This window comes from Pristiophorus japonicus, chromosome 19 (assembly GCF_044704955.1).
Source record: "Pristiophorus japonicus isolate sPriJap1 chromosome 19, sPriJap1.hap1, whole genome shotgun sequence".
NCBI classification, from domain to species: Eukaryota; Metazoa; Chordata; class Chondrichthyes; family Pristiophoridae; genus Pristiophorus; species Pristiophorus japonicus.
This window is the reverse complement of record NC_091995.1, coordinates 35,398,450-35,465,319: the sequence shown is the minus strand read 5'-3', so window position 1 is coordinate 35,465,319 and position 66,870 is coordinate 35,398,450. Positions and strand designations below refer to the sequence as shown.

The following is a 66,870-nucleotide window of genomic DNA, read 5'->3' as shown; positions in this document are numbered from 1 at the left end:
CTGAAGTTGCATGTTCAGCCATGAACTCATTGAATGGCGGTGCAGGCTAGAAGTGCTGAATGGCCTACTCCTGCACCTATTTTCTATGTTTCTATGTTTCTAATAGCCCACCCCATTGGGCAATGCTGAGATGAACGATTAGTTGCATGTCGTGAAAGCAGACTCCAGGGTGAAAGAGATTAATAAACTGAAAAGAAAAAGATAGCTGCAGTTTGTCTTTCTTTATCCCTACTAGCCCTTGAGAAGGTGGTGGTGAGCCGCCGCCTTGAACCGCTGCAGTCTGTGTGGTGAAGGTGCTTCCACAGTGCTGTTAGGGAGGGAGTTCCAGGATTTTGACCCAGCGACGATGAAGGAACGACCGATATATTTCCAAATCAGGATAGAGTGTGACTCGGAGGGTAACTTGGAGGTGCCGGTGTTCCCATGCGCCTGCTGCCCTGGTCCTTCTAGGTGGTAGAGGTCGTGGGTTTGGGAGATGCTGCCGAAGAAGCCTTGGCGAGTTGCTGCATTTGATTTTTGTCCAGATCTGATAGTCTCCATGGTCTTTGATGTCTGCAACTGCCTTTACACTTTGCCTTGTGGATACACTTATCATAATAAGCAGATCTTACCTCGCTCCACATCTCGCTTCACTGTGCGTTTCCCAAAGTAGTAGTAGAATAACCATCTTTCTCTTCTCCATCGAATGCCTTTCTGAACTGGCCCTAGGAGGTGCTGAGAGAGCAACGCCTTGCTCTGGGGCAAGTGGATAACCTCATATTACCATCTTCAGATGGTTGTGGGTTGATATATTCTCACTACATCACTAACAAACACACTGCACACAAGGTAGCTCTTACACAGAAATCTCTCATCATGTGACCTTGCCACATGATCCTTTATTATTGACATCAGTAGACATCAGACATCGCTAGACCACGGGAGTGTGGGGTGGGGGGCGGGAGAGAGTCTCTATTACAGCAGGTTCAAGTCCCGCTCCAGGGACTTGAGCACATAAATCTAGGCTGACCCTCCAGTGCAGTGCTGAGGGACTGCTGCACTTTCGGAGGTGCCATCTTTCAGATGAGACGTTAAACCCAGGCCTCATCTGCTCTTTCAGGTGGATGTAAAAGATCCCATGGCACTATTTCGAAGAAGAGCAGGAGAGTTATTCACCGTGTCCTGGGGCCAATATTTACCCCTCAAAAATCATCACTAAAACAGATTATCTGGGTCATGATCACATTGCTGTTTGTGGGAGCTTGCTGTACTTCGATTGGCTGCTCCATTTCCCACATTACAGCAGTGACTACACTCCAAAAAAGTACATCATTGGCTGTAAAGTGCTTTTGTCATGTATCTTACATTATTATATATAACTGTATCCTAACATGCTATACATGACTGTAATAAGATATGACCTGTAACTACCAGCATACCTTACCACCAGGGGTGCACTGGCAAGAGACAGGTATATAAGGACAGATCTCAGGCAAGTGCGACATTCCAGAGCTGTGAAATAAAGGTGCAGGTCCAGAGTGACCTTGACTTCACGACATGCCTCGTGTGAATCTGTACTGAGGGGACAGGACTTTACAGTGGCGACGGCTTACGGGATTACAGAATCCACAGAATGGCGAACAATGGATCAGATGAAAAGTACAATGCGGGAGACAATTGGGAGGACTTTATAGAAAGGCTCCAGCAAAGCTTTGTAACCAAAGACTGGTTAGGCGACGATAAGGCAGACAAGAGAAGAGCCCATCTCTTGACCAGCTGTGGCTCGAAAACATACGCTTTAATGAAGGATCTGTTGGCACCCGAGAAACCAGCAAGCAAGTCGTTTGAAGAATTGAGCACACTGGTAAGAGACCACCTGAAGCCAGCGAGCAGCCTACACATGGCCAGACACAGGTTCTACAACTACAGACGCTGCGTGGGCCAGAGCATACCCGACTTCGTGACGGAACTTCGGAGATTGGCTAGTTTATGTGAGTTCTCCGATGAACTGAGGAGAGAAATGCTGAGAGACTTTTTCATTGAAGGAATAGGCCATGCAGGCATATTCCGAAAGCTCATAGAGACCAAGAACCTGACCTTAGAGGCAGCAGCACTGGTTGCACAGACATTCTTGGTAGCGGAAGAAGAAACAAGGTTGATTTACAATGCAGGTATGACAACTAACGAAATATCGGAACAAGAAGTTCACAGCATTAAACAAGCTGCTACCCCCACACACAGACAAAACCAGGAGAACAGGCTCTCGACAGCAGGCAGAAGCCATCAAGGGCCACAGGAACGGCCATTCACACCTCATCAACCCACAATGCGAGCAATCAACTACAAACTGAGAGAAGCTCAAGAGAGATCAGCCAGACGCAGCTCATTCTTTGGGAACACTTTGAACAATGGAACAGGTCTGTGCTGGAGGTGTGGGGGTGGGCACTCATCAAGGGGATGTCGATTTCAGCAGGCTGTTTGCAGAAATTGTGAATATACAGGGCATTTGGCACGCATGTGCAAAAAAACGGCAGCTCGGCTGGTATACGAATCGGATGGGTCGGAAAGCGGACCAGAAGATGGTGGGGACAGTACCCGGGACACCGATGTACAGCGGGTCAACATGATCAATGGCCACTGCTCCTACAACAGGCCGCCTCCTATAATGGTGAGGGTCCTACTCAACGGGATATCTGTCAACATAGAGCTGGATACGGGAGCGAGTCAATCTCTCATGGGCGCTCAACAATTTGAACAACTGTGGCCGCATAAAAGAGACAGACCAAAACTCACAAGGGTCGACACCAAACTAAGGACCTATACCAAAGAAATCGTACCAGTCCTCGGCAGCGCCATGCTCTCTGTCACACACAAAGGGACAGTGAACCGACTTCCCCTGTGGATTGTCCCCGGAGACCCCCCAGCACTGCTGGGGAGAAGCTGGCTGGCAAAACTAAACTGGAAATGGGATGATGTCCATGCCATGTCATTAGAGGAACGGACCTCCTGCTCAACAGTTATAAAGCGATCTCTTTCAGCCAGGTGTGGGCACTTTCAAAGGGGCCAAAGTCAAAATCTACATCACACTGGTCCATCACAAGGCCAGAGCTGTACCCTATACGATGAGGGAAAAGATTGAACACGAACTAGACAGGCTTCTGCGGGAAGGCATTATATCACCTGTGGAATTTAGCGACTGGGCAAGTCCCATCGTCCCAGTCATGAAGCCTGATGGATCCGTACGAATCTGTGGGGACTACAAATCTACCATAAACAGAGTCTCCCTACAGGACCAGTACTCGCTGCCCAGAGCGGAGGACTTATTTGCCACATTGGCTGGAGGTAAACTTTTCTCAAAATTAGACCTCACATCTGCGTATATGACGCAAGAATTGACCGAGGAATCCAAGCTACTCACCACCATCAACACACATCGAGGCCTTTTCATGTACAATCGATGCCCTTTCGGCATCAGGTCGGCAGCTGCCATATTCTAGCGCAACATGGAGAGTCTGCTCAAGTCCATCCCGGGGACGGTTGTATTTCAAGACGACATACTTATCACAGGCAGGGACACCAACTCCCATCTCCGTAATTTGGAGGAAGTACTAAAGCGGTTGGATCGGATAGGCCTACGAGTCAAGAAATCCAAGTGCCTGTTTCTCACACCTGAGGTTGAATTTTTGGGCAGAAGGATTGCCGCTGATGGAATCGGCCCAACAGAGTCCAAAACAGAAGCAATTCGCCTGGCACCCAGGCCCCGGAATGTTTCAGAACTGCGCGCCTTTCTCGGGCTACTCAATTACTTTGGGAACTTTATGCAGAACTTAAGCACGTTGCTGGAGCCTCTCCACATGCTACTCAGGAAGGGGTGCGATTGGTTTTGGGGGGACGCCTAGGAACGCGCCTTCAATAAGGCACGCAACCTTCTGTGTTCCAACAGTGTTTTGACCCAGGTAAAAAGCTAGTTCTCACATGCGATGCATCAGTGTATGGGGTCGGGTGCGTTTTGCAACATGTCAAAAGTGCGGGCAAATTACAACCCATAGCTTATGCCTCCAGGTCACTTTCGCGGGCGGAGCGCGGGTACGGAATGGTAGAGAAGGAGGCGCTCACGTGCGTGTACAGTGTCAAAAAGATGCACCAATACCTTTTCGGGGCCAAGTTCGCGTTAGAAACCGACCACAAGCCCCTCACGTCCCTCCTATCCGAGAGCAAGGCAATAAATGTCAACGCCTCGGCACGAATTCAACGGTGGGCACTCATGCTGGCATCCTACGACTATACCATAAGGCACAGACCAGGCACAGACAACTGTGCCGACGCGTTCAGCAGGCTACCCCTGGCGACCACGGAAGGGTCTGACGATCAGGACTATGAGATAGTCACGGCAATCAATGCCTTTGAGTCCACAGGTTCGCCCATGACGGCTCGCCAAATCAGAGCCTGGACGACCAGCGACCCCACGTTATCCTTAGTAAAAAGATGTGTCCTAACCAGTGACTGGGCAGAGGCTCGCGATGCCTGCCCCGAGGAATTAAAACCCATTCACAGGCGCATGCATGAGCTATCACTACAAGCAGACTGCCTGATGTGGGGCAGCCGAGTAGTCATGCCTCTGCGAGGCAGAGAGGCACTTGTCCGGGAGCTCCACCGCGAGCACCCAGGGATCGTTCTCATGAAGGCCATAGCCAGATTCCACGTCTGGTGGCCTGGTATTGACGCGGACTTGGAGCTCTGCATCCAAAGGTGCACCATTTGTGCCCAACTCAGCAATGTCCCCAGGGAGGCTCCACTGAGCCCCTGGCCCTGGCCTACCAAACCGTGGTCGCGGGTGCACGTAGACTATGTGGGTCCATTCATAGGCAAAATGTTCCTCGTAGTTGTAGATGCATTTTCAAAGTAGATCGAATGCACCATTTTAAACTCGAGCACAACCTCCACCACTGTGGAGAGCCTCGCAACCATGTTTGCAACGCACGGAATCCCTGATATATTGTTCAGTGACAATGGTCCGTGCTTCACCAGCGCAGAATTCCAAGACTTTATAATTGACCACGGCATAAATCACGTCAAGACGGCACCGTTCAAGCCGGCCTCCAACGGCCAGGCAGAGTGAGCAGTGCAAATCATTAAACAAGGCATGCTTAAAATCCAAGGTCCCACACTGCAGGGTCGCCTGTCGCGACTGCTGCTGGCATACAGATCTCGTCCGCACTGACTGACTGGGATCCCCCCCCCCCCCCCCCGCGTAACTGTTGATGAAAAGGACTTTAAAAACAAGGCTCTCATTAATCCTCCCAGACATGCACTAAATCGTTGAGGCAAAGCACCGTAAGCTGACTGAGTACCATGACAGAAATTCGAGGGGGAGATGGAATGAGATAGGGGACAAAGTGTTTGTACTAAACTATGGCAGAGGTCCCAAATGGCTTGCAGGGACAGTAATGGGCAAGGAAGGAAACAGGCTACTGGTAGTACAAATGGACAATGGCAAAACCTGCCGAAGGCATGTAGACCAAGTCAAAAGCAGATTTACCAACAACACTGCGGAACCAGAGGCAGACTACAATGTGGAACTCGCACCACACCTGGTGGACAGACAGAGGGAACAACCTGAGGAAAGGGCAATCCCAACAGACAGCCCAGGCGAGTCAACAACAATCACACCAATCGAAACAGACAGCCCAGGCGAGATACCAGCAACCACACCCAAAGAAAAACAGACACCAGGCAAACAACTGAACCACAACTCAGACGCTCCACGCGAGAGCATAGACCACCTGAGAGACTGAACCTATAAAGACAATAAGACCTTGGGGGAGGGTGATGTCATGTATCTTACATTATTATATATAACTGTATGCTAACATGCTATAAATGACTGTAATAAGATATGACCTGTAACCACCAGCATACTTTACCACCGGGGGTGCACTTGCAAGAGACAGGTATATAAGGACAGGTCTCAGGCAAGTGCAGCATTCCAGAGCTGTGAAATAAAGGTGCAGGGCCAGAGTGACCTTGACTTCACTACATGCCTCGTGTGAATCTGTACTGAGGGGGCAGGACTTTACAGCTTTGGGATGTCTGTTGATCATGAAAGGTGCTATATAAATGCAAGTATTTATTGGCTGCAGGTTGCTAAGCGACCCAGGGGTTAGACGTCAGCGGTCTCACTGATGGTACCCATTGGCTGCAGGTTGCTAATGGACCCAGGGGTTAGAGGTCAGCCGTTTCACTGATGGCACCCATTGGCTGGAGGTCGCCAGGGGAGGTGAGGCGGTTCAGTTAGCCGCTGCCGCCTTGGTTATTTAATCCACGCCAGCTCCCAACAATATTTTTGCGTTTCCAACAGAAAGAATAAGCTCACAATTGTAAATAAAATGGACGCTTTATTGAAAACCGGCCCACGGAAATTCTCCCTGGAACTCTTCAAAGCAAACGCTCGGAAGCATGTTGGCACTGGCCGCAGATCCTGGTTTGTCCACAAATAATTTTAAGAATGCTGACCTTAAAATATTTTAAATAAAGGCCCTTACAACAGCAGCTGCTGTCTGGTTGTCAATCTGCGCACGTGCACTTGGGTTGAAAGCCTAAGGCAACGCCTCTACCTACGCAGCACACAGAGAGGGTAGTAGGTACGGAGGGTAGCAGAGAGTAACAGGGCAGAGGGGGGTAATAGGGAGCGCTGCAATGGATATAGAGAGATAGAGGCACAGCACACAGAGAGGGTGATAGGTACGGAGCGTAGCAGAGAGTAAGAGGGTAGGTGGCACAGTGGGTAATAGGGAGAGCATGTCATGGATACAGTGGGAGAGGTGCACAGCACACAGAGGGGGTAATAGGTATCATCGAATGGTTACAGCACGGAAGGCGGCCATTCGGCCCGTCGAGCCCATGACGACTCTCAGCTAGTCCCACTCACCCGTCCTTCCCCCGTAGCTCTGCAAATTTTTTTCCTTCAGATATTAGCCAACTCCCTTTTGAAAGATAAGACTGAGTCTGCTTCCACCACCCTTTCAGGCTGTGCATTCTAGATTGTCGTCACTCACTACGTAAAAAACAGTTTTTTTAAATTTCGCCTTTGGTTCTTTTGCCAATCACCTTAAAATGTACGGAGGTTGACAGAGAGTAACAGGGAAGGGGACACAGTGGGTAACAGGGAGCGCGTGTAATGGATATAGAATGATAGAGGCACGGCGAGAAAGTAACAGGTTGAATGAGTAACAAGGAGAGAATGTAATGGGAAATTAGACAAGTTGGTCAATTTTCACAAATATTTTTTTATTCACTCACGGAATGTGGGCATCGCTGGCAAGGCCGGCATTTATTGCCCATCCTTAATTGCCCCTCGAGAAGGTGATGGTGGGCTACCTACTTGAATACAACTGAGTGGCTTGCTAGGCTATTTCAGAGGGAAGTAAAGAGCCAAACACATTGTTGTGGGTCAGGAGTCACATATAGGCCAGACCGAGTAAGGACGGCAGATTACACAAATTAGGGCTGGATTTCCTAGAATTTAGAAGGTTAAGGGCTGATCTGATCGATGTTTTCAAGATATTGATAGGGTAGTTAGAGAGAAACTAATTTCGCTGGTTGGGGATTCTAGGACGAGGGGGCATAGTCTAAGAATTAGAGCCAGATCTTTCAGGAGTGAAATTAGGAAACACTTCTACACACAAAGGGTGGTAGGAGTTTGAAACTCTCTTCCGCTAACAGCAATTGATACTAGGCCATTTGTTAATTTTAATTCGGAAATTGATTTGTGAGCGATAAGAGAGTAAAGGGTTATGGGGAGCGGGCAGGGAAGTGGAGCTGAGTCCATGATCAGATCAGACATGATCTTATTGAATGGCGGAGCAGGCTCGAGGGGCCAAATGGCCTACTCCTGCTCCTATTTCTTATGTTCTTATATTAATAGCTTTCTGTTAACCAAGGTATTAAGCGATATGGGGCAAAGGCGGGTGGATGGAGTTAGATTACAGATCAGCTATGATTTCATTGAATGGTGGAGAGGCTCAAGGGGCCTCCTGTTCCTGTGTTCCTAATGAGACCCTGTACATGTGAGAGTTAGCTTTCAGCGCCAGAGAGATTGTCCAGCAGTAATTATCATTTATCACGTCGTTAAAAGGGTATTTAGACTGGAATGGGCAAGAATTAACTTTCTGTGCTGAGTTTAGTTCAAACCTAATGTGCAAATACAACAACTTCAGACCATTCAATGCATTTCGTGGTGAGGCAGACAGGGAGATGCCGTTATCGTGAAGCTAATGGTGGATCGGTGCAACTCGGACAGCAACCTTTAGATATTTGCATTTAACCACACGCCTGCCTCTCGCCTGAAGTTGCTGCACCATTTGCACGTAAATATCAGCGAGCGTCTTTAGACTCAGTGTCATTTTGGGAGGAAAATCTGGAGCAATAACAGTCATTTTTCTGTCAATTAAGATATTCGCTTCCTATTGGAGGGACGGGGACACCTGAGACCATTTGCTTTGTCTTTAACCTTGAGTACCCGCTTGCGACCGGTATTGTCCAGACTGCCTCTGGAGTACTGAGCCCAATTTTGGTCCCCCCCACATGTGGGTGATATAGTGACCTTGGTCAAGATTCAGAGGAGAGCTACAAGAATTATTCCTGGCTTGAAGAATCTCACCTACTCAGATTTGATTTTTTCGTTCCTGGGATGTGGGCGTCGCCAGTAAGGCCGGCATTTATGGCCCATCCCTATTTGCCCTTGAGAAGGTGGAGGTGAGCCGCCTTCTTGAACCACTGCAGTCCGTGTGGTGAAGGTGCTCACACAGTGCTGTTAGGGAGGGAATTCCAGGATTTTGACCCAGCAACAATGAAGGAACGGCCGATATATTTCCAAATCGGGATGGTGTGTAACTTGGAGGGGAACTTACAGGCAGTGGTGTTCCCATGCGCCTGCTGCCCTTGTCCATCTCGGTGGTAGAGGTTGCGGGTTTGGGAGGTACTGCCGAAGAAGCCTTGGCGAGTTGCTGCAGTGCATCTTGTAGATGGTACACACTGTAGCCACGGTGCGCCGGTGGTGGAGGGAGTGAATGTTGAAGGTGGTGGATGGGGTGACAATCAAGCGGGCTGCTTTGTCCTGGATGGTGTCGAGCTTCTTGAGTGTTGTTGGAGCTGCACTCATCCAGGCAAGTGGGGAGTATTCCATCACACTCCTGACTTGTGCCTTGGAGATGGTGGACCGGCTTTGGGGAGTCAGGAGGTGAGACACTCGCTGGAGACTACACAGCCTCTGACCTGTTGTTGTTGCCACAGTATTTATGTGGCTGGTCCAGTTAAGTTTCTGGTCAACGGTGACCCCCAGGATGTGGATAGTGGGGGATTCGGCGATGGTAATGCCGTTGAATGTCAAGTGGCGGTGGTTAGACTCTCGCTTGTTGGAGATAGTCATTGCCTGGCACTTGTGTGGCACGAATGTTACTTGCTATTTATCAGCATAAGCCTGAATGTCGTCCAGGTCTTGCTGCACGCGGGCACGGACTGCTCCATTATCCGAGGAGTGGTGAATGGCATTAAACACTGTGCAAATATCAGCGAACATCACCACTTCTGACCTTATGATGGAGGGAAGGTCATTGATGAAGCAGTTGAAGATGGTTGGGCCGAGGACACTGACCTGAGGAACTCCTGCAGCAATGTCCTGGGGCTGAGATGATTGATAGGCTGAAGGACCTTGGACTAGTTACTTTAAGAGCATCGCAGACCTAGAGATGACCTGATAGAGGTCTGTAAAATAATTCAAGAGCTGGAGAGCGTCCCTGCTGATAGATTATTCCAGTTTAACAGATGGAGGAGGACCTGGCACCACGAGTTTAAACTATGTAAGAAGAGGAATAGACTGGATGTTGGGAGGACTGGCCCTTGTCCAGGGAGAAGTGAGCCTCTGGAATGTGTTGCCGGCTGGGGCAATGGGTGCAGACTCTTTGCTTGGCTTCCAGAGGGAGCTGGCATATTTCTGACTGAGGCAGAGAATGCATTTTTATAATGGGAAAGTCTCTCCATAGACAACTCTTGGTCCACGGGAACTCCCGCACTGCGTTTAATCGCCTGAGGGGGACGTTGGAGAGGAAATTTTCCAGAGTAATTTTTTTCCCCGTATTGACCCTGGATTTTCTCTGTCTCTTCCATGAGCTTGCACGGTTGTGGGATTGGGGCAGTGGGGCAGGGGGGAAGTGGGGACATTGTGCAGGAGAGGTCAGGGGTGGGAGGAAGCGTTTGGCCAGTCAGCATGGTGGGGGGGGGCAGACGCGATTGACAAGCTGGTATAGAATCTTAGAGTCATAGAAGTTTACAGCACGGAAGGAGGCCATTTCTGCCCATCGTGTCCACGCCGGCCGACAAAGAGCTATCCAGCCTAATCCCACTTTCCAGCTCTTGGTCCGTAGCCTTGTAGGTTATGGCACTTCAAGTGCACATCCAAGTACTTTTTAAATGTGGTGAGGGTTTCTGCCTCTACCACCCTTTCAGGTAGTGAGTTCCAGATCCCATCACCCCCGGGTGACGAAATTCCCCCTCAAATCTCCTCTAAACCTCCCCCCAATTACTTTAAGTCTAGATTTAATTTAAATTAAATTTAATTAAATCTAGGCCCTCTGGTTGTTGACCCCTGTGCTAAAGGAAATAGGTTTGTCTTATCCACTCTATCTAGGCCCCTCATCATTTGGTACACCTAAATAATGTCTCCCTCCAGCCTCCTCTCTTCCAAAGAAAACAAATCCAGCCTATCCAATCTTTACCCATAGTTAAGATTCTCCCGTCCAGGCAACATCCTCGTAAACCTCCTCTGCACCCTCTCGAGTGCAATGACGTCCCTCCTGTAATGCGGTGACCAGAACTGCACGCAGTACTCCAGCTGTGGCCTAACCGGTGTTCAAACAGCATTATACAGTTCAAACATAACCTCTCTGCTCCGCTATTCTATGCCTCGGCTATATTCCTGCCCGTCAATTTTGGATGAGGCCTGTTACCATAACAACGATTGCGAATCATTTCGCCCCCCCGACCCCCCCACCCCCTTTTAAATCAGCTGGTGGCAGAGTCTGAGCGGCTTGGCGTTGGAGTCCGCGCTGGGGTAGAAGAAGGGGAAGAGCTCCTCGGTGAAGGTGTCAGCGAAGGTATGGAGGTGGGTCATGTCATCGGCCCTGTAGAAGGACACCTGCCCTGCTTCGTGGTCCAGGTAGACCCCAACCTTGGAGTGCTCCACGTGGCCGAAGGTCCAGAAGCCGTTCTCCGGGGTGAGAATGACCCAGCCCTCCCGGTCGATGGAGGCTGCCGCCACGCCCACGTCCCAGTCCGGCTGGCTTCCCGGCTCCACCTCCCAGTAGTGCCGCCCCGACGCGAAGCCCGCCGAGCCCAGCACGCAGGCGCAGAAGTCGAAGCGCTCCAGGTTCTCGGGGAGCTGCTGCGAGGTGTAGGAGTACTTCACGGCAGTCAGGTCCTCAGAAAGGACCAGGTAAGGGTTGGCGGAACTGGGGTCGAGGGTCAGCGGAGCTGGGACTGTAAGAGGAGAAGGATGGAAGAAAAACACGTCGGTTACTGGTTGAGTCGGGATGGATCCTCTCCAAGTTATCGCCTTCCACCTTGTGATATAAACCGATCGGAGGGTGAAGTGGGGCTTTCAAGCTCTGCGATAATTAAAGGGTTCAGAAAGGGTCTCGGGACTAAAAAGAACCAATAGACTTTTGTAGTGGTCAGCTCTCTAAGTTGCTTAACGGGCAGAAGAGATAACGCTAAGAATAACATGTGGGAATGATTAACTGTTGCAAGTTGTGTAACCTGAGGACAATTACAAATAGCCAAACTGTTGAACCACAGGAGGCCCAGAGAGGCAGTTAAACAGGGCAAGGGGTCAAAAGTGACATGTTGGAGAAACTCCATCTGGTAGGAGACATAGTCCAATGATTGTGTGATGTGAAAGGGAATTAGCCAATCAGCAATTGTACGTGCGGGCTTTCGGCATGTGGCCTGTCCCCACCGCACAGCACTGCCCCCCAGTCATCAAGATCCACGTCGCGGCCTTGGACAACGTGGACAACTTCCCATACCTCGGGAGCCTCTTATCAACAAGAGCAGACATTGACGACAAGGTTCAACACTGCCTCCAGTGCGCCAGTGCAGCCTTCGGCCGCCTGAGGAAAAGAGTGTTTGAAGACCAGGCCCTCAAATCTGTCACCAAGCTCATGGTCTACAGGGCTGTGTCTAAAGTTTAATTTGTTCAATTTGCCAGTTTTAGTGACCCCCCCCCAGCCCCCCTTTTAGCCGGGGGGCACTTGTATAATTTGTGTTTCAGTGCCCTCAAAAAAAAAATGGTCACTTGAAAGGTTTTTGGAGTGTTCCCCCCTCCACCCCCCCTCCTTTTAATAAGGGGGCACTTGATTATTGATTGCAACTAAAATAGTTGTAGTAATACCCGCCCTCCTGTATGGCTCAGAGGCATGGACCATGTACAATAGACACCTCAAGTCGCTGGATAAAATACCACCAACGATCTCTCCGCAAGATCCTACAAATCCCCCGGGAGGACAAACGCACCCACGTTAGCGTCCTCGACCAGGCCAACATCCCCAGCATTGAAGCAGTGACCACACTCGATCAGCTCCACTGGGTGGGCCACACCGTTCGCATGCCTGACACGAGACTCCTCAAGCAAGCGCTCTACTCGGAACTCCTTCTCGGCAAACGAGTCCCAGGTGTGTGGAAATGTATTTTTATCTAAGCTGATACCATACGGTATTTGTGTGCCTTTTGATTAAAATGGAGTCCTGGCCCTTCCAGAACTTTCTGCATTTTAGCAGCCAGCTTATTATGAACAGCTAAACCTGCTGTTAGATGGCTGATGGTTATCAGACAGCTAGGAGACAAGTCATGCTGAGACAAGTAACCCCCCATGGTGCTCTCCTATTGTCTACACTACAGGAGTTCCATGTCACCCCACCCTTATCTTCTAGCCATTATCTCTTTCCTTTTTCTCATCCATTTGAAGCAAACAGGTAAACTGACCAGGAAATTGGATAATCCTGATACAATACAAGACAGGTGATAGCCCATTACCTATGACTCATGGAGTAATGGCCGTTTGGCTTTCTGATAACCCTGACAAAAGGGAATATCTTGACACCATTTCAGTACCAGGATATAGTAATTAACTCTTTATCTGTATTCACTGACTGTGAGACAGAGCAATACACAGGGAGAGGCCAGAACTTGGGTTTTACTGTATAAATATCTTGTGAAGCTGTACCATTGCGGAGGTTTCATTTGGCCCTTGACTGAGTGAAACCTACCCCTTGCGAGCAAGTAAATTAAAAGGGAAACTTCCATCGGAGCTGTAAGTGTCGGAGTCATTCTTTTCTGAGGTCGAGATTTCGACAGGTGGGCAGAGGAAACGTTACAAGGACACCCTCAGAGCCTCCCTGATAAAGTGCAACATCCCCACCGACACCTGGGACTCCCTGGCCAAAGACCATCCTAAGTGGAGGAAGTGCATCCGGGAGGGCGCTGAGCACCTCGAGTCTCGTCACCGAGAGCATGCAGAAATCAAGCGCAGACAGCGGAAGGAGCGTGCGGCAAACCAGACTCCCCACCCACCCTTTCCTTCAACCACTGCCTGTCCCACCTGTGACAGAGACTGTCATTCCCGTATTGGACTGTTCAGTCACCTGAGAACTCACTTTTAGAGTGGAAGCAAGTCTTCCTCGATTCCGAGGGACTGCCTATGATGATGGCGTGGGCTTTGGGCCAATTAACCGGCCTGGGGCTGGGGGGGGGCGGGGGGGCGTGCATGAGGCTGACGTGCATCATTAAGTGCATAAAAGATTGCTTGGAATGTTGTATCATCGGAGAAGCCTAGCTACAGACAGAGAGCAGGCGGTTTCCCCACCGGTGCAAATAAAGACTACTTGAATCTTCGAACCCAGACCTGGCGTTGAGTGTTCATTTTAACTACTTCAATACAGAAGGTATTTGCCCAGGTGGTTCAATTATTAACGTAAGACATTTTAGGTACAGGGGAAGCTCATTCATTCTCGTCAAGATTATGGAAGGAATGTTGAAGATTACTTGCTATTTGGCCATGCCGGTGTTTATACTCCACACGAGCCTCCTCCCACCCGTCTTCATCGCACCCTATCAACGTACCCTTCTCTGTCTTATGACAATTATATAGCGCCCAGGTGAGACCACACCTGGAGTATTGTGTACAGTTTTGGTCTCCTTACCCAAGGAAGGATATACTTGCCATAGAGGGAGTGCAACAAAGGTTCTGGGATGGGGGGATTGTCCTATGAGCAGAGATTGAGCAGACTAGGCTTATATTCTCCAGAGTTTAGAAGAATGAGAGGTGATCTCATTGAAACATACAAAATTCTTACAGGGCTTGACAGGGTAGATGCAGGGAGGATGTTACCCCTACCTGGGGACTCTAGAACCAGGGGTCACAGTCTCAGAATAAGGGGTCGGCCATTTAGGACTGAGATGAGGAGGAATTTCTTCACTCAGAGGGTGGTGAACCTTTGGAATTCTCTACCCCAGAGAGCGGTGAATGCTCAGTCATTGAGTATATTCAAGACAGAGATTGATAGCTATTTGAATATTAAGGGATCAAGGGATATGGGGATACTACAGGAAAGTGGAGTTGAGGTAGAAGATCAGCTATGATCTTATTGCATGGCGGAGCAGGCTCGAGGGGCCGAATGGCCTACTCCTGCTCCTATTTCTTATCTTCTATTCTTTACTCCCTCGTGCCTTAAATGCATCTATACTGGTCACCCTCAATCACTCCTTGCACTCGCAGGTTCCACATTCTAACCACTGGCCAATATTTATCCCTCCACCAACATCACAAAAAAACATTTATCTGGTCATTATCACATTGCTGTTTGGGCCCTAAGCTCTGGAACTCCCTCCCTAAACCTGACCGCCTCTCCAGCTCTCTTGTCTCCTTCAAGACCCTCCTTAAAACCTACCTCTTTGACCAAGCTTTTGGTCATCTGCAGTAATTTGTTCTTATATGGCTCGGTCTCAAATTAATTTTGTTTATTTTTTTCTCTAATAACACTCCTGTGAAGCGCCTTGGGACATTTTACTACGTTAAAAGTGCTATGTAATTCAAGTTGGTGCTGTTGTGGGAGCTTGCTGTGCGCAAATTGGCTGCTGCGTTTCCTACATTACAACAGTGGCTACACTTCAATACTTCATTGGCTGTAAAGCGCTTTGGACCACCCTGAGCTTGTGAAAGGTGCTATAGAAATGCAAGTCTTTCGTCTTTTATAAACGTACACGTATGGAAACATTTACATGCAACTGCACATATCTGGACCAGTGCACACACTGACTGGAAAAATGGAGTGCAACAGTGAGCAATTACCTGCCTCACCTTCCCTCCGATGTGCTATAATTGATACACATTTGAATTGTGTTGCGTGGCCCAGAACGGAAAGGCTTAATGATCTAACCCAGGCTCGCCTGTTTGCTCAGAAGCTAACCGCAAACACATTTACAGTTGCTTAGGGCCACCGAGGTGAAGCTCGCACTCGCATCCACTGCTTCAGAAGCATCTCTGCGCTACTTACTGTACAGTGACCGAGCCTGTGAGCCGGAGGCGGAGGAGAGAGTGAATCAGGTCTGGGCAGAGCAAGCACGGAAAGTGAGGTTAGCCACAGACTGTAACGGTAAACTCTACGGCATTTCCTCCCTCCCCTTCCCCCACCCCGCCCCCCACCATTCCACATTCAGCTCCTGAAGAGAAAAGTGGTGCCTGACACAGGCTTGACACCTTGCAAAGGATACATTCGCATAGAAACATAGAAACATAGAAAATAGGCGCAGGAGCAGGCCATTCGGCCCTTCGAGCCTGCACCACCATTCAATAAGATCATGGCTGATCATTCACCTCAGTACCCCTTTCCTGCTTTCTCTCCCTACCCCTTGATCTCTTTTGCCATAGGGGCCACATCTAACTCCCTTTTGAATATATCTAACGAACTGGCCTCAACAACTTTCTGTGGTAGTGAATTCCACAGGCTAGCAACTCTCTGAGTGAAGAAGTTTCTCCTCATCTCGGACCTAAATGGCTTACCCCTTATCCTTAGACTGTGACCCTTAGTTCTGGACTTCCCCAACATCGGGAACATTCTTTCTGCATCTAACCTGTCCAATCCCTTCAGAATTTTTTATGTTCCGATGAGATCCCCTCTCATCCTTCTAAACTCCAGTGTATATAAGCCTCGTCAATCAAGCCTTTCTTCATATGTTAGTCCCACCATCCCGGGAATCAGTCTGGTGAACCTTCGCTGCACTCCCTCAATAGCAAGAATGTCCTTCCTCAGATTAAGAGACCAAAACTGTACACACTATTCAAGGTGTGGCCTCACCAAGGCCCTGTACAACTGAAGTAAGACATCCTTGCTCCTATATTCAAATCCTCTTGCTATGAAGGCCAACATACCATTTGCCTTCTTCACCGCCTGCTGTACCTGCATGCCAACTTTCAATGCCACCCAGGTCTCGTTGCACCTCCCCTTTTCCTAATCTGCCACCATTCAGATAATATTCTGCCTTTGTGTTTTTGCCACCAAAGTGGATAACCTCACATTTATCCACATTATACTGCATCTGCCATGCATTTGCCCACTCACCTAACCTGTCCAAGTCACCCTGCAGCCTCTTAGCATCCTCCTCACAGCTCACACTGCCATCCAGCTTAGTGCCATCTGAAAACTTGGAGATATTGCATTCAATTCCTTCGTCTAAATCATTAATGTATATTGTAAATAGCTGGGGTCCCAGCACTGAACCTTGCTGTACCCTTCTAGTCACTGATAGGCAGAGCTGTTGGGAAAGAGGTGAGTGTGACTAATTGGATAGCTCTACCAAGTGGCTTCCTTCTGTGCTGTGTGTTCCTGTGAAAGGCCTCACCAAGAACGTTCATAGAATCATAAGGCCATTCGGCCCATTGAGCCTGTGCCGGCTCTTTGAACAAATGACGTACATTTATATAGCGCTTTTCACAACCAGCAGACGTCTCAAAGCGCTTCACAACCAATTAAGTACTTTATAGATTGTAGTCACTGTTGGGCCTATACACATTGGAGTTCAGAAGAATGAGAGGTGATCTTATTGAAACATATAAGATAATGCGGGGGCTTGACAAGGTGGATGCAGAGAGGATATTTCCACTCATAGGGGAAACTAAAACTAGGGAGCATAGTCTCAGAATAAGGAACCGCCCATTTAAAACTGAGATGAGGAAGAATTTCTTCTCTCAGAGGGTTGTAAATCTGTGAAATTGTCTGCCCCAGAGAGCTGTGGAGGCTGGGTCATTGAATATATTTAAGGCCGAGATAGACATGTTTTTGAGCGATACGGAGTAAAGGGTTATGGGGAGTGGGCAGGGAAGTGGAGCTGAATCCATGATCAGATCAGCCATGATCTTATTGAATGGCGGAGCACGCTCGAGGGGCCAAATGGTCTACTCCTGCTCCTATTTCTTATGTTCTTATGTAATGAGGAAATGTGGCAGCGAATTAACGCATGGCTTGGTCTGCATTCCTCACCAGAGGAAATAGTTTCTCTGCATCAACAGTGTTGAACTCCTTCATTATTTTTAACACCTCGATTCGATCACACTTCGACCTTTTCCCGAGGGAAAATGATCAATTTATGTCACCTGTCCTCATAATTAAACCTTCCAAGCCCCATTATCATTCAGCTCAATCCCCTCCAAGGCTGAAATAGCCGCCTTTCGGATGAGACATTAAACCGAGTCCCCACCTGCCCTTTCAGTTGGACGTAGCAGATCCCATGGCACTATTTCAAAGAGGAGCAGGGGAGTTATCCCCGGTGTCCTGGGGCCAATATTTATCCCTCAATCAACATAACAAAAAAACCCAGACTGTCTGGTCGTTATCACATTGCTGTCTGTGGGAGCTTGCTGTGCGCAAGTTGGCTGCTGCGTTTCCCACATTACAACAGTGACTGCACTCCAAAAGTACTTCATTGGCTGTAAAGCGCTTTGGGACATCTGGTGGTCCTGAAAGGTGCTATATAAATGCAAGTATTCTTTTATTTTTATATATCCTTCCTGCGGTGCCCAGAGCAGAATACGGTACTCCAGATATAGCCTGACTACGGGTCTGTATCAGTGAACCATCATTTCCTCCCCTTTGTATTACAACCCTCTCAAAATAAAGGCTGACATTCAATGAGCACCTTTGATTATTTTTTTACACCTGTGCACTAGTTTTAAGTGATTTCCTCCTCCACAACCACTACACTCCCAACAGATGTCAGCTGCTGCTCAGTGGGTGACCTTTGACTCCGGAGGTCGTGGGTTCAAGTCCAATCCATACTGACACTCCCAGTGCAGTGCTGAGGGAGCGCGGCACTGTCGGAGCTGCAGCCGTTTGGCGGTAGACTTTAAAAAAGTCATCATCATAGGCAGGCCCTCGAAATCGAGGAAGACTTGCTTCCACTCTAAAAGTGAGTTCTCGGGTGGCTCTCCAGTCCAATACAGGAATTACAGTCTCTGTCACAGGTGGGACAGACAGTGGTTGGAGGAAAGGGTGGGGTGGGGAGTCTGGTTTGCCGCACGCTCCTTCCACTGCCTGCGCTTGTTTTCTGCATGTTCTCGGCGACGAGACTCGAGGTCTCAGCGCCCTCCCGGATCCTCTTCCTCCACTTAGGGCGGTCTTTGGCCAGGGACTCCCAGGTGTCGGTGAGGATGTTGCACTTGATCAGGGAGGTTTTGAGGGTGTCCTTGAAACATTTCCTCTGCCCACCTGGAGCTCGCCTGCCATGTACAAGTTCCGAGTAGAGCGCTTGCTTTGGGAGTCTCGTGTCGGGCATGCGAACAATATGGCCCGCCCAACGGACCTGGTTGAGTGTGGTCAGTGCTTCGATGCTAGGGATGTTGGCCTGATTGAGAATACTGCCACTATTCAAAGACTATTGTCCAGGCCAATATTTATCCTTCAACCAAAATCACTAAAAACAGATTATCTGGTTATTATCACTGTTTGTGTCAGGAATTCTAGAGCTTGGGGCCCAGGCAACAGAAGGCATGGCCACCGATGGTTGAGCGATTATAATCAGGGAGGCTCAAGATGGCAGAATTAGAGGAGCGCAGATATCTCGGGGGGATTGTGAGGCTGGAGGAGATTACAGAGATAGGGAGGGGCGAGGCCATGGAGAGATTTGACAATAAGAATGAGAATTTTGAAATCGAGGCGTTGCTTAACTGGGAGCCAATGTAGATCAGCGAGCTCAGGGGTGATGGGTGAGCTGCACTTGGTGCGTGTTAGTACAAGAGCAGAATAGTTTTGCTGTTTGTGGGAGCTTGCTGTGCGCAAATTGGCTGCCGCATTTCCTACATTACAACAGTGACAACACTTCAAAAATTACTTCATTACCTGTGAAGCGCTTTGGGAAGTGAAAGGCATTGTATAAATGCCAGTCTTTCTCTCTATTAAGAAAAACTTTCTGATTTAGTCTTGCTCAGATCCATAGTGGACACCATAGTGGTTATTTACATGATAAACTGCGTAATTTAAAAAATGTAGACTCCATCCCTCTCCCCAACTCCTGTCTGAGGCTGAGCTACACAGTTTGCAACCTCGATGTCATATTTGACCCTGAAATGAACTTTCCACCACATATCTGCAGCATAACTAAGACCGCCTATTTCCACCTCTGTAACATCACCCATCTCTGCCCTTACCTCAGCTCATCCGCTGCTGAAACCCTCATCTATGCCTCTGTTACCTCCAGACTTGACCTATTCCAACGCACTCCTGGCTGGCTTCCCACATTCTACCCTACGTAAACTGCAGGTGATCCAAAACTCGTCTGCCCGTGTCCTAACTTGCACCAAGTCCCGTTCACCCATCACCCCCTGTGCTCGCTGACCTACATTGGCTCCCGGTTAAAGCAACGCCTCGATTTCGAAATTCTCATCCTTGTTTTCAAATCCCTCCATGGCCCTCGCCTCTCCCTATCTCTGTAATCTCATCCAGCCCCACAATCCCCCCCGAGATGTCTGCGCTCCTCTAATTCTGCCCTCTTGAGCCTCCCTGATTATAATCGCTCAACCATCGGTGACCGTGCCTTCTGTTGCCTGGGCCCCAAGCTCTGGAACTCCCTCCCTAAACCTATCTACCTCTCTTTCCTCCTTCAAGACACTCCTTAAAACCTACCCCTTTGAGCAAGATTTTAGTCACCTGCGCTAATTTCCACTTGTGCGGCTTGTCAAATTTGTTACCTCATAACACTCCTGTGAAGAGCCTTGGGATGTTTCACTACGTTAAAGGCGCTATATAAATGCAGGTTGTTGTTGTTGGGCGCCTGGCTGAGGAAAAGCAGCGTCAGGCGAGAAGACGTGCATTGTCAGACTCGCACGGGCCGGTGCTCTGTGACAAGCTTATCTCTCGCCATCAGCTGTGTCTGTAGCCTGACTGTGAGGCGCTGGAGGACACTGCTATCAATCCACGGGTCGCCACACTGCCTGCGGTAACGCAGCAGCTCGACAGAAGTGGGCGGATGGCCCGGGGTGGGTGTGGGCGGTGCAGTCATTCCGAGACTCACCGCGTGCGCCTGGTTTTCGAGCGTGCACCCGCTCGCCGGTTTCGCAGCGCTGGCTTGTAAATAAACACACACACCTGTGTGTGTGTGCGTGTCAGTGGAAATGTGGCAGACAAACAGCAAACAAAGACTGAAGGGTCAAAGGTTGAGGTAGTGACACCCAGGCTGAAACATCGAAACATCGAGAATAGGAGCAGGAGTAGGCCATTCGGCCCTTCGAGTCTGCACCGCCATTCAACATGATCATGGCTGATCCTCTATCTCAACACCAGATTCCCGCTTTTTCCCCATACCCCTTGATGCCTTTTGTTTCCAGAAATCTAACTATCTCCCGCTTTCTGTGGTAGAGAATTCCACAGGTTCACCACCCTCTGAGTGAAAACATTTCTCCTCATCTCGGTCCTAAATTTCCTACCCCGCATCCTGAGACTGTGATCCCTTGTTCTAGACTTCCCAGCCAGGGGAAACATCCTCCCCGCATCCAGTCAATCCAAACCCAGTCAGAATGTTATACGTTTCAATGAGATCCCCTCTCATTCTTCTAAACTCCAGTGAATACAGGCCTAGTCGACACAATCTCTCCTCATACGACAGTCCTGCCACCCCAGGAATCAGTCTGGTGAACCTTCGCTGCACTCCCTCTATGGCAAGTATATCCTTTCTTAGGTAAGGAGACCAACACTGCACACAATACTCCAGGTGGGCTCTCACCAAAGCCCTGACACTAGCGGCAGGCGTTAGGTGCAGGCCCCGACTGCCAAATTCACTTTCGCCGGCCAAAGGTGAGCGCGCAGCGCTCCAAGTGGCATTGCACACTCATCCTCGGGCACCAACCCCAAGCGGCATCTTAGGAGGACTCCCGAAATTCCCCACGGTCGGCTGCCGGACTGCCAGAGGGAAAAAAAAATGACCCCAAAAAAAAAAGTTTCCGACAATTTCGCTCGCCCACACCCACAATTCCCCACCGGTCCCATTAATACCTAAAAGCTAAAAAAAATATATAACCGTATACCTTAATCCCTGGACACCCCCCCCCCCTGCCCCAGGATCCCCCGACGTCCCGCCATCTTTCCCAGGCTGCACGGATCCCTGCCGGTAAGGCCACCGTGCTCACCGAATATCGCAGTGGCAGCGGCAAGGGGGCGTTGCACGCTCGATGACGTCACCACGTGGGTGGTGCCCATGCACGCAGTGGTACATCCTGGCACCGCCCCCACCGCCCAATTAAATTTATAGTCGCCGCTGGCGGTAAGTACTTAGCCACCCATTAGCTGCCCCTCTCCGCCGATAATGGGTGGTGTTGCCAACCGAATTTCGACCCCTGACGGTCAAGGAAGGGCTCTCGGGCAGGAGAAGGTGGAGGTGCTATGGCCCCTCGGCTCGGTCCTGGTCCCACTTTCTGCATCACAGTACATCTAGATGATTTGGACTTGGGTGCACAAGTCCAAAAACAGCTATGACACCAAAGCAGAAGGTTTAAGACGGCAAAAGTAAAACATGACCCGTGCGATTGTATAGCACCCTTCACGACCACCGGACATCTCAAAGCGCTTTCCAGCCAATGAAGTACTTCTGGAGTGTAGTCACTGTTGTAATGTGGGAAACGCGGCAACCAACTATGCACAGCAAGCTCCCACAAACAGAAATGTGATGATGGCCCAGATTATCTGTTTTTTTAATGTTGTTGAGGGATAAATATTGGCCCCAGGACATCGGGGAGAACTCCCCCGCTCTTTTTCAAAATAGTGCCATGGGATCTTTTACGTCCACCCCGAGAGAGCAGACGGGGCCTCGGTTTAACGTCTCATCCGAAAGACGACACCTCCGACAGTGCAGTGCTCCTTCGGTACAGCGCTAGAGAGTCAGCCTGGAATATTTTTGCACGAAGAAGGTCCCAATCCAGAGAACTGAGCACATAAATCCAGGCTGACACCCCAGTGTAGTACCGAGGGAGCGCCGCACTGTCGGAGGTGCCGTCTTTCGGATGAGACATTAAACCGAGGCCCAGTCTGCCCTCTCAGGTGAATGTAAAAGATTCCATGGCATTATTCGAAGAAGAGCAGGGAGAGTTCACCCTGGTGTGCTGGGGCCAATATTTATCCCTTAACCAACGTCACTAAAATACAGATTATCTGGTCGTTAATCCCATTGCTGCTTGTGGGATCTTGCTGTGCTCAAATTGACTGCTGTGTTTCCGACATTAAAAATAGTGGCCACCCTTGAATAAAGGAGCTTAATTGGTTGTAAAGCACTTTGGGACATCCTGAGATCGTGATGGGCGCTATATAAATGCAAGTTCTTTTCTTATTTATTAACCTGTGCGTTGGAGGAGAGCTGTGGAGCAAGTTGTTTATAACTACAACAAAACTTGTATTTATATAGCGCCTTTAACGTAGTGAAATGTCCCAAGGCGCTTCACAGGAGTATTAAGAGATTTTTAAAAATGGACACCGAGCAGCATAAATAGAAATTAGCGCAGGCGACCAAAAGCTTGGTCAAAGAGGTAGGTTTTAAGGAGCGTCTTGAAGGAGGAGAGAGAGGTGGAGAGATGGAAAGATTTAGGGAGGGAGTTCCAGAGCTTGGGGCCCAGGCAGCAGACGGCATGGCCACCGATGGTTGAGTGATTATAATCAGGGATGCTCAAGAGGGCAGAATTAGAGGAGCGCAGACATCTCGGGGGGGTTGTGGGACTGGAGGAGATTACAGAGATAGGGAGCGGCGAGGCCATGGAGGGATGTGAAAACAAGGATGAGAATTTTGAAATTGAGGCGTTGCTGAACCGGGAGCCAAAGTAGGTCAGCGAGCACGGTGGGTGATGGGTGAGCGGGACTTGGTGCGAGTTAGGACACGGGTCAGCGAGCACACTACAAATGCATGGTATCTCACCTGGGCTGATTATGTTTCTCATCTTTTTCCACGCCGCGTACTGCAGGGGTCCTTGAAAGGAACCGACATTCAACCCGCTTGCCGGCACGACGCCACAGTTCGCAATCCCTCGCTTCAACCTTGTGGTGCAAGATAGATAACAGGCAGTTATTTCCATCGTGTTTGCGGGCACAGCCCCTCCCCCGCATCATTCCGTTCCTCATAGACTTTGCCGGGACGATCACGGCTCAACCGTCACTGGCCCCCACGATTCGTGTGGCTGGAGAAGGCCGAAGCCTGACTCCCAACCTGGAAGGGGGGCGGAAAGAGAGAGGGAACCCAGAACATCCCGGTTCTGGCGGGACCCCACCCAGTTTAGAATGACCTTTAAATCCCAGTCAATGGAAGGGTTTGCGGGTGGATTTTCCATCTCCTCGCATTCGGGGAGCGCGTCAGGGGGGAGATCTCCTGGCAATTCTGCCCTCCGTGGCCTTGCAAGATATCAGCCTTGTCATGTATGTAACCACAATGTAACACCACTGTATTACTGTATCCACTCAACCTAGATGCACACCTTGACCACAAGGGGTGAACTTGTGGGAGACACTCCTTACCTGATCACACAGGCATAAAAAGGGAGGTGCCACGCAGGGTCATCGTCTTTGGAGTCCTGTGAATAAAGAGTTAAGGTCACAGAGTGACCTTGTCCCCAGAATGTGCCTCGTGTGGTTTCATACTGTAGAGTAAGGACTTTACAAGGCCTAACTCCGGCCAGTTGAGTGTTGCCATTGACTCCCATTGAAGCCTCCCGAAGGCCCGGAACCATCACTAGGACAAGGCAGGTGGCCCCGGAGGGGGCATCGATGATCTTGTCTCGGGGCACAATGGCTCCACTGGTGGTCAAAGACTCCACAAAAAAAAACACTGTCCTGTGGCTCAGTTGGGCCTTGTGGGGCCCTCGGGCAGGCTGGTAAGGTGCTGCCGTGCCTTACACACGGGCTTGGGCTGGGGCGGGAGAATCGCAGGCCTCTCCCGACTATGTAACCGACCACATTCCCCAGGCTTCCTGATGGGGCCCAGTGCAAGGGCCAGGGTTTAACTGCACCGCCCTCGCACTAGGCCAGCGGGCCCCCAGGCATATCGGGGCCTCTATCCCTGAGCAACAAAAGTCAGGCACGTCTCTCGTCTCTGCTGTGGGGGCTGATCGTGACCCAACCACAATCTACGGTGCAGCAAAACTCGGTGCCGTGCCCTGGTTTAAAGAAGAGAACAGGTTCCCATTCCTAATTGCAATCCAGCATTCCCTGCTGGCTGTGTGTGAGTGTATTTGTGTGCGTGCATGTGCGTGTGTGTGCGTGTGTTCCAATGGGTGTATATATGTGTGTACACCTGTATGTGTGCACATGTGGTTATTTGTGTGTGCATGTATATGTGTATGCAGCGTGTGTGTGTGTGTGCCCGTGAATGTGTGTGTTTGTGTGTGTCTGCATGTCTGTGTGTGTTTGTGTGTGTGCATCCATGTGTGTGTATGTGTGTGTGTGTATGTGTGTCTGTGCCTGTATGTGTGTGGATATGTCTATGCGCGTGTGTGTCTGTGCGCGTGTGTCTGTGCGCGTGTGTATGTGCGTGTCGTTTTTGTGTGCATGCGTGTGTGGGAGTGTCTGTGTCTGTCTGTGAGTGTGTGTGAGTGTACTTGTTTTTCGAGTCGAGTGAATGCAGAAATCAAGCGCAGGCAGCGGAAAGAGCGTACAGCAAACCAGTCCCACCCACTCCTTCCCTCAACGACTATCTGTCCCACCTGTGACAGGGTCTGTGGCTCTCGTATTGGACTGTTCAGCCACCAACGAATTCACTTCATGAGTGGAAGCAAGTCTCCCTCGATTCCGAGGGACAGCCTCTGATGATGATGATGGTGTATTTGTGTGTGTGTGTGTGTGTGTGTGTGTGTGTGTCTGTCTGTTTGTGACTGTGTGCATGTGTGCATTTGTGCACACATGTGTGTGTCTGTGCCCCTGTGTGTGCATGTGTGTGTGTGTATAGACATTGGAAAATAATTTAGAGAGCGTGATGGTTTTGACCTTACCTTTCTGTCATGTCTTTGACATCCTGTAAAATAGGAGTAATAGAAATATAACAATCATTTTTGGAATAAATCATACTAACAGCTTAAACCGTCTCAAAGCACTTCATTCAACATTGTAATGTATGCTCACAGGCTTGTTGAGCTGTTGAGTTGGGAGTGGCTTAGTCAGTCACATGATATTGACATGACTCAATAAAACCCCAGCCTGTTGGATTCGGGGGATCCACGATGGGGCAGGTGGTGTGATTGTTAAACCTTTGTTCATAAACCAACTAGTTCTTAATAGCAATGTGTTGCTATGAATTCTTAAGCAAAGAACCCGCGAAGCAAATACATTACAAACGTATTATTGTTTGAGCTGTAGCGGCTGTCGTTATGTAGGCAGACGCAGCAGCCGTTTTGCTGCAGCAATGAGCGACAGCGGACACTGAGCGGGGAGGGGAGAATACGTTCGACTGGGAGAAGAATTCCACGATGAACCAGGCATGGAGAATAGCGCCAGTGTGAACTGGGAATGGGGAGCCGTGCCAGGCTGAAATGAGAGAGGAGAGAGAGAAGGTTTCTCGTGTGAGGTGGAGGACAGTGAACGCTGGAGTGAGCTGGGAACAGCGGGTGACGGGTGCCAGCGTACATTGGATGGGGAAGGGCAGGGGTGGGGCGAGAGAGTGCTTCTGCATCGTAGAGAGGGCACAGGGAGATTTACGAGGATGTTGCCTGGACTTTAGCTATGAGGACAGATTGGATAGGCTGGGGTTGTTTTCTTTGGAACAAAGGAGGCTGAGGGGAGACCTGATTGAAGTGTATAAAAATATGAAGGAGCCTGGATAGAGTGGATAGGATGGGCCTATTTCCCTTAGCACAGAGGCCAATAACCAGGGGGCATAGATTTAAAGAGATTGGTAGAAGGTTTAGAGAGGAGTTGAGGAGAAACTTACACATTGGAGTTTAGAAGAATGAGAGGTGATCTTATTGAAACATATAAGATATTGAGGGGGTTCGACAAGATGGGTACAGAGAGGATATTGCCACTCATAGGGGAAACTAAAATTAGGGGACATATCTCAGAATAAGGGACCGCCCATTTAAAACAGAGATGAGGAGGAATTTCTTCTCTCAGAGGGTTGTAAATCTGTGGAATTCCCTGCCCCAGAGAGCTGTGGAGGTTTGGTCATTGAATATATTTAAGGCGGAGATAGACAGATTTTTGAGCGCTAAGGGAATAAAGGGTTAGGGGAGTGGGCAGGGAAGTGGAGCTGAGTCCATGATCAGATCAGCCATGATCTTATTGAATGGCGGAGCAGGCTTGAGGGGCCAAATGGCCTACTCCTGTTATTTCTTATGTTCTTATGTTCTTAAACGTTTTCACCCAGAGGGTGGTGGGGGTCTGGAACTCACTGCCTGAAAGGGTGGTAGAGGCAGAAACCCTCACCACATTTAAAAAGTACTTGGATGTGCATCTGAAGTGCCGTAACCTGCAGGGTTTACAACAGAATGGCAACACATAGCTCTAACACCTGCTTACAACACATATCGACAGCACATCTCGACAACACATCTCTACAACAGCCCTCAGTTTCTCTGCAAGAAATGTGGGAAAAGCCTCACAATTTGTGCTAGAACCTTCCCCTGTACAAATGATAGAATGTTAATTCACATCAACACTGTGGCTACAAGAGTGGGTCAGAAGCTGGGTATTCTGCGGTGAGTGTCTCACCTCCTCACTCCCCAAAGCCTTTCCACCATCTACAAGGCACAAGTCAGGAATGTGATGGAATACTCTCCAATTGCCTGGATGAGTGCAGCTCCAACAACACTCAAGAAGCTCGACACCATCCAGGACAAAGCAGCCCGCTTGATCGACACCCCATCCACCACCTTCAACACTCACTCCCTCCACCACCGGCGCACCGTGGCTGCAGTGTGTACCATCTACAAGATGCACCGCAGCAACTCACCAAGGCTTCTTTGGCAGCACCTCTCAAACCCGTGACCTCTACCCCCTAGAAGGACAAGGGCAGCAGGAGCATGGGAACACCATCACCTCCATGTTCCCCTCCAAGTCACACACCATCCTGACTTGGAAATATATCGGCCGTTCCTTCATCGTCGCTGGGTCACAATCCTGGAGTTCCCTCCCTAACAGCACTGTGGGAGCACCTTCACCACACGGACTGCAGCGGTTCAAGAAGGCGACTCACCACCACCTTCTCAAGGGACAATTAGGGATGAGCAATAAATGTCGGCCTTGTCAGCGACACCCACATCCCAAGAACGAATAAAAAGAAAAGTTGGGTACACCTGCCACTTAATGGTATAACAACCAGTGCAATTAAATGCCATAGAAACCATCGCTGATCTCCCCCCCTCCTCAGAGTCACATTGAGAAACATTTCTTAAAAATACTTTGATCCTGATATTCCGCAGGGGCTTCTCCGGTCTCCTGCTCTAACTTGAGTGGGAGATTGGATCAACACCCGGAGTACAACCTAAAAGGAGGATGTGGCATTTCAGGGCCTTTATTTTCCTCCGACCCCACAGCCCTCCGATGTCTCTGTGCTCCTCCAACTCTGACCTCTTGACGTCCCCGATTTCCTTCGCCCCACCACTGGTGGCCGTGCCTTCAGCTGCCTGGGCCCTAAGCTCTGGACTAAGAAAAGGATGGTTGTGGCAGAAACCCTCACCACATTTAAAAGTGCTAGGATGTGAACATGAAGTGCTGTAACCTGCAGGGCGACAGACCAAGAGCTGGAAAGTGGGGTTAGGCTGGGTAGCTCTTTGTCGACCGGCACGGACATGACGGGTTGAAATGGCCTCCTTCCGTGCCGTAAATTTCTATGATTTTTATGAACATAAGAATTAGGAGCAGGAGTAGGCTATTCGGCCCCTCGAGCCTGCTCCGCCATTCAATGAGATCATGGCTGATCATCTACCTCATCTCCACTTTCCTGCACTGTCCCCATATCCCTTGATTACCTTAATATCCAATTCCCTCCCTAAACCTCTCCGCCTCTCCGCTTCTCTCCATCTCTCTCCTTTGAAGTCACTCCTTAAACCCCAGCTCTTTGACCACGCTTTCGGTCACCTGTCCTGATAGCTCCTTATGTGACTTGGCGTCAAATCTGGTTTGCTTCTGTGAAGCGCCGCGGAACGGTTTTATGACATTGCGTGCGAGTTGTTGCTGTACATGCGACCTTGACCCTAAGCTGAAGGGGAGGCTCGTCTCCTGTCAGATCCCCACTGTGATATATTCTTACTACATCACTAACAAACACACTCTACAAGTTGGCTCTTACACAGAAAACTGCCGTCACGTGACCCTTTATTATTTACACCAGTAGTTGCATTACCACAGTAGTCCACTAGGTGGAGCAGTCATCCAGTAGATGGAGCTCTTTTACACTTCTCCTTCCTTAATGAAGAAGTAATTATAACAAAATAATCATTATACATAACTTGCATGGATATACACAACAAAATATATGAACTTATTTTTCCCTATTTACGAGGGGATTAAATGTAGTATCTCCAAATTTGCGGATGACACTAAGTTGGGTGGCAGTGTGAGCTGTGAGGAGGATGCTATGAGGCTGCAGAGCGACTTGGATAGGTTAGGTGAGTGGGCAAATGCATGGCAGATGAAGTATAATGTGGATAAATGTGAGGTTATCCACTTTGGTGGTAAAAACAGAGAGACAGACTATTATCTGAATGGTGACAGATTAGGAAAAGGAGAGGTGCAACGAGACCTGGGTGTCATGGTACATCAGTCATTGAAGGTTGGCATGCAGGTACAGCAGGCGGTTAAGAAAGCAAATGGCATGTTGGCCTTCATAGCGAGGGGATTTGAGTACAAGGGCAGGGAGGTGTTGCTACAATTGTACAGGGCCTTGGTGAGGCCACACCTGGAGTATTGTGTACAGTTTTGGTCTCCTAACCTGAGGAAGGACATTCTTGCTATTGAGGGAGTGCAGCGAAGGTTCACCAGACTGATTCCCGGGATGGCGGGACTGACCTATCAAGAAAGACTGGATCAACTGGGCTTGTATTCACTGGAGTTCAGAAGAATGAGAGGGGACCTCATAGAAACGTTTAAAATTCTGACGGGGTTAGACAGGTTAGATGCAGGAAGAATGTTCCCAATGTTGGGGAAGTCCAGAACCAGGGGACACAGTCTAAGGATAAGGGGGAAGCCATTTAGGACTGAGATGAGGAGGAATTTCTTCACCCAGAGAGTGGTGAACCTGTGGAATTCTCTACCACAGAAAGTTGTTGAGGCCAATTCACTAAATATATTCAAAAAGGAGTTAGATGAAGTCCTTACTACTAGGGGAATCAAGGGGTATGGTGAGAAAGCAGGAATGGGGTACTGAAGTTGCATGTTCAGCCATGAACTCATTGAATGGCGGTGCAGGCTAAAAGGGCCGAATGGCCTACTCCTGCACCTATTTTCTATGTTTCTATGTCTATGTTTCTAAATCAAACTTAACCACTGGTCTTCTGTTTTGAAGAGAATACCTTCGCTCTCAAACAGAACTTTCCAAACTTGGTGTCGAACTTAGACTCCTTTTAGGCTCAGCCTGAGGAGAGATTTGATGGCTCTTAACAGAAAATTGTCATCATTTGACTTTGCCACATGACCCTTTTGTTATTTGCACCAGTAGTTGCATTACCACAGCAGTCCACTAAGGGGAGCTCTATTACACCCACCTTCCATCCTTCCCCGCAGTGCACAGGAGCGCAGGTGCTCCCGTCAATCTCACCTGGAGTAAGCACACGGGGTCCTCCTCACTCAATCTCATTTGAATGCTGCTGATCACAGTTTCCAAGGCGAATTTTTCCTCGTGTAGTTTCTTGCGATTCTCTTCCATCTCTCGCAGGGTCCTGTGCTCCTCCTCTCTAAGTCGTCCCAGCACTGCTCCCTGCTCCTCTTGGAGAAACGTGTGGAGCTCGTCGAACTCCGAGACGATGCGTTCCTTTATGGTGACTATCCTGTCCTGTTTAATCATAGAATCATAGAAGTTTACAGCACGGAAGGAGGCCATTTCGGCCCATCGCGTCCGTGCCGGCCGACAAAGAGCTACCCAGCCTAATCCCACTTTCCAGCTCTCGGTCCGTAGCCCTGCAGGTCACGGCACTTCAGGTGCACATCTAAGTACTTTTTAAATGTGGTGAGGGTTTCTGCCTCTACCACCCTTTCAGGCCGTGAGTTCCAGATCCCCACCACCCTCTGGGTGAAGAAATGTCTCCTCAAATCCCCTCTAAACCTTCTACCAATTACTTTAAATCTATGCCCCTGGTTGTTGACTCCTCTGCCAAGGAAAACAGGTCCTTCCTACCCACTCTAACTACGTCCCTCATAATTTTATACACCTCAATAAAAATTTACCCTGAGGCTGCAGGTTGGGCCTAACACCAGAAAAACAACAAAAACAATTTTTCAAAACTCATCAACTAAAAAAATCAAAAAAACATTCCCAGGACACTTCACAACTAAATCACTACAACACATTTTTAAAATAATGAGTAAAAAAACAATTACTAACCTTTTCCTTGAAGGGCTACTCACCTACCGCCCAGCTCCGCTGATCCTCATGGGCGTTTTTTAAAAACTTACCTACGGGTCAGCGCTCAGCCAAATATCGTGCCAGGGCGATCTCAGGACGCTGCCCGCCGGCAGTCCGCTCCCCAGCGGTACCTCAAAATCACCAGCGTAACTCAGGTAAGGAGATTTTCGCTCACCTGATTACTGCCCACAATGGCCAATATTGCTCAGAAACTGGTCAGTGAGCCATAGGAAATGCTAGCCCCTAGATTGAATCTCACCATAACCTTCTCTTCTCTTTTTAGTAGCGGTCACTGATTAGCAAGCAGGAACCAAAACTTTTGCTGATTTTCTCTTTCCTTTGCCCAGGAGCTAGAGGTAAATTGCAGAACCCCAACAGCATAGCCTGGGGCCCAATGGAGATCGGCTCATTGAACACTGGATAGGAATCAAACCTGGGCCTTCTGGTTCAGTGTTCATAGTATCATAGAATCATAGGAATTTACAGCACGGAAGGAGGCCATTCGGCCCATCGTGTCTGCACTGGATGACCAAGAACTATCTAGCCTAATCCCACTTTCTAGCTCTAGGTCCGTAGCCCTGTAGGTACCTTTTAAATATGGTGAGGGTTTCTGCCTCTACCACCCTTTCTGGTAGTGAGTTCCAGACCCCCACCACCCTCTGGGTGAAGCAATGCCCCCTCATCTCTCCTCTATACCTTCTACCAACTGCTTTAACTTTATGCCCCCTGGTTATTGACCTGCTAAGGGAAATAGGTCCTTCCTCTCCACTCTATCTAGGCCCTTCATAATTTTATACACTTGAATTAAATCTCCCCTCAGCCTCCTCTGTTCCAAGGAAAACAACCCCAGCCTATCCAATCTTTCCTCATAGCTAATAAAGGAAAGCATTCCGTATGCCTTCTTAATTAAATGCCTTAAGTGTTGCACTGGCCGATATATTTACTGGGCCATCTGAGAGCGAGAGCTAAATGTGGCTTCCTACTGCACTATGTTAGGCCAGTGATGTCCCTTGAGACTCGCTCAAGTCTCAGATCCCCTTTCCTACCTCCATCCGTGGACGGGGCCGCGGTTTAACATCTCATCTAAAAGACGGCACCTCCAACAGTGCAGCTCTCCCTCAGCACTGCACTGGGAGTGCCAGCCTAGATTTATGTGCTCAAGTTCCTGGAGTGGTACTTTGAACCCATAGCCTTCTGGACTCAGAGACAAGCGTGCTGTCCACTGAGCCACAGCTGACACTATGCAACAGTGTTTAGTAGTGAGAGGATTCACAGGCTGATTAACAGTCTGATGTGAATGCCCCGTCCATGGCTGGAACCATCTTCACACCAGCCGGCGGGAGTGTTTACGGGTTCCCACCAGCATGCAGCGAAGGGCATCACCCACACACATTGGACGTGAGTATCCCGGTGAATGGCAATCCAGATTTCAGAGCTGGAGCCCTGGGGTGTCCACCCGCCGGGACTGTCTGGAGTGGAGGGGGGGGGGGGGGGTGGGGAAAGCGATCGCTCTACCTTCAGACTCAGAGGCAGGGATGCTACCACCGCACCAAAGGCAAACAATTGTCCGGCTCATTCAGACTTGGCTGGTTAGCGAATCGGAAAAGGTCACACACCACGGTGCAGCGGGGGGGGGGGGGGGGGAGACACCCGACTGAGAGCCAGGCTGAGGCACATTGTTGCAGCAGATTGGAGGGAATTTTGCTCTGCATCTTAGTCATGTTGCCACTGGACCTTAGCCTGCTGGCACTAATAATGGATGGCTGTACAGGTTGGACCTCTGTGGTCCGGCACCCTGGTGCCGAACCGGAGAGTTTTCCGAACCATGGGAGGTCAGTACATGACTGTACCGATACACCCTACATAAGTATACGTCAAGCCGAGGCTTACTGGTGCCTGTCATCATCATCACAGGCAGTCCCTCGGGGTCGGGGATGACTTGCTTCCACACTAAAAACAAGTACTCAGCTGACTGGTGAACTCATTTTAAACGGTATTAGATGCCTGTGTGTGAATTCTTTTAACGTGGGGTGGCCGTTGCACACGGGCTTGGCGGAGCAAGGTCTTGGTTCAGTGGCAAGCGGATGCGAGACGATTGGAGACCAGGCTCCTGCGCATGTAGCCAATGCATATACACACACTCAAACATACTCCTACTGTCTTCCTTCCTCCCTCCTTCCCACAGGACCTCTCCCTCTACGTGGAATTCATTGTCCGCAATGTGAGCCTCACGACCTCACAGCCTCACTATTGGCCCGTGCTGCGCCATCCCTTGGTCTTGTCCACGCTGCTCCACCTCTGGGCTCCGACCTCTCCGCTCCTCCGTGCCTCGTCCGTCCTCTCCTCTCCGCCTCCAATCTCCGGTCCTCGCCCGTCCCGATCTCCGCTCCTCGTCGTTCCCTCCCTCCGCTCCTCACTGCTTCCTGGTGCCTGTGGAGTGCTGCCCACCGCTCTCCTGGGCTATCTTCAGAACACTGAGAGCCAGCGCTGCCGGCCAGCCGCAAACAAGCTTTGCGGAAGTGCGGGAAAACCAGGGCGCCACCCACGCAAAGCGGCAGTTCCGCAAACTAATAGCGAGCCGGGGTTCTTTCCGGACCAGAGAGGTTCGACCTGTAGTGGGAAAGTGTTCCAGTTCCCACCATTTTATCCCTTCAGCATCTTCCATTAATATGGTGGCCCAGATTTTTGCAGAGTTTGCTGTTATGTCCCTTCTGAGACTGACCGCAACTTCAGGATCTAGCGCATCCTAATGCGTGCGGAAATCCGGAAGTTGCGTTCGGTCATTCACTGCTCCGACACTGGCTGCGCTGTGGGCCCCCCCCACTCCTCCCACCCCCCCCCAAATCTCCCCACAGCCCGCCATCAGTGTAATCTGTCAAATCAACGGAAAGTGACGAAAACTCGGGCTTTGCCGTGGTAATATTGCTGTTAAATAACGCATAAAGGGCGAGAAATTCGGTATCGGGCCTGCTCCGCCATTCAATAAGATCATGGCTGATCTGATCTTGGCCTCAACTCCACTTCCCTGCCCGCTCCCCATAACCTTTTACTCCTTTATCGCTCAAATATCTATCTATCCCCACCTTAAATATATTCAATGACCCAGCCACCACAGCTCTCCGAGGCAGAGAATTCCACAGATTTACAACCCTCTGAGGGAAGAAATTCCTCCTCATCTCAGTTTTATTCTGAAACTATGCCCTCTAGTTCTAGATTCCCCCACAAGGGGAAACATCCTCTCTGCATCTACCCTGTCAAGCCCCCTCAGAATCTTATACGTTTCAGTAAGATCACCTCTCATTCTTCTAAACTCCAATGAGTACAGGCCCAACCTGCTCTACCTTTCTTCGTAAGACAACCTCTTCATGTCAGGAACCAACATCATGACCCTTTCCTGAACTGCCTCCAATGCAAGTATATCACTCCTTAAATAAGATCAATACTGGAGAATTGGCGAGATCTTCGTGGGAAGCCTACTTTGGGGCCGCTGACCACAAATTATGGGCCAGTAAACCGTTCTCAAGGCCTGTCACAGGAGCATTATCAGACAGAAACTGACGGATGACCTTGATGGCCACACCTGGTCAAACTGCAGCAAGGCAATGAAAGAAATGGCCTTTGCCAGTCCTCCGCTAGTTCCGACGCTGCCTCGGCAAGATGCTGCAAATCCACTGGCAAGACAGGCGCACCAACGTTGGTGTTCTCGCTCAGGCCAACATCCCCAGCATCGAAGCATTGACCACGTTCGATCAGCTCTGCTGGACGGTCCACATCGTCCGCATTCCCGATACTAGACTCCCAAAGCAAGCGCTCTACTCAGAGCTCTGACATGGCAAGCGAGCCCCAGGTGGGCAGAGGAAATGCATCAAGGGCACCCTCAAAGCCTCCTTGAAAAAGTGCAACATCCCCACCGACACCTGGGAGTCCCTGGCCCAAGACTGCCCAAAGTTGAGGAGAAGCAGCCGGGAAGGCGCTGAACACCTCGAGTCTCGTCACCGGGAGCAAGCTGAAGCCAAGTGTAGACAGCAGAAGGAGCGTGCGGCAACCCAGACTCCCCACCCACCCGTCCTTCCAACCACTGTCTGTCCCACCTGTGACAGAGACTGTAATCCCATATTGGACTATACAGTCATCTGAGAACTCACTTTTAGTATGGAAGCAAGTCATCCTCAACTCCGAGGGACTGCCTAAGAAGGTGAGTTTGGCAGGATTGATTTGATTCAGTTTATTAAATGTGCCCATTGATACAACAGAGAGACTGCAATAATCACCTTGAGTTCAAGAACCACCTTTTCCTGGCTGGCCTCGATCCCGCTTATTGCTTCGACCCACTTGACTAGTTCAACCGAAGATTCCTTCAGCTTCTCCTGCAACAGAAATTCTAGTCAATGAGGGCACAGGCCATGTTTTGAAAGAAAGAAAGACTTGCATTTATTTAACGCCTTTCATGACCAGCAGACAGCGCAAAGTGCTTTACAGCCAATGAAGTACTTTTTGGAATGTCGTCGTTGTTGTAATGTGGAAAACCCAGCAGACAATGTGCGCACAGAAAGCTCCCACAAACAGCAATGTGATAATGACCCAGATAATCTGTTTTTGTTATGTTGATTGAGGGATTGGCCAGGACACCGGGGATAACTCCTCTGCTCTTCTTTGAAATAGTGCCATGAGAGGGCAGACGGGGCCTCGGTTTAACATCTCATCCAAAAGACAACAACTCCGACAGTGCAGTACTCCCTCAGCACTGCACTGGAGTATCAGCCTAGATTTTTGTGCTTAACTCCCTGGAGGGGGACTTGAACCCACAACCTTCTGTCTCAGAAGCAAGTGTGCTACCCACTGAGCCACAGCTTAATAGCATTGCACTGCGTGCATGGTTTCCACAGTGATCAGAGATCTGGTCATCTTATTCATTCGCTCTATTCTGGCTGCTGTTTGCCTCCAAACCTTCACTGAGATCTCCACACGCCAGCTTACCACAGGTATTGGTGGTTAAAGGGTTTCCTGTACAGCTGTGAAAGTTGTCACTATTTGTCTTGTTCAGAGTATTGCTGAATCTCTGGAACTCAGCCACTGAAAACCTCTTTTGGCCCTGTGCTGGTTGTTTTAAGTGACGGAATACAGAATACTCTCCACTTGCCTAGATGAGTGCAGCTCCAACAACACTCAAGGCACCATCCAGGACAAAGCAGCCCGCTTGTTTGGCACCCCATCCACTCCCTCCACCACCGGCGCACCGTGGCTGCAGTGTGTACCATCTACAAGATGCACTGCAGTAACTCACCAAGGCTTCTTCGGCAGCACCTCCCAAACCCGCGACCTCTACCACCAAGAAGGACAAGGGCAGCAGGCGCATGGGAACACCATCACCTGCAAGTTGCCCTCCAAGTCACACACCATCCCGACTTGGAAATATATCACTGTTCCCTCATCGTCGCTGGGTCAAAATCCTGGAACTCCTTATCTAGTGAAGGTTCACCAGGTTGATTCCTGAGATGAAGGGGTTGCCTTATGAAGAAAAGTTGAGCAGGTTGGGCCCATACTCATTGGAGTTTAGAAGAATGAGAGATGATCTTATTGAAACGTATAAGATTCTGAGGGGGCTCGACAAGGTAGATGCAGAGAGGGTGTTTCCCCTCGTGGAGGAATCTAGAACTAGGGGGAATGGTTTAAGAATAAGGGGTCGCCCATTTAAGACGGAGATAAGGAGGAATTTCTTCCTCAGAGGGTTGTAAATCTGTGGAATTCTCTGCCCCAGAGAGATGTGGAGGCTGGGTCATTGAATATATTTAAGGTGGAGATAGACAGATTTTTGAGTGAAAAGGGAGTAAAGGGTTATGGGGAGCGGGCAGGGAAGTGGAGCTGAGTCCATGATCAGATCAGCCATGATCTAATTAAATGTCGGAGCAGGCTCGAACATAAGAATTAGGAACAGGAGTAGGCCATCTAGCCCCTCGCGCCTGCTCCACCATTCAATAAGATCATGGCTGATCTGGCCGTGGACTCAGCTCCACTTACCCGCCCGCTCCCCATAACCCTTAATTCCCTTATTGGTTAAAAATCTATCTATCTGTGATTGGAATACATTCAATGAGCTTGCCTCAACTGCTTCCTTGGGCAGAGAATTCCACAGATTCACAACCCTCTGGGAGAAGAAATTCCTTCTCAACTCGGTTTTAAATTGGCTCCCCCGTATTTTGAGGCTGTGCCCCCGAGTTCGAGTCTCCCCGACCAGTGGAAACAACCTCTCTGCCTCAAATGGGGTGCCAATCAAGCGGGCTGCTTTTTCCTGGATGGTGCCTTGAGTGTTGTTGGAGCTGCACTCATCCAGGCAAGTGGAGAGAGGGGCCAGGTGGCCTACTCCTGCTCCTATTTCTTATGTTCTCATGCCATATCGGACGGAATGTAAAAGTGGCTTTCCGCCCACCTCCCCTGGGATTCCCGATGGGCGAGTTAGGTTACAATTACCCTCCCCACTCCACCAACTCCATCCCAGGCCGGGCGTGACGGCTCATCCCAGATGTGGGTCAGCCGCACATGAACCGCTTCAGTCTCTCTTTGCAAGCGGTCCCAGAGAAGGAGAGCAGCGGGGGCAGGGGGGGGCAAGGTGGGATGGGGATGGGGGGGGGGGGGGAGCGGAAACGTCCTTACCTGGCAGAACTGCAGCGTCTCGTGGATGGGGACGATTCGGTGGTCCTTGTGCTCCTTGGAGACGCCGCACACCACGCAGATGGCCTCCTGGTCGTCCTGGCAGTACAGCTTGAGCTTCTCTTCGTGCCGGGGGCAGAGGAGGGGGCCCGGTTCCCCCGGGGGGCCGGCGGGGGCGGGGGGCCCGGCGGCAGTGTCCAGCCGCAGCTGCCGCACCCGCTCCACGATGTTGGCCAGCAGCCGGTTGCTGGTGAGTCGCAGCCGGGGGAAGGTCTCCTGGCACTGCGGGCAGCTGAAGTCCGTCTCCAGCTCGCCCCAGTAGCCGCCGATGCACGAGCGGCAGAAGTTGTGCTCGCACTCCAGCCGCACCGGGTCCTGGTAGAAGGCCAGGCAGATGGGGCAGGTCACCTCACTGGTCAGCCCCTCGGCCAGGAGCCAGGAGGTCATGGTGCCCAAGAGCAAAAATCACCGCCGATGCTGGAATCTGGAATAAAAACAGACAACGCTGGAAATCTCAGCGGGGATCAGGCAGCATCTGGGGAGAGGGAGCAGAGTTAACATTTCGGGGCGACGTCCCTTTGTCAGAACTGGAGAGTGTTCGGCAAGAACGGGTTCTGAACAAGCACTGAAAGGGGGAGGGGAAGAATCTCACCCCCTGCCGTGTTTTCACTATGCCCTCTGACCTTTCCCTCTCTCTGACCCCGAACGATCAGTCCTCAGCAAAGGCCTGAGCTTTGTCCCCTTACGCCCCCACCTCAATGAATTTCGAGCTCGGCACGATGCTGAGCTCTTTTTCCACCGCCTTCGCCTCCGTGCCCAATTCTTCAGTCAGGAGTCTTCCTCCCACCACCCACCCACCCCCGCAGAGCTGACCCTTTCTCCCGTTTTCAGAATTCTCGCTCCACCTGGACCCCTCCCTCTGGCCTCTTGCCCTCTCTAGACCTCCTCATTGCAAACTGCCGATGGGACATCGACCGACTCAATTTCTCTGCTCCCCTCACTCACTCCAACCTACCTCCCTCTGAACTTGCAGCCCTCCGCTTAAGGACGTTCTTAAGAAGCATTGAAAGGGGGAGGGGAAGAAAGAGCAAAAGGGAAGGTTTGTGATAGGGTGACAGGCACTCTAGTTTTCTCTCTCACTTCCTCCCTCTGTCTCTTCCCCACTTTCCCTCTGTGTCGTTTGTGGCTAATTGTAACTTTTACCGGCAGGTGATAAGCGGGCGATAGCGAATGGACTGGCCGTTTTACACCTCGCCCAACAGTCTCGTCTACTGTGGGGGGAAAACCAACCGGGCGATGTTTGAGCCAGGCAGCCGAGTCGCTATTGCCCGCTTTTTTCCCACCCCCGTGTCCTAACTCGCACCGAGTCCCGCTCACCCATCACCCCTGTGCTCGCTGACCTACATTGGCTCCCGGTTAAGCAACACCTCAATTTCAAAAGTCTCATCCTTGTTTACAAATCCCTCCATGGCCTCGCCCCTCCCTGTCTCTGTAATCTCCTCCAGCCCCACAACCTCCCTGAGATATCTGCGCTCCACTAATTCTGCCCTCTTGAGCATCCCTGATTATAATCACTCAACCATCGGTGGCCGTGCCTTCAGCTGCCTAGGCCCCAAGCTCTGGAACTCCCTGTCTAAACCTTTCCGCCTCTCTTTCCTCCTTCAAGACGTTCCTTAAAACCTACCTCTTTGACCAAGGTTTTGGTCACCTGCCCTAATTTCTACTTATACGGATTGCTGTCAAATCTTGCATAATACTCCTGTGAAGCGCCATGGGATATTTCACCGTGTTAAAGGCGCTATATAAATACAGGTTGTTGTTGTTGATCAAAATTACAACATCTCTAACTATTTGTTCCCCTGTTATATCTCTGCTTCTCGTGCTCTCTATCTTCTATCTTTTCTCTCTTTTGCTCTGGAATGTCAACATAAGATTTTTCATCAGTTAAACAGAAAGGCAAGGCAATCAGCAGCACAATGGCTCGGATTTTGCATTGGAAATAACTGTGGGGCTATCTGCACTGGAATAAATTGGACAGCAACTTCTGGAATCTGCACACAAACAGTAAAACACGGAAGTTGCTGTCCGAGTTATCCTGCTCCTCCACGGGCTACAACGGTGGCTCGCCATGAGACTCGGCATTGAAATCCATGTAAGTGTGTGAATTTCCTGTACTTACACATTATTTCCCCACTAAGCAGGGCAGAAATTGTGAGAGCTGGTGCATTCCGGTGTAAGTGAATTTTTAATGGTGTAATAAGTCTTAATCACTACCAAACAACCTCTCTGGCACTGAAAATTTAATTTTACAAGTTTGGAGTCTCATTCCTTCAGAATTTAATTATTGTTGGAGATTTGAAAAAAAATATTTTTTTATATTTTTCTTTAAGTCTATTTTATCTCTCTCTCTTTTATTCCCATCTGTCGTCCCTCCCTTTATTTCACTTTCTATACATGATTTTACAATGAATGAAATATTCTAATTTATACTTCCTGGTTTGGACTCTGCGTTTCTCAGCGAGGATTCTTCAATCTGATAGGTTAAAGAGATACTCTGTTGCTTGACCTGCTCACACATGCCACAGATCCCCTGTAGAGGGCACCACGTTCGCTGACAGCAAGTTGCTGCTCAAAAGCCCGCGAAAACCCTGTGGGCAGCTGTAAGCGTGATGAATGGTGTGAAGAATGTTCCTTCGCCGCTGAGCGCAACATTCAGGTAATTGACTCTATTGACCTTTGCACATTAAATTAAGAATGGCCTACACATTCAGAGCCACCAACACCAATAGGATTGATTTGCAACTTGCCGACTAGCCACAAAACTGGAGTTGTGAGTTGGCCGGATGTTATAGCTACCGCCCGACATTCCTTTCCATTGGATCGCCAGTCTTATGCCCAGGTGGCAAGTTGAAAATCCAGCCCACTCTGCTGACTAATGACGAGATGGGAACCTACTTTGAATTTATTTTTAAAGGTTCGTTAACCGATCCTGCTAAATCAGGCTCTTCCTCCAGCTCCTACATGGCAAGCGAGCCTCAGGTGGGCAGAGGAAACATTTCAAGGACACCCTCAAAGCCTTCTTGATAAAGTGCAACATCCCCACTGACACCTGGGAGTCCCTGGCCAAAGTCCGCCCTAAGTGGAGGAAGAGCATCCGGGAGGGCGCTGAGCACCTCGAGGAGCAGAGGCAGGCGATGTTACGGAGGTGAAAATAGGCGGTTTTAGTTGTGCCGCAGCTATGTGGCTGGAAACTCATTTCAGGGTCAAATGTGACACCTAGATTGCGAACAGTCTTGTTCACCCTCAGACAGATGCTAGGGAGAGGGATGGAGTCAATGGTTAGAGTAAGAGCCAACCTCTTCAATGTTGGACCACCAGAGTCCAGGGTGGGTGTAGAGCAATGCTGAAGCTCTTATTGAGGGGGCCTTCCTACCTTTTTTAGCCAGCTCACACAATCTCTCCTAGAGAAAGAAATAGCACTGAAGAAGGCCATTCGGCCCATCGTGCCTGTACCGGCTCTTGGTAGAGCTATCCGATTAGTCCCAGTTACCCCTGCTCTTTCCCCACAGCCCTGTAAATGTTTTCCTTCTGAGGAAGAAACTTTTGAAAGTTATTATTGAATCTGCTTCTACCTCTGTAATGTATTTGCTTCATGGGTCCTTTGCTTAAGAATTCACCGCAACACTATTAAGAACTAGTTGGTTTAGTAGCAAGGGTTTAACAATCAGACTGCACATTACCAGTTCATCCACCAGGCTCACAACCACCTGCCTCATCGTGGATCCTCCGAACCTAAGCTGGGGTTTTATTGAGTCTTGTGGACATCATGTGACTGTCTAAGCCACTCCCAACTCAACAGCTCTACAACTATTTTTATTGCAACATAAATCAAATGCCCCCTTTTTGGCAAGGGTACTAGAAACCACAAATTAACGTTTTGAACTTTAACAAAACCTTAAATCAAATTAAAATTTGGTTGCCGGGGGTGATGATGCACGCCATTCCCTCCGGCGCCCACCTCTCGCGGAAGGTCGTGAGCATACCAGTGGACACCGCGTGTTCCATCTCCAGGGATACCCTGGCGTGAACGTAGCCACGGAAGAGAGGCAGGCAGTCGGGTTGAACGACCCCCTCGACCGCCCGCTGCCTGGACCGGTTGATGGCCCCCTTGGCCAGGACCAGAAGCAGTCCTACGAGGAGGCCTTCCGACCTGCCCACTGCCCTCCGCACAGGGTGCCCAAAGATCAGGAGTGTAGGACTGAAGTGCAGCCAGAATTTGAGGTCAACAGCTCTACCAACCTGTGAGCATGCTCACAGGTGCATGCAGTACAACCACCCTTTCAGGCAGTGCGTTCCAGACCATAATAACTTACAGTGCAAAAATGATTCCTCCTCATCTCCCGCTCCGGTTCTTTTGCCAATGATCTTAAGTCTGTGGGCTCTTGTTACTGATCCTCCTGCCAGTGGAAATACTTTCTCCTTATTTACTCTATCCTCTGTTTCTATCCTTCCCTGTCTTTCTCTTTGTTTCCTTTCCTCTTTACTTCTCTCCCTATTCTCCGAGTCTTTCCGCTCTGTCTCTCTCCACAGCTGCAGTCCGCTCAGTTTGCCCACCACCGCCAACGTGATCAGAACTGGCGTCAATCCGTTTCAAAGTCAATGTGTATTACTTGTTTAAAATTGTGGGCAATTGGTTGCAGAATCGGAGAAATAAGCTGTCGATCTGGCAGCAAATCCAAAGATGGGGCAACAGTTCCTTTTAGTGTCTTAATTTTATTATTGAACCCGGGTGAGGGGTGTCATAGAAACATGGGAACAGGAGTAGGCCATTCAGCCCCTCGAGCCTATTCCACCACTCAGCATCGATGGGTTATAGTTTCATTTTACCCAGTGCTAAAAGTCAAAGTTCGTCCCCGGACAAGTTAGGATTGTCCTCCTTGGAACAGAGAAAATAAAGAAAGACTTGCATTTATATAGCACCTTTCACGACCACCGCACGTTTCAAAGCGCTTTACAGCCAATGAAGTACTTTTGGAGTGCAGTCACTGTTGTAATGTGGGAAACGCGGCAGCCAATTTGCACACAGCAAGCTCCCACAAACAGCAATGTGATAATGACCCAGATAATCTGTTTTTGTTATGTTGATTGAGGGATAAATATTGGTCGCAGGACACCAGGGAAAACTCCCCTGCTCTTCTTCAAAATCGTGCCATGGGATCTTTTATGCCCACCTGAGAGAGCAGACCTGAGTCGGTTTAACGTCTCATCTGAAAGACGGCACCTCCGACAGTGCAGCACTCCCTCAGCACTGCACTGGGAGTGGCGGCCTAGATTTATGTGCTCAAGTCCCTGGAGTGAGACCTGAACTCACAACCGTCTGACTCAGAGGCGAGAGTGCTGCCCTCTCAGTCACAGCTGAGAAGGTTGAAAAGTGATCTAAGAGATGATTTCCAGGTGTTGGGAGGTTGTGATAGCATAGATATACTATTCCCTCTGGTGAGCGGACCAATAACCAGAGGTCGTGGCTCCTCTGTACCTTAACTCCATCTACCCACCTTGGTCCCATGACCATTAATACCATTACCCAACAAAAATCTAACAAGCAAGGTCGAGGCCCAATGTTCAGGAGTTTGAAGCAACTAGGAGAGAAAATAAAGTGCTTTGTTAATAGAAGTGATAATGATGATGATGGTTTAAAATCCCAGTTAAGCAAGGCCTCTATTTCAAAATTCTCACACTCATTTTCAAATCCCTCCATGGCCTCGCCCCTTACTATCTCTGTAATGTCCTTCAGCTCCACAACCTCCCGAGATCCCTGATTATAATCGCTCCACCATCGGTGGCCGTGCCTTCTGTTGCCTGGGCCTCAAGCTCTGGAACTCCCTCCTTAAACCTCTCCGCCTCTCTACCTGCCTATTCTCCTTCAAGACGCTCCTTAAAACATACCAAGCTTTTGGTCGCCTTGCCCTAATTTCTCCTGATGTGGCTCGGTGTCAATTTTTGTGTCTCGTAACACTCCTGTGAAGCACCTTGGGACGTTTCGCTAGGTCAAAGGCGCTATTTAAAGTGTCGGTGTCCATTATGGGACAAAGGTGCAGAATGAGGGAGGTAGAAGTTCTGTATTCTGCCTTGCTCTGGGAAGCAAAGAGTTAGGTTAGGAAACAATGCAATCGATGTTGGGTCTCAACACTGAGGACGCAGAGAGGACAATGAGGCTATTAAGGGAAGATTGAGTTAAAGCGAGAAATGTAAATGTGAATGCTTAAAATAAACACCTGCACACCCTCAGGGGGTAAAATAGGAAACCAAAACAGATAAGCAAAAGTCACAAATCAGGACTGCCTTGGTTGGCTAGAAAGGTCGTGAGATTAATGGTTTTCTGAACACACTCATAACATAAGATCTCTTACCGTGTCAGGGTGACTGAAAGCAGGAGTTTGACTGGGCGTCAGGCGAACAAGTGATGGCAGCACCTGATTTCGCCTTTCTCGCACTGACAGGGATGTTTCTGTACGTGAGTTTGAATTTACCCAAAGAAGATTTGACTGGTGTAAAACGGACCGCGGGGGGAGGGACTCACTGAGAGAGAGAGAAAAAACACTAATGCACATCAGTATTGCTTAAAGGGGCTGTACCCGAGTGACAGCCTTTAGGCATGAGCACGGAACTAATTGATTCCGTCCCTTTAAATGGTTTACAGGCAGGCACAGCATCAGACTCAGCTCATGCGATTGAAACTTTAAGAGTGACTTCAAGGTTGGTGTGCTGCTATCACGCATTTTACATCATAGACTGCATCCCATGCCTTTCTGAGTGTTTTATTTGTCTGTGAACATTAAGCAAAAAAGAAAAAAGCAAGAATTGCATTTGTATAGTGCCTTTCACAACCACCAGATGTCCCAAAGCGCTTTGCAGCCAATGAAGTGCTTTTTTTTTGCAAGTGTAGTCACTGTTGTAATGCAGGAAATGCGGCAGCCAATTTGAGCACAGCAAGCTCCCACAAACAGCAATGTGATAATGACCATATAATCTGTTTTTGTTTTGTTGATTGAGAGATCAATATTGGTTCCAGGACATCGGGGATAACTCACTTGCTCTTCTTCGAAATAGTGCCATGGGATCTTTTGCATCCCCCTGAGAGAGCAGACGGGGCCTCGGTTTAACGACTCATCCAGAAAACCTGTGGGATCTATGGGATGGAGTTTCGCTTTACCCGGGAAAAGTTAGGGCTGTCCTCCTTGGAACAGAGAAGGTTAAGAGGTGACCTAATAGAGGTTTTCCAGATGAAGGGAGGTTTTGATTGAGTAGATAGGGAAATACTATTCCCTCTGGTGAGTGGGTCACCGAATTAAAATCAGTAGCCAAAGATCTCGAGGGGAGTTGAGGAGAAGTTTGTTACTCGGAGATTTGCTGGGATCAGGATCTCTCGACGTGAAAAAGTGGTGGGAGCTGATTCTGCACAAGATAAAAGTTCACGGGGTTGGGGGTAATTTATTAGCATGGACAGAGGATTGGCTAACTAACAGGAAACAGAGAGTCGGGATAAATGGTTCATTCTATGGTTGGCAATCAGTAATTAGTGGGGTGCCGCAGGGATCAGTGCTGGGACCCCAACTATTTACAATCTATATTAACGACTTGGAAAAAGGGACCGAGTGTAACGTAACCAAGTTTGCTGATGATACAAAGATGGGAGGAAAAGCAATGTGTGAGGAGGACACAAAAAATCTGCAAAAGGACATAGACAGGCTAAGTGAGTGGGCAAAAATTTGGCAGCTGGAGTATAATGTTGGAAAGTGTGAGGTTATGCACTTTGGCAGAAAAAAATCAAAGAGCAAGTTATTATTTAAATGGAGAAAGATTGCAAAGTGCTGCAGTACAGAGGGACCTGGGGTCCTGGTGCAGGAAACACAAAAGGATAGTATGCAGGTACAGCAAGTGATCAGGACAACCAATGGAATCTGGCCTTTATTACAAAGGGGATGGAGTATAAAAGCAGGGAAGTCTTGCTACAGTTATACAGGGTATTGGTGAGGCCACACCTGGAATACTGCGTGCAGTTTTGATTTCCACATTTACGAAATTATATACTTGTTTTGGAGCCAGTTCAGAGAAGGTTCATGAGATGAGGGGATTGACTTATGAGGAAAGGTTGAGTCGGTTGGGCCTCTACTCATAGGAATTCAGAAGAATGAGAGGTGATCTTTTTAAAACATATAAGATTATGAGGGGGCTTGACAAGGTGGATGCAGAGAGGATGTTTCCACTGATGGGCGAGACTAGAACTAGAGGGCATGATCTTAGAATAAGGGGCCGCCCATTTAAAACTGAGATGAGGAAACATTTCATCTCTCAGAGGGTTGTAAATCTGTGGAATTCGCTGCCTCAGAGAGCTGTGGAAACTGGGACATTGAATAAATTTAAGACAGAGATTGACAGTTTCTTAACTGATAATGGAATAAGGGGTTATGTGGAGCGGGCAGGGAAATGGACTTGAGTCCATGATCAGATCAGCCAAGATCGTACTAAATGATGGAGCAGGCTTGAGGGACCGTATGGCCTGCTCCTGTTCCTATTTCTTATGTTCTTATGTTCTTATTGATAATTTTAAAAGAGAGTTGGACAGGTACTTGCGGATCAGGAACTTAAAGGGTTACAGACATAAAGCGGGAGTGTGGGACTAAGCAAGACTGGTCCTTTAAAGGGGCAGCGCAGGCAGGATGGGGCAAAGGGTCTCCTTCAGTGCTGTAAGTTAGGGGCCGAAGTTGCCCCTTTATGGAGGGTCACTTAGTGCCTTAGTGCCAGTGATAACGAAGCGCTAAAGGGTTTTGGTTTGGGTGTGGCGGCCAGAGCGCTCCCCCACGACCCACCCCACCACCCCCCCGAATCTTTCCCGACGCTCAGAGTGCCCAATGGATTTAGCGCTGCGCCCCGTGATTGGAGCAGCAGCGCGCCGACCTTGTGTCGCCCCACGGGGGCAAAGGTCAGCGCGGGGAGGTGCCACCGACAGCTTCTTGGGGCGCGAGGAGGTGGTGGCTGAGGGCGACCCGGGCGCCCTTAAAGGGGCAGGTCGTATTGCGGCGGCCGCCATCTTTCTTGCGTGGGCCTACTTTTCGGTCGGCCCAACAATGGTGGCCTGCTGGTTCTGCCGGGCTGCCAACAGGCAGGCCAGGACCACCCCCCCCCCCCCCCCAGGGTGCCAGCCCGCCCGAAACCCTCCCTGGCGCCCCAGTGAGCGGCACTGATCGTAGCGGCCCTCCACCTTTAAGAGAAGGGGAGGGATATTGCGACACAGCCACTGATATGCGTAGCGCGGAGGTGAGCATCACGTGCCATGAGCAACGAGCGAGCGACGTGGGAGTGTCGCAAGAACGCATGGTTACCGCGCCCCAAATTTTTGTTGTTATAAGAGGCCAAATCCGTACCAGTGCAAAAAAAACCATCGATTTGGAATTGACTGCCCCAAACCCAGCGCAGGGCAATTTCGGCCCAGACCAGCAGCCCGATGTAAGTACCATTCGGATCTGCAACCTTATTCCTCTCGTCCTCATCCATTTTACCTTAATAGCATATTCCCGCCTCTCCTCAGTGTCATTATCCGTTGTGCTCTCAGTGGGTAGATTTTTAACTTACCACCTGGGCATAAAACAGGCGTTCGAAATTGGCTGCCCACTCAAGTAACCGCCTGATTTTTTATTGAAGTCATTGGAAATGAAAGCTGGACGTGTTCTACATAACGGGCAACGTCAGGTCGGCAATCTACCCCTCGGTCCTTTCCCATTCCTCCGTGCCTGTTTAGCGTTTTACTGTTGAGGCCAGATCTCCGTTCTCTGTCCTTTCCCCACTGCGACTGCAATCACAATGCGGCCAGCACATATCCACCCCCACCAATCACACCGTTTGGCTGGACTCTCGTCCAGTTCCACACCCCCAGCAGGCCATCCATCATAAGAACATAAGAACATAAGAAATAGGAGCATGAATCGGCCATTTGGCCCCTCGAGCCAGCTCCGCCAGTCAATAAGATCATGGCTGATCTGATCTTAGACTCAGTTCCACTTCCCTGCCCGCTCCCCATAACCCTTTACTCCCTCATCATTCAAAAATCTGTCTATCTCCACCTTAAATTTATTCACTGACCCAGCCTCCACAGCACTCTGGGGCAGAGAATGCCACGGATTTACAACCCTCTGAGAGAAGAAATTCCTCCTCATCTCAGTTTTAAATGGGCAGCCCCTTATTCTGAGACTTTGCCCCCTAGTTCTAGATTCCCCTATAAGTGGAAATACCCTCTCTGCATCCACCTTGTCGAACCCCCTCATTATCTTATAAGTTTCAATAAGATCACCTCTCATTCTTCTGAACTCCAATGAGTAGAGGCCCAACTTACTCAATCTATCCTCATAAGTCAACCCCCTCATCTCCGGAATCATCCTAGTGAACCTTCTCTGAACAGCCTCCAATGCAACTATATCCTTCCTTAAATATGGAAACCAAAACTGTACGCATCGTGGCTATGAGAGGGCTTGACAATGTGAATGCAGAGTGGATGTTTCCACTAGAACTCGGGGGCATAAACTTAGAATAAGGGGTCGCCCATTTAAAATTGAGATGAGGAGGAATTTCTTCTCCCAGAGGGTTGTAAATCTGTGGAATTCCCTACTTCAGAGAGCTGTGGAGGCTGGGTCATTGAATATAGTTAAGGTGGAGATAGACAGATTTTTGAGCGATAAGGGAATAAAGGGTTATGGGGAGCGGGCAGGGAAGTGGAGCTGAGTCCATGATCAGATCAGCCATGATATTGAATGGTGGAGCAGGCTCGAGGGGCCGTATGGCCTACTCCTGTTCCTATTTCTTATGTTGTTATGTTATTATGATCTGGACTGCACTGACTGAGCGGGCGGTGGAAGCAGATTCAATAGTATGTTTCGAAAGGGGAATTGGATAAATACTTGAAGGGGAAAAATTTGCAGGGCTACGGGGAAAGTGTGGGGGAGTGGGACTAATTGGATGGCTATTTCACAGGCAACGATGGGCTGAATGGCCTCCTTCTGTGCTGCATGATCCTATGATGTTTGCCACTCCAACAAAATACCCATTCCCTCCACTGACTGCTTCTCATCCTTCACTCATTCCACGATTGGTGCCACCATTTCACCTTTGATGCCATGAGGGTGACTGTTAGTCTTTACTGACTGAGTTACTGATTAAAGCAGAGACCTTGTCAATATAAACCAAAAAATAAAAACATTAGAAATAACATTTGTGCCACACAAGTGGCAGGCAATGACTACAATAAGTCAGGGTTTAATTGCCACCCCTTGACATTCAACGGCATTACCATCACCAAATCCTCCACCATCAACATCCTGGGGGTCACCATTGACCAGAAACTTAACTGGACCAGCCACATATTGTGGTTACAAGAGCAGGTCAGCGGCTGGGTATTCTGTGGCAAGTGTCTCACCTCCTGACTCCCCAAAGCCTTTCCACCATCTACAAGGCACAAGTCAGGAGTGTGATGGAATACTCTCCACTTGCCTGGATGAGTGCAGCTCCAACAACACTCACAAGCTCGACACCATCCAGGACAAAGCAACCCACTTGATTGGCACCCCATCCACCATCTTCAACATTCACTCCCTCCACCACCGGCGCATCGTGGCTGCAGTGTGCACCATCTACAAGATGCACTGCAGCAACTCGCCAAGGCTTCTTCGACAGCATCTCCCAAACCCACGACCTCTACCGCCTAGAAGGACAAGGGCAGCAGGTGCATGGGAACACCACCACCTCCATGTTCCCCTCCAAGTCACACACCATCCTGACTTAGAAATATATCGGCCGTTCCTTCATCGTCGCTGGGTCAAAATCCTGGAATTCCCTCCCTAACAACACTGTATTCACCACATGGACTGCAGCGGTTCAAGAAGGCGGCTCACCACCACCTTTCCAAGGGGTAATTAGGGATGGGCAATAAATGCTGGCCTTGCCAGCAACGCCCACATCCCAGGAACGACAAATGCATAAAGGAGCAGGAGTAGGCCATTCGGCCCTTCGAGCCTGCTCCACCTTTCAATAAGATCATGGCTGATCTTCTACCTCAAATCCACATTCCCGCCCGATCCCCATATCCCTTGATAAGATATGATAAGAACATAAGAAGTAGGGTTAAACAGATGGTTGAAGCAAAGCAGGCTGAGGGATGTAGGACCAGAATGGACAAATAGGATATGCTCATGAGGAGCAGAAACATGAATCTGCAGAGGTTGGGCTGAATATCTTACTTCTGTGTAGTCAATACATTTTACAGTGTTAATTAGATCCTTCTTCAGGAAGATGACTGCAAACCTTCTGGGTCTCTTATTTATTCCTTTGAATAGATATTTTTAGAGTTGCCACAGCTTGCCAAGCTCCAAGCTAGAGAGACCATAGAACAGCATTGGGCAGAGTGAGCAGCGGGATCATAGCTTGAGTTTGCAGTTTGCTTGGCTGCTGATGAAAGTGAACCGATACACTTGGTGACCAAACCACAAGACCCAGAAATAGGCGGAACAATTTCTATTTTCAAAATAGGCATTTGTCGTTGGTTTAAAATTCTACAAATGTAAACACATCTTACTTGCGGAAAATGCCCGATCCAATACCCACGTCTATCCCACGTGCAGACAAGCACCAACCTTGCCAGCAGATCTAGTCCACATGCAGGCCCCCATTTTAACTCCAAGGGGATTTCCCAGCCCGGGCCTGAGTTAAAATTACAGCCGGGTCTCAATGATGTCATCGGGCCGCAACGTGTATATGTACAGCGTGTATATGTACAACGTATATATGCTCCTGGTGCCTGTCCTTGCTGCCTGCTCAGGAAAGCAAGTTAAAATTGCAGATATTGCAATTTCTGTTGAGTGAGTAGGGTTAAAATTGCCCCAGTTTAGACAAACCTGTACACAGGTCTGGTCCATGTGCAGTCTAGAAAAACTTGTACCCAGGAATGGTCCATGTACAGTCTAGTCAGACTTGTAACCATGTCTGGTCCCTATATAGTCTAGACAAACTAGTACACATGTCTGATCCATATATAGTCTAGACAAACTAGTACCCAAGTCTGGTCTATGTGCAGTCGAGACAAACTTGTACCCAGGTCAGGTCCATATGCAGTCTAGACAAACGTGTACCCATGTCTGGTCCATATACAGACTAGACTAACTAGTACCCAGGTCTGGTCCATATATAGACTTGACAAACTTGCACCCAAGTCTGGTCCATATATAGACTAGTCAAACCTTATACCCAAATCTGGTCCATATATAGACCAGTCAAACCTTATACCCAAATCTGGTCCATATATAGACTAGTCAAACCTTATACCCAAATCTGGTCCATATATAGACGAGTCAAACCAAAAACCCAAGTCTGGTCCATATATAGACTAGACAAAACTTGTAGCCAGGTCTGATCCATATATATAGACTAGACAGATTTGTACCCAAGGATGGTCCATATATTGACTAGACAAACTTTTATGCAGGTCTGGTCCATATATAGTTGAGACAAACTTGTACCCAGGTCTGGTCCATATATAGACTAGACAAAACTTGTAGCCAGGTCTGATCCATATATAGACTAGACAGATTTGTACCCAAGGATGGTCCATATATTGACTAGACAAACTTTTATGCAGGTCTGGTCCATATATAGTTGAGACAAACATGTACCCAGGTCTGGTCCATATATAGACTAGACAAAACTTGTAGCCAGGTCTGATCCATATAGACTAGACAGATTTGTACCCAAGTCTGGTCCATATATAGACAAGACAAATGTACCCAAGTCTGGTCCATATATAGACGAGACAAACTTGAACCCAAGTCTGGTCCATATATAGACTACACAAACTAGAACCCAGGCCTGGTCCATATACAGACGAGACAAACTAGTACACAGGTCTGGTCCATATACAGACTAGACAAACGTGTACCCATGTCTGGTCCATATACAGACTAGATAAACTTATACCCAGGTCTGGTCCATACATAGACTAGTCAAACCTTAAACCCAAATCTGGTCCATACATAGACTCGACAAACCTTATACCCAAGTCTGGTCCATATATAGACTAGACAAACTTGTAACCAAGTCTGGTCCATATATAGACTAGACAAACCTTATATCCAAGTCTGGTCCATATACAGACTAGACAAAACTTGTAGCCAGGTCTGGTCCATATACAGACTAGAGAAACTTGTACCCAGGTCTGATCCATATATAGACTATACAAAGCTTATACCCAAGTCTGGTCCATATATAGACTAGACAAACTTGTACCCAGGTCTGGTCCATATATAGACTAGACAAACTAGAACCCATGTCTGGTCCATATACAGACGACACAAACTTATACCCAGGTCTGGTCCATATACAGACTCGACACATTTGTACCCAGGTCTGGCCCATATATAGACTAGTCAAACCTTATACCCAAATCTGGTCCATATATAGAGTGGACAAACCTTATACCCAAATCTGGTCCATATATAGACGAGACAAACCTTATAGTCAAATCTGGCCCATATATAGACGAATCAAACCATATACCCAAATCTGGTCCATAAAGAGATGAGATAAACCTTATACCCAAGTCTGGTCTATATATTGACTAGACAAACTTTTATGCAGGTCTGGTCCATATATATAGACGAGACAAACCTTATACCAAGTCTGGTCCATATATAGACTGGACAAACTTGTACCCAAGTCTGGTCCATATATAGACTAGTCAAACCTTATACTCAAATCTGGCCGAAATATAGACTAGACAAACGTTATACCCAAATCTGGTCCATATATAGACTCGACAAACCTTATACCCAAGTCTGGTTCTTATATAGATTAGGCAAAACTTGTAGCCAGGTCTGATCCATATATAGACTAGACAAATTTGTACCCAAGTCTGGTCCATATATAGATAAGACAAATGTACCCAAGTCTGGTCCATATATAGACTAGACAAACTTGAACCCAAGTCTGGTCCATATACAGACTAGACAAACTAGTACCCAGGTCTGGTCCATTTACAGACGAGACAAACAAGTACCCAGGTCTAGTCCATATACAGACGAGACAAACTAGTACCCAGGTCTGGTCCATATACAGACTAGACAAACGTGTACCCATGTCTGGTCCATATACAGACTAGTCAAACCTTATACCCAAATCTGGTCCATATATAGAGTGGACAAACCTTATACCCAAGTCTGGTTCATATATTGACTAGACAAACTTGTAACCAAGTCTGGTCCATATATAGACTAGACAAAACTTGTAGCCAGGTCTGGTCCATATATCGACGAGACAAACCTTACAGTCAAATCTGGCCCATATATAGACTAGTCAAACCTTACAGTCAAATCTGGCCCATATATAGACTAGTCAAACCTTATACCCAAATCTGGTCCATAAATAGACTAGATAAACCTTATACCCAAGTCTGGTCTATATATTGAGTGGACAAACTTTTATGCAGGTCTGGTCCATATATAGACTAGTCAAACCTTATACCCAAATCTGGCCGAAATATAGACTAATCAAACCTTATACCCAAATCTGGTCCACATATAGACACGACAAACCTGAAACCCAAATCTGGTCCACATATAGACACGACAAAATTTATGCAGGTCTGGTCCATATATAGACACGACAAACCTTATACCCAAGTCTGGTTCATATATTGACTCGACAAATTTGTACCCAAGTCTGGTCCATATATAGATAAGACAAATGTACCCAACTCTGGTTCATATATAGATGAGTCAAACCTTATACCCAAATCTGGTCCATATATAGACTAGACAAACCTTATATCCAAGTCTGGTCCATATATAGACTAGACAAACCTTAAACACAAGTCTGGTCCATATATAGACTAGAGAAACTTGTACGCAGGTCTGGTCCATATATAGACTAGACAAACTTGTACCCAGGTCTGGTTCATATATAGACGAGACAAACTAGAACCCAGGTCTGGTCCATATACAGACTAGACAAACGTGTACCCATGTCTGGTCCATATACAGACTACACAAACTTATACCCAGGTCTGGTCCATATACAGACTCGACAAATTTGTACCCAGGTCTGGCCCATATATAGACTAGTCAAACCTTATACCCAAATCTGGTCCATATATAGACTGGACAAACTTGTACCCAAGTCTGGTCCATATATAGACTCGACAAACCTTATACCCAAGTCTGGTTCATATATTGACGAGAGAAACTTGTAACCAAGTCTGGTCCATATTTCGACTGGACAAACCTTATATCCAAGTCTGGTCCATATATAGACTAGACAAACCTTATACCCAAATCTGGTCCATATATAGACTGGACAAACTTGTACCCAAGTCTGGTCCATATATAGACTCGACAAACCTTATACCCAAGTCTGGTTCATATATTGACGAGAGAAACTTGTAACCAAGTCTGGTCCATATTTCGACTGGACAAACCTTATACCCAAGTCTGGTCCATATATAGACTAGACAAACTTGAACCCAAGTCTGGTCCATATATAGACTAGACAAAACTTGTAGCCAGGTCTGATCCATATATAGACGAGACAAATTTGTACCCAAGACTGGTCCATATATAGATAAGACAAATGTACCCAAGTCTGGTCCATATGTGGACTAGACAAACTTGAACCCAAGTCTGGTCCATATATAGACCAGAGAAACTTGTACCCAGGTCTGGTCCATATATAGACTACACAAACTAGAACTCAGGTCTGGTCCATATACAGACTTGAAAAAATTGTACCCTTGTCTGGTCCATATACAGACTAGACAAATTTGTACCCAGGTCTGGTCCATATATAGACTATACAAAGCTTATACCCAAGTCTGGTCCATATATAGACTAGAGAAACTTGTACCCAGGTCTGTTCCATATATAGACTAGACAAACTAGAACCCAGGTCTGGTCCATATACAGACTAGACAAACGTGTACCCAGGTCTGGTCCATATACAAACTCGACAAATTTGTACGCAGGTCTGGCCCATATATAGACTAGTCAAACCTTATACCCAAATCTGGTCCATATATAGAGTGCACAAACCGTATACCCAAATCTGGTCCATATATAGACGAGACAAACCTTATAGTCAAATCTGGCCCATATATAGACTAGTCAAACCTTATACCCAAATCTGGTTCATAAATAGACGAGATAAACATTATACCCAAGTCTGGTCCATATATAGACTGGACAAACTTTATACCCAAATCTGGCCGAAATATAGACGAGACAAACCTGAAACCCAAATCTGGTCCATATATAGGCTCGACAAACCTTATACCCAAGTCTGGTTCATATATAGACTAGACAAACTTGTAATCAAGTCTGGTCCATATTTCGACTGGACAAACCTTATATCCAAGTCTGGTCCATATATAGACTGGACAAATTTGTACCCAAGTCTGGTCCATATATAGATAAGACAAATGTACCCAAGTCTGGTCCATATATAGACGAGACAAACTTTATCCCCAAATCTGGTCCATATATAGACTAGCCAAACCATATACCCAAGTCTGGTCCATATATAGACTAGACAAAACTTGTAGCCAGGTCTGATCCATATAGAGACTAGACAGATTTGTACCCAAGTCTGGTCCATGTATTGACGAGACAAACTTTTATGCAGGTCTGGTCCATATATAATCGAGACAAACTTGTACCCAGGTCTGGTCCAAAATAGACGAGACAAAACTTGTAGCCAGGTCTGATCCATATATAGACTAGACAAACGTGTACTCATGTCTGGTCCATATACAGACTAGACAAACTTGTACCCTGGTCTGGTCCATGTACAGACTAGACAAAGTTGTACCCAGGTCTGGTCCATATATAGATTGGTCAAAACTTATACCCAAATCTGGTCCATATATAGAGTGGACAAACCTTATACCCAAGTCTGGTTCATATATTGACTAGACAAACTTGTAACCAAGTCTGGTCCATATATAGACTGGACAAACCTTATATCCAAGTCTGGTCCATATATAGGCTAGACAAAACATGTAGCCAGGTCTGGTCCATATATAGACGAGACAAACCTTATACACAATTCTGGTCCATATATAGACTAGACAAACTAGAACCCAGGTCTGGTCCATATACAGACTAGACAAACGTGTACCCAGGTCTGGTCCATATACAGACTCGACAAATTTGTACCCAGGTCTGGCCCATATATAGACTAGAACCTTATACCCAAATCTGGTCCATAATTAGACGAGATAAACCTTATACCCAAGTCTGGTCTATATATTGACTAGACAAACTTTTATGCAGGTCTGGTCCACATATATAGACGAGACAAACCTTATACCCAAGTCTGGTCCATATATAGACTGGACAAACTTGTACCTAAGTCTGGTCCATATATAGACTAGTCAAACCTTATACCCAAATCTGGCTGAAATATAGACTAATCAAACCTTATACCCAAATCTGGTCCATATATAGACTAGACAAACCTGAAACCCAAATCTGGTCCATATGTAGGCTCGACAAACCTTATACCCAAATCTGGTCCATATATTGACTAGACAAACCTGAAACCCAAATCTGGTCCATATGTAGGCTCGACAAACCTTATACCAAGTCTGGTTCATATATTGACTAGACAAACTTGTAACCAAGTCTGGTCCATATTTCGACTGGACAAACCTTATATCCAAGTCTGGTCCATATATAGACTAGACAAATTTGTACCCAAGTCTGGTCCATATATAGATAAGACAAATGTACCCAAGTCTGGTCCATATATAGACTAGACAAACCTTATACCCAAATCTGGTCCATATATAGACTAGCCAAACCATATACCCAAGTCTGGTCCATATATAGACGAGACAAAACTTGTAGCCAGGTTTGATCCATATAGAGACTAGACAGATTTGTACCCAAGTCTGGTCCATGTATTGACGAGACAAACTTTTATGCAGGCCTGGTCCATATATAGTCGAGACAAACTTGTACCCAGGTCTGGTCCAAAATAGACGAGACAAAACTTGTAGCCAGGTCTGATCCATATATAGACTAGACAAATTTGTACCCAAGTCTGGCCCATATATAGACCAGAGAAACTTGAACCCAAGTCTGGTCCATATATAGACTGGACAAACCTTATATCCAAGTCTGGTCCATACATAGACTAGACAAAACTTGTAACCAGGTCTGGTCCATATATAGACTAGACAAACCTTATACACAAGTCTGGTCCATATATAGACGAGAGAAACTTGTACCCAGGTCTGGTCCATATATAGACTATACAAAGCTTATACCCAAGTCTGGTCCATATAGACTAGAGAAACTTGTACTCAGGTCTGGTCCAGAGATAGACTATACAAACTTGTACCCAGGTCTGGTCCATATATAGACTAGACAAACTAGAACCCAGGTCTGGTCCATATACAGACTAGACAAACGTGTACCCATGTCTGGTCCATATACAGACTACACAAACTTATACCCAGGTCTGACCCATATACAGACTAGACAAATTTGTACTCAGGTCTGGTCCATATATAGATAAGACAAATGTATCCAAGTCTGGTCCATATATAGACTATACAAACCTGAAACCCAAATCTGGTCTATATATAGACTAGTCAAACCTTATACCCAAATCTGGTCCATATATAGACTCGACAAACCTTATACCCAAGTTTGGTGCATATATTAATGAGACAAACTTGTAACCAAGTCTGGTCCATATATAGACTGGACAAACCTTATATCCAAGTCTGGTCCATATATAGGCTAGACAAAACATGTAGCCAGGTCTGGTCCATATATAGACTAGACGAACCTTACACACAATTCTGGTCCATATACAGACTAGACAAACGTGTATCCATGCCTGGCCCATATACAGACTAGACAAATTTGAACCCAAGTCTGGCCCATATATAGACAAGACAAACTTGTACCCAGGTCTGGTCCATATATAGACTAGACAAACTTATACCCAGGTCTGGTCCATATATAACGACTAGACAAATTTGGACCCAGGTCTGGTCCATATATAGATAAGACAAATGTACCCAAGTCTGGTCCATATATAGACTATACAAACCTGAAACCCAAATCTGGTCTATATGTAGACTAGTCAAACCTTATACCCAAATCTGGTCCATATATAGACTCGACAAACCTTATACCCAAGTCTGGTTCATATATTGACGAGACAAACTTGTAACCAAGTCTAGTCCATATATAGACTGGACAAACCTTATATCCAAGTCTGGTCCATATATAGACTAGACAAAACTTGTAGCCAGGTCTGGTCCATCTATAGACTAGACAAACCTTATATCCAAGTCTGGTCCATATATAGACTGGACAAAACTTGTAGCCAGGTCTGGTCCATATATAGACTAGACAAACCTTATACACAAGTCTAGTCCACATACAGCCTAGAGAAACTTGTACCTAGGTCAGGTCCATATATAGACTATACAAAGCTTATACCCAAGTCTGGTCCATATATAGACTAGAGAAACTTGTACCCAGGTCTGGTCCATATATAGACTAGACAAACTTGTATCCAGGTCTGGTCCATACATAGACTAGACAAACTAGAACCCAGGTCTGGTCCATATACATACTAGACAAACGTGTACCCATGTCTGGTCCATATACAGACTAGACAAACTTGTACACAGGTCTGGTCCATATACAGACTAGACAAATTTGTACCCAGGTCTGGTCCATATATAGACTAGACCAACCTTATACACAAGTCTGATCCATATACAGACGAGAGAAACTTGTACACAGGTCTGGTCCATATATAGACTAGACAAACTGGAACCCAGGTCTGGTCCATATACAGACTAGACAAATGTGTACCCATGTCTGGTCCATTTACAGACTACACAAACTTATACCCAGGTCTGGTCCATATACAGACTAGACAAATTTGTACCCAGGTCTGGTCCATATATAGATAAGACAAATGTACCCAAGTCTGGTCCATATATAGACTGGACAAACCTTATACCCAAGTCTGGTCCATATATAGACTAGACAAAACTTGTACCCAGGTCTGGTCCATATATAGACTATACAAAGCTTATACCCAAGTCTGGTCCATATATAGACTAGAGAAACTTGTACTCAGGTCTGGTCCATAGATAGACTATATAAACTTGTACCCAGGTCTGGTCCATATATAGACTAGACAAACGTGTACCCATGTCTGGTCCATATACAGACTACACAAACTTATACCCAGGTCTGACCCATATACAGACTAGACAAATTTGTACCCAGGTCTGGTCCATATATAGATAAGACAAATGTATCCAAGTCTGGTCCATATATAGACTATACAAACCTGAAACCCAAATCTGGTCTATATATAGACTAGTCAAAACTTATACCCAAATCTGGTCCATATATAGACTCGACAAACCATATACCCAAGTTTGGTGCATATATTGATGAGACAAACTTGTAACCAAGTCTGGTCCAGATATAGACTGGACAAACCTTATATCCAAGTCTGGTCCATATATAGACTAGACAAAACTTGTAGCCAGGTCTGGTCCATCTATAGACTAGACAAACCTTATACCCAAGTCTGGTCCATATATAGACTAGACAAAACTTGTACCCAGGTCTGGTCCATATATAGACTATACAAAGCTTATACCCAAGTCTGGTCCATATATAGACTAGAGAAACTTGTACTCAGGTCTGGTCCATAGATAGACTATATAAACTTGTACCCAGGTCTGGTCCATATATAGACTAGACAAACGTGTACCCATGTCTGGTCCATATACAGACTACACAAACTTATACCCAGGTCTGACCCATATACAGACTAGACAAATTTGTACCCAGGTCTGGTCCATATATAGATAAGACAAATGTATCCAAATCTGGTCTATATATAGACTAGTCAAACCTTATACCCAAATCTGGTCCATATATAGACTCGACAAACCATATACCCAAGTTTGGTGCATATATTGATGAGACAAACTTGTAACCAAGTCTGGTCCATATATAGACTATACAAACCTGAAACCCAAATCTGGTCTATATATAGACTAGTCAAACCTTTTACCCAAATCTGGTCCATATATAGACTCGACAAACCATATACCCAAGTTTGGTGCAGATATTGATGAGACAAACTTGTAACCAAGTCTGGTCCAGATATAGACTGGACAAACCTTATATCCAAGTCTGGTCCATATATAGACTAGACAAAACTTGTAGCCAGGTCTGGTCCATCTATAGACTAGACAAACCTTACATCCAAGTCTGGTCCATATATAGACTGGACAAAACTTGTAGCCAGGTCTGGTCCATATATAGAATAGACAAACCTTATACACAAGTCTAGACCACATACAGACTAGAGAAACTTGTACCCAGGTCTGGTCCATATATAGACTATACAAAGATTATACCCAAGTCTGGTCCATATATATAGAGAAACTTGTACCCAGGTCTGGTCCATATATAGACTCGAGAAACTTGTACCCAGGTCTGGTCCATATATAGACTCGACAAACTGGAACCCAGGTCTGGTCCATATATAGACTAGACAAACTAGAACCCAGGTCTGGTCCATATACAGACTAGACAAACGTGTACCCATGTCTGGTCCATATACGGACTAGACAGATTTATACCCAGGTCTGGCCCATATATAGACTAGTCAAACCTTATACCCAAATCTGGTCCATATATAGAGGAGACAAACCTTATACCCAAGTCTGGTCCATATATAGACTGGACAAACTTGTACGAAAGTCTGGTCCATATATAGACAAGTCAAACCTTATACCCAAATCTGGCCGAAATATAGACTAATCAAACCTTATTCCCAAATCTGGTCCATATATAGACTAGACAAACCTTATACCCAAATCTGGTCCATATATAGACTATACAAAGCTTATACCAAAGTCTGGTCCATATATAGACTAGAGAAACTTGTACCCAGGTCTGGTCCATATAGAGACGAGACAAACTAGAAGTCATGTCTGGTCCATATACAGACTAGACAAACGTGTACCCATGTCTGGTCCATATACAGACTAGACAAATTTGTACCCAGGTCTGGCCCATATATAGACTAGTCAAACCTTATAGTCAAATCTGGTCCATATATAGATGAGACAAACCTTATAGTCAAATCTGGCCCCTATATAGACAAGTCAAACCTTATACCCAAATCTGGTCCATAAATAGACTAGATAAACCTTATACCCAAGTCTGGTCCATATATAGACTGGACAAACTTGTACCCAAGTCTGGTCCATCTATAGACTAGTCAAACCTTATACCCAAATCTGGCCGAAATATAGACTAATCAAACCTTATACCCAAATTTGGTCCATATATAGAATCGACAAACCTTATACCCAAGTCTGGTTCGTATATTGACGAGACAAATTTGTACCCAGGTCTGGTCCATATATAGAGCAGACAAAACTTGTAGCCAGGTCTGATCCATATATAGACTAGACAAATTTGTACCCAAGTCTGGTCCATATATAGATAAGATAAATGTACCCAAATCTGGCCCATATATAAACTAGACAAACTTGAACCCAAGTATGGTGCATATATAGACCAGACAACTTGTACCCAGGTCTGGTTCATATATAGACTAGTCAAACCTTATACCCAAATCTGGTCCATATATAGACTCGACAAACCTTATACCCAAGTCTGGTTCAAATATTGACCAGACAAACTTGTAACCAAGTCTGGTCCATATATAGACTGGACAAACCTTATATCCAAGTTTGGTCCATATATAGACTAGACAAACTTGTACCCAGGTCTGGTCCATATATAGACGAGACAAACGTGTACCCATGTCTGGTCCATATACAGACTACACAAATTATACCCAGGTCTGGTCCATATACAGACTCGACAAATTTGTACCCAGGTCTGGCCCATATATAGACTAGTCAAACCTTATACCCAAATCTGATCCATATATAGAGTGGACAAACCTTATGCCCAAATCTGGTCCATATATAGACGAGACAAACCTTATACCCAAGTCTGGTCTATATATTGACTAGACAAACTTTTATGCAGGTCTGGTCCATATATATCGACTAGACAAACCTTATACCCAAGTCTGGTCCAGATATAGACTGGACAAACTTGTACCCAAGTCTGGTCCATATATAGACTAGTCAAACCTTATACCCAAATCTGGCCGAACTATAGATTAATCAAACCTTATACCCAAATCTGGTCCATATATAGACTAGACAAACCTTATACCCAAATCTGGTCCATATATGGACTAGCCAAACCATATACCCAGGTCTGATCCATATAGAGACGAGACAGGTTTGTACCCAAGTCTGGTCCATATATTGACTAGACAAATTTTTATGCAGGTCTGGTCCATATATAGTCGAGACAAACGTGTCCCCAGGTCTGATCCATATATAGACTAGACAAATTTGTACCCAAGTCTGATCCATATATAGATAAGACAAATGTACCCAAGTCTGGTCCAGATATAGACTAGACAAACTTGAACCCATGTCTGGTCCATATATAGACTAGACAAAACTTGTAGCCAGGTCTGATCCATATATCGACTAGACAAATTTGTACCCAAGACTGGTCCATGTATAGATAAGACAAATGTACCCAAGTCTGGTCCATATATAGACTAGACAAACTTGAACCCAAGTCTGGTCCATATATAGACCAGAGAAACTTGTACCCAGGTCTGGTCCATATATAGACCATAGAAACTTGTACCCAGGTCTGGTCCATATATAGACTACACAAACTAGAACCCTGGTCTGGTCCATATACAGACGAGACAAACTAGTACCCTGGTCTGGTCCATATACAGATGAGACAAACTAGTACCCAGGTCTGGTCCATATACAGACTAGACAAACGTGTACCCAGGTCTGGTCCATATACAGACTAGACAACCTTGTACCCAGGTCTGGTCCACATACAGACTAGACAAATTTTTACCCAGGTCTGGTCCATATATAGACTAGTCAAACCTTATACCCAAATCTGGTCCATATATAGAGTGGACAAACCTTATACCCAAGTCTGGTTCATATATTGACAAGACAAACTTGTAGCCAAGTCCGGTCCATATATAGACTAGACAAAACTTGTAGCCAAGTCTGGTCCATATATAGACTAGACAAAACTTGTAGCCAGGTCTGGTCCATATATAGACTAGACAAACCTTATACACAAGTCTAGTCCATATATAGACTATACAAAGCTTATACCCAAGTCTGGTCCATATATAGACGAGAGAAGCTTGTACCCAGGTCTGGTCCATATATAGACTAGACAAACTTGTACCCAGGTCTGGTCCATATATAAACTAGACAAACTAGAACCCAGGTCTGGTCCATATACAGACTAGACAAAAGTGTACCCATGTCTGGTCCATATACAGACGACACAAACCTTATACCCAAACCTGGTCCATATATAGATGAGACAAACCTTATACCCAAGTCTGCTCCATATATAGTCTAGACAAACTTGTACCCCGGTCTGGTCCATATATAGATTATACAAACTTGTACTCAAGTCTGGTCCATATATAGACGAGACAAACTAGTACCCAGGTCTGGTCCATATACAGACTAGACAAACGTATACCCATGTCTGGTCCATATACAGACTAGACAAATTTTTACCCAGGTCTGGTCCATATATAGACTAGTCAAACCTTATACCCAAATCTGGTCCATATATAGAGTGGACAAACCTTATACCCAAGTCTGGTTCATATATTGACGAGACAAACTTGTAACCAAGTCCGGTCCATATATAGACTGGACAAACCTTATATCCAAGTCTGGTCCATATATAGACGAGACAAATCTTGTAGCCAGGTCTGGTCCATATATAGACTAGACAAACCTTATATCCAAGTCTGGTCCATATACAGACTCAACAAATTTGTACCCAGGTCTGGCCCATATATAGACGAGTCAAACCTTATACCCAAATCTGGTCCATAGAAAGAGTGGACAAACCTTATACCCAAATCTGGTCCATATATAGACGAGACAAACCTTATACTCAAATCTGGCCCATATATAGACTAGTCAAACCTCATACCCAAATCTGATCCATAGAAAGAGTGGACAAACCTTTTACACAAATCTGGTCCATATATAGACGAGACAAACCTTATACTCAAATCTGGCCCATATATAGACTAGTCAAACCTTATACCCAAATCTGGTCCATAAATAGACTAGATAAACCTTATACCCAAGTCTGGTCTATATATTGACTAGACAAACTTTTATGCAGGTCTGGTCCATATATATAGACGAGACAAACCTTATACCCCAGTCTGTTCCATATATAGAGTGGACAAACCTTAAACCCAAGTCTGGTTCATATATTGACGAGACAAACTTGTAACCAAGTCCGGTCCATATATAGACTGGACAAACCTTATATCCAAGTCTGGTCCATATATAGACGAGACAAAACTTGTAGCCAGGTCCGGTCCATATATAGACTAGACAAACCTTATATCCAAGTCTGGTCCATATACAGACTCAACAAATTTGTACCCAGGTCTGGCCCATATATAGACTAGTCAAACCTTATATCCAAGTCTGGTCCATATACAGACTCAACAAATTTGTACCCAGGTCTGGCCCATATATAGACTAGTCAAACCTTATACCCAAATCTGGTCCATATATAGACTAGTCAAACCTTTATGCAGGTCTGGTCCATATATATAGACTAGACAAACCTTATACCCAAGTTTGGTCCATAGAAAGACTGGACAAACTTGTACCCAATTCTGGTCCATATATAGACTAGTCAAACCTTATACCCAAATCTGGCTGAAATATAGATTAATCAAACCTTATACACAAATCTGGCCGAAATATAGATTAATCAAACCTTATACCCAAATCTGGTCCATATATAGACTAGAAAAACCTTATACTCAAATCTGGTCCATATATAGACTAGCCAAACCATATACCCAAGTCTGGTCCATATATAGACTGGACAAAACTTGTATCCAGGTATGATCCATATAGAGACTCGACAGATTTGTACCCAAATCTGGTCTATATATAGTCGAGACAAACTTGTAGCCAGGTCTGGTCCATATATAGACTAGACAAAACTTGTAGCCAGGTCTGATCCATATATAGACTAGACAAATTTGTACCCAAGTCTGGTCCATATATAGACTAGAAAAACTTGAACCCAAGTCTGGTCCATATATAGACTAGAAAAAGTTGAACCCAAGTCTGGTCCATATATAGACTAGACAAAACGTGTAGCCAGGTCTGATCCATATATAGACGAGACAAATTTGTACCCAAGACTGGTCCATATATAGATAAGACAAATGTACCCAAGTCTGGTCCATATATAGACTAGACAAACTTGAACCCAAGTCTGGTCCATATACAGACTAGTCAAACGTATACCCATGTCTCGTCCATATACAGACTAGACAAACGTATACCCAGGTCTGGTCCATATACAGACTAGACAAATTTTTACCCAGGTCTGGTCCATATACAGACTAGACAAATTTTTACCCAGGTCTGGTCCATATATAGACTAGTCAAACCTTATACCCAAATCTGGTCCATATATAGAGTGGACAAACCTTATACCCAAGTCTGGTTCATATATTGACGAGACAAACTTGTAACCAAGTCCGGTCCATATATAGACTGGACAAACCTTATATCCAAGTCTGGTCCATATATAGACGAGACAAAACTTGTAGCCAGGTCTGGTCCATATATAGACTAGACAAACCTTATATCCAAGTCTGGTCCATATACAGACTCAACAAATTTGTACCCAGGTCTGGCCCATATATAGACGAGTCAAACCTTATACCTAAATCTGGTCCATATATAGACGAGACAAACCTTATACTCAAATCTGGCCCATATATAGACTAGTCAAACCTCATACCCAAATCTGGTCCATAGAAAGAGTGGACAAACCTTTTACCCAAATCTGGTCCATATATAGACGAGACAAACCTTATACTCAAATCTGGCCCATATATAGGCTAGTCAAACCTTACACCCAAATCTGGCCCATATATAGACTAGTCAAACCTTACACCCAAGTCTGGTCTTTATATAGACTGGACAAAATAATACCCAAATCTGGCCGAAATATAGACTAATCAAACCTTATACCCAAATCTGGTCCATATATAGACTAGACAAACCTGAAACCCAAATCTGGTCCATATATAGACACGATAAACCTTATACCCAAGTCTGGTTCATATATTGACGAGACAAATTTTTACCCAAGTCTGGTCCATATATAGATAAGACAAATGTACCCAAGTCTGGTCCATATATAGACTATACAAACTTGTACCCAAGTCTGGTTCATATATAGATGAGTCAAACCTTATACCCAAATCTGGTCCATAGAAAGAGTGGACAAACCTTATACCCAAATCTGGTCCATATATAGACGAGACAAACCTTGTACTCAAATCTGGCCCATATATAGACTAGTCACACCTTATACCCAAATCTGGCCGAAATATAGACTAATCAAACCTTATACCCAAATCTGGTCCATATATAGACTAGACAAACCTGAAACCCAAATCTGGTCCATATATAGACACGACAAACCTTATACCCAAGGCTGGTTCATATATTGACGAGACAAATTTGTACCCAAGTCTGGTCCATATATAGATAAGACAAATGTACCCAAGTCTGGTCCATATATAGACTATACAAACTTGTACCCAAGTCTGGTTCATATATAGATGAGTCAAACCTTATACCCAAATCTGGTCCATATATAGACGAGACAAACCTTATACCCAAATCTGGTCCATAGAAGGAGTGGACAAACCTTATACCCAAATCTGGTCCATATATAGACGAGACTAACCTTATACTCAAATCTGGCCCATATATAGACTAGTCAAACCTTATACCCAAATCTGGTCCATAAATAGACTAGATAAAACTTATACCCAAGTCTGGTCTATATATTGACTAGACAAACTTTTATGCAG

General features: G+C 47.0%; 1 protein-coding gene across 1 annotated transcript; it reads right to left on the bottom strand.

Moving 5' to 3' along the window:
* Positions 1-11,032: 11,032 nt before the first annotated feature.
* Positions 11,033-38,196, bottom strand: LOC139230172 (zinc-binding protein A33-like). The gene is made up of 6 exons (XM_070862014.1): positions 37,753-38,196; positions 35,373-35,468; positions 30,298-30,531; positions 25,538-25,560; positions 23,476-23,594; positions 11,033-11,511 (listed from the first exon to the last, which is right to left on the bottom strand). The coding sequence occupies exons 1-6, from the start codon at positions 38,194-38,196 to the stop codon at positions 11,033-11,035; spliced, it is 1,395 nt and encodes a 464-aa protein (XP_070718115.1).
* Positions 38,197-66,870: the final 28,674 nt, after the last annotated feature.

Excerpts from the sequence above, each read along its gene's own strand:
- LOC139230172 (XM_070862014.1), bottom strand. The coding sequence starts at position 38,196 with ATGACCTCCTGGCTCCTGGCCGAGGGGCTGACCAGTGAGGTGACCTGC. Across the intron at positions 35,469-37,752 it reads AGACGCTGCAGTTCTGCCAG|GAGAAGCTGAAGGAATCTTC; the intron begins GTAAGGACGTTT and ends TTTCTGTTGCAG. Across the intron at positions 23,595-25,537 it reads GTCAAAGACATGACAGAAAG|GTTGAAGCGAGGGATTGCGA; the intron begins GTAAGGTCAAAA and ends TTGCACCACAAG.